Here is a 70,130-nt window from a genome sequence, read left to right as displayed (position 1 = left end):
AATCTGTTCTTATGCTAAAATTCTTCATTCCTCACAAGATCCTGTGATGGAAACCACATCTGCCAAAATGAGACATATTAAATTTGTCATATGGAACATTATTATTTGAACGTTTACTGGACATTGAAATAACTTGTTTTAAAAAGACCACAGAACAGTGGCTGAAAACATGGTTGCACAATTGCATTCTAAAAGATGGTGGCATGGCGAGACAATGGAAGTACTCCCGGTTTCAATTAGCCAGATGGGTTTTGTCAACAGTGATGATCAAAAGACATTGAGTGCCATTGAATGTGTAAGAGACAGCATTCCACCCCCCAACTGAGAGTGTCTGGTAAGCTGTGAAGAATTCACAAACCTCGCAGGTGAGGCTGTCTCAAGCAAAAAGCTAGTCACATGACTAACCTGCTGGCCAACCTGGAGTTAATTGAATTGTGCTCACAGACCGCTTTTGAGAAGAGATTGCAATTGAACCTCAAGAAGAGAGCACCTCTCTCTCTTTCTCTCTCACACACATAAAGTTCCGGGGACCCATGGACATAACTTAAGCCTCAAGACAGAAGACCAGGGAAATAAGTTTGAAAGTGTGTACTGGGCCCCAACGAGAACTGCAAGACTTAACTTCAATCAAAGACGCTACATCCAACTCAAAACCAGTAAGTGAATTTCCATCTACTAATTAAAACCTTCCCCCCTCTTTAATTCGTGCTCCTCCTCTGTCTCTATTTGCATGTGCGTTATTGCGTATGCATGCTAGCGTAGTCGCGTTGCGAATTCTTAGTAGTTTTAACTGAGTTAGAGTTTTATGGTTAATAAACCTACACCGTTCCTGTTTAAATCTGAGAAAACCTGTCTGGTTTATTTCTTTGCATTTACAATTAGAGAGCAGTGAGCAAGGACTCACTGAGGGGAAGCTAAAAACACGGTGTTTTAAAAGTTAAACCCTCTTACGGCCAAACCAGGAAAAGGCTGAGAGGGGAGCCCTAGACCCCTTCTTCACCTGGTCGTAACAAATTTGGGGGCTAGCGTCCTGGGATTGGACCCACAGACAAACAAGAAATTGGAAGTGGGAAATCAAATTGATCCCAATCAAAAAGAGAAAGGATTTCGATACAGGTTTTCTTGTGGTTGTATGTGCTAGAATACTAACATGTCCATGACTGAAGCCAGTAACTCCCCAAGCCAGGGTGAAGAAACTTGGGATAAGTTTAAAGCACTGTCTATGGAGGAGTTCAGAAATATGGATGAGCAGTGTGGGATCACTTTCCGTGCCAAGGCTAGGAAATCGGAACTCCTAAGTCTAGTGGCCAACCATTTTTCCATTGAATCTGAAGAATCAGAGACAGGGTTAGAAATAGACTCCGACAGGGTATTGCTAGCACAGATACAATTGGAGCAGAGGAAACTTGAATTAGAAGACAGAGAGAGAGAAAGACAGGAGAGAGGGAGAAAGAAAATTCCAGAAGGAACGGGAGGAAAGTGAGCTGAGGCGATTTGAGTTATCTAGGAGGCAACAGAGTAACCCCAGTGAAAGCATAAAAAATACAAATAGTGCGGGGCTGTGTATGGAATTTTAAAAATTTTCCCAATTGATTCCAAAATTCAATGAGGGAGATGTGGGATCATTTTTTGCACATTTGAGAAACTTGCAAAGCAGTGAAAATAACCGGCTGAGAGTTGGAGTCTTCTGTTGCAAAGTAAGCTAACAGGAAATGCCCATGAGGTTTATTCCCTGTTGCCAGCTGAGAGTTGACCAAATTATGAACTGACAAAAAATTATATCCTCGGGGCATATGAGCTAGTACTGGAAGTCTACCAGCAGAGGTTTTGAACCCTCAGGAAGCAAGCTAATCAAACTTACTTGGAGTTTGAGAGAAGTAAGCAACTGGCTTTTGACCAGTGGGCGAGGGTTCTTAAAGTGCAGTGCAGCTATGAAAACCTCAGAGAGATAATTTTGCTAGAGGAATCTAAAAACTCTCTCCTGCTCTTCATAAAGACTCATGTGGAGGAACAAAAAGTGCATAGAGCGAGGCAAGCCGCAGTTCTAGCTGATGAGTTTGCTTTAATATGTAAGTCGGTTCCCCAGGGGAAAACCTTTCCTAGTCACCCCCACAAATCCGAAAAGGACAGAGAATGGAGGTGATAGAAGCCCAGGCAGTCCTGAGAAAGAAAGGAAAGCTGGACACACAGGGGGCCCTCCTCCAGCCAAAAAGGATAGTGATGTAAGTAAGAGTGAGACCCAGAGACCTGTGTGCTTCTATTGTAATAAGACAGGACATCTAAGAGCTGACTGCTGGAAACTACGGGGAATTCCTGTAGGGTTAATCAGGGCACACCCACTCAGTGAAGGTAAAAGGACCCTGATGGAAAGCAGAGCTGAACAAGCTGTGGCTTTTACTGCAGTAGTAATAAGGCCCAGAAAACATACTGCTGTGGGTGCAGGAAAATTTAACAGGATTCCTGAAGGTTATCAGGATTTTGTGTCTGAAGGGAGAGGAACCCCATACCCCTCGAGTGAGGCAAGCAAGCCCATAGTACTCCTCAGGGACACAGGGGCCACCAGATCCCTTTTACTGGGAAAAGGTCTGACCTTTCCCCCAGAGAGTGCAGTAAATACCAGAATGGTGGTGAAGGGTATTGGAGGACAGTGTACGCCTGTACCTTTACACCGGGTGCACTTGGATTGTGACCTAGTTTCAGGACCGGTGACTTTAGGGATTGTCCCTAGTTTGCCTGTGGACGGGGTTGACCTGCTCCTATGTACTGATCTGGCGGGGATGAAGGTGGTAGCTTCCCCAGTAGTGAAAGAGAGACTGTAGGAGGTCAGAGAGACAGGGCAGGGTCAGGAGACAGTCCCTTGCAATTCCCCCGAATGTGTAGTGGATCAGGCCATGACCAAACCAGCTCCCCCAGAGGAGACTGAATAAGCACTGCAAGCAGACGACCATGAGGTCTGTCTGTCTGAGACTTTCTTTGGAAAGTTAGAGGACCCAGGGAATGAATTAAATGGATCTTCCCTAGCTGAGGCTCAGCGAGCTGACCCAGTATTATGAGAATTAGCACAGGCTGCCCAGACTGAAATTGAAGTAGAGGGAGTCCCTGATTGCTATTATTTAAAGAATGAGGTACTGATGAGGACATGGAGTTCTCCTCACTGACGTGAGAGCAAGGAGTGGACAGTGGTTCATCAGTTAGTGGTACTGCAGAGGTACCGGAGAGTAAAGACCTGCTCGGGTCTGCAATTGAAACCCGACCCGAGCCCGACAGAACCACATCCGACCTGAGCCCGACCCAGCCCGACCTGACCCGACCACCGGAATGAAGTTGATTATATTAAAGAGGTTGTGCTCTACCTTGGATGGAATCACTCACTGCAGACCAGTGCAGAGTCTGGATGCACATTTTCCTCCTTGACGTCCTGGCTGTTCAAATCTTGAAGCTTTTCCCTCCCTGAACAAAAGGCAGCGCTGTATCCGACCCGGCCTGACCCGAGCCCAAATGCCGGACCCGGAAGAGAGACCTGACCCAACCTGAACCCGACACATGTCGTCGGGTCTGGTTGGGTTCGGGTCGCCTGACCGAGAGAAATATTAAGAATGGCCCATGAGATTACAATGGCTGTACATGAAGGCATATGAAAAGCCAAAGCCCATATAAGACAGCAGTTTGACTGGCCAAAACTCCACAAAGATGTGGTGGAGTACTGTAGGAGTTGCCACATGTGCCAGGTTATGGGGAAACCCCAACCTACAGTGAAACCTGCACCCCCATGTCCGGTACCAGCGTTTGGAGGACTGTCCAGCAGAGGGCTGATGAATTGTAAGGGACCCCTGCCGAGAGCAAAAGGAGACAGACAGACATAGGTGTGGAAAAAAATTAGAGAGAGAAAAAAGGGACAAAGAGGACAAGTTGAAGGAGATCCGAGAGGATTCCCAAATGGAAACCCCTACTGTCCGGTCAACCAACCCCGAAATATTTGGAAAATTAGACCCCACATCCTCCTATGTAAATGCAGGCACCAGAAGCACCTCACCAGAGTTGCTAACAGCATTTACAGAAACCTGCAGGGATAAAGAAAGTCCTCAAAAAGGCAGAGAAACTGTGAGGGCGATGCCTCACCTAGTCGAAGTGCCGCAGGGGAGTGCTGTAGAATCTGGACAAATACCTCCAAACAGGAGTGTCCCAGAGGACAAAGGGAAGATTAGTGAAAAATCCACCCCCACAATCAGGAGAAAAGGGAACCAACCATCGCGTAAAGTGAAAAGCCCTTGCATGACTCATCAGAACACTGAAAGAGAGATCAGAGTGGATCCACCCACTGCCAACTCTCATGAGCAGAACTCCAAACCAGGGCTAATTAAATCTAACCCTCCCCTGTAGACCTCAAAAGGAACAAAGACACCCTAGACAGTCATGGAAATGTGCCAACTGCAAACCTCCCCAAAAATCATATATTTATTGGGATGGCCATTCCCAATGTATCGCAGGCTGATAGTGAAGAAAATTTAAACCTCTTGGGCAACACATAACTATCTCAGACCCATGAAGGGAAAAGGGGCATTTTGAAGCAGCACTGCTACAAAGGAAAGACATGCTGTAACAATTTTAAGATTTTTAAATGAATGCAAATGAATGAGAGGAATGCATGTGTGTTTTCATGTAATTTCTCTTCTTTCTATTTTGAGAATGAAATGCTCCCCTAATGTCCCATTTCATTCCTCTGGATGTGCAGGTATGACAGAAACCATCCCTACCTAAATGAGACATATTAATTTCGTCATATGGAACATTATTATTTGAACTTTTACTGGACATTGAAATAACTTGTTTTAAAAATACCACAGAACAGTGGCTGCAAACATGGCTGTACATTTGCTTTCTAAAGGACAGTGGCATGGAGCGACAATGAGAGTACTCCCGGATTCAATTAGCCAGATCGGTTTTGTCAATAGTGATGATCAAAAAACATGAGAATCATTGAATGTTTAAAAGACAGCATTCCAGCCCCCAACTGAGTGTCTGGTAAGCTGTGAGGAATCCACAAAAGTCGCAGATGAGGCTGTCTCAAGACTAGCATGACTAACCTGCTGGCCAACCTGCAGTTAACTGAATTGTGCTCACAGAACAGTTTTTGAGAGGAGACTGCAATTGAACTTCAAGAAGAGAGCACCTCTCTCTCTCTTTCTCTTTCACACAAAGTTCCAAGGACCCACTGAAGTAACTTAAGCCTCAAGTCAGAAGACCAGCGAAACAAGTTTGAAAGTGTGCACTGGGCCCCAATGAGAACTGCAAGACTTAACTTCAATCAAAGACTTTACATCCAACTCAAAACCAGTAACTGAATTTCTATCTACTACTTAAAACCTCCCCCCCACCACCCCTTTAATTTGTTCTCCTCCTCTGTCTCTATTTGCGTGTGTGTTTATCACATATGCATGCTAGCGTGGTTGTGTCACATATTCTTAGTAGTTTTAACTGAGTTAGAATTTTTAGGTAAATAAACTTAAACCTTTTCTGTTTAAATCTGAGAAAACCTGTCTGGTTAATTACTTTGCTTTTACAATTAGAGAGCAGTGAGGGAAAGCTAAAAACACAGTGTTTTCAAAGTTAAACCCTGTTACGGCCAGACCAGGAAGAGGCCGAGTGGGGAGCCCTAGACCCCGTCTTAACCTTACCTTAAATCTCCTCTGTACCCTCTCTAGTACGATCAGATTCTTCCTGTAGGGTTGTTGCAATCTGGTCCTGTTTTCCTCTCTTAATATTTTCCACATCACAGACTATTCCTATTTGAGAGCAGTCTGTTAACTTACTCACTAACTTGCTTCACTGTGGGGAAGAACTTCGATCTCCGTCCTGTGCCTCCCACTGAGCAACTGAGCAAGGTCATTAACGCAACAGGTCAGTATTCTGATATTTATGAAATAAACGCAGAGTCAAATCTGCATCTAACACTCTTGGATCATATACCACGATACAAGTTCCCCAGAAACCTGCACCACAATGAAGGAAACTGTCTCAAGACCCACATCCTCTGGCGAGTTACCTTCAAACTGAAGTGAGACCGAAAGGGTGAAGAGCATGGTTAGACTGAACAGGAACCTCAGTGACCATATATCTGCAATTGCCATGTTACTCTATGAACTTTAACAGAAAAAAAATCCCTCACAAACATCACTAAATTTGTTGCACCCCATATCAAGCATTAGATCAAGAAAATCATTGAGAATAAAGGGGTGTAGGTTACTTTGTTTCTTATTATGAGGAAAACAGAAACCCCACTTTGTACAAACATAAGGATAATTTTTCTTCTTGCCACTTTTTGGTCACACAACCTAGCTTTACAGTTAAGTATTTTTTTTTATTCATTCGTGGATGGAGGATCTAATGCAGGTGGGAAGTATACAGAAACCCTTAGGAGTATTGACAGGCAGAGAGATCTGGGCGTACAGGTCCACAGGTCACTGAAAGTGGCAACGCAGGTGGATAAGGTAGTCAAAAAGGCATACGGCATGCTTGCCTTCATCGGTCGGGGCATAGAGTATAAAAATTGGCAAGTCATGCTGCAGCTGTACAGAACTTTAGTTCGGCCACACTTAGAATATTGCGTGCAATTCTGGTCGCCACACTACCAGAAGGACGTGGAGGCTTTGGAGAGGGTACAGAAGAGGTTTACCAGGATGTTGCCTGGTCTGGAGGGCATTAGCTATGAGGAGAGGTTGGATAAACTCAGATTGTTTTCACTGGAACGACGGAGGTGGAGGGGTGACATGATAGAGGTTTACAAAGTTATGAGCGGCATGGACAAAGTGGATAGTCAGAAACTTTTTCCCAGGGTGGAAGAGTCAGTTACTAGGGGACATAAGTTTAAGGTGAGAGGGGCAAAGTTTAGAGGGGATGTGCGAGGCAAGTTTTTTTACACAGAGGGTGGTGAGTGCCTGGAACTTGCTGCCGGGGGAGGTGGTGGAAGCAGGTACGATAATGACGTTTAAGAGGCATCTTGACAAATACATGAATAGGATGGGAATAGAGGGATACGGTCCCCGGAAGTGCAGAAGGTTTTAGTTTAGGCAGGCATCAAGATCGGCGCAGGCTTGGAGGGTCGAACGGCCTGTTCCTGTGCTGTACTGTTCTTTGTTCTTTGATGTGGGCGTCGCTTGCTACGCCAGCATTTATTGCCTATCCTTAATTGCCCTTGAGAAAGTGGTGGTGAGCTGCCTTCTTGAACCGCTGCAGTCCACGTGGGGTAGGTATACCCACAGTGCTGTTAGGAAGGGAGTTCCAGGATTTTGACCCAGCGACAGTGAAGGAACAGCGATATAGTTCCAAGTCAGGATGGTGTGTGGCTTGGAGGGGAACTTGCAGGTGGCAGTGTTCCCATGCATTTTCTGCCCTTGTCCTTCTAGTTGGTAGAGGTCGTGGGTTAGGAAGGTGCTGTCTAAGGAGCTTTGGTGAGTTGCTGCAGTGCATCTTGTAGATGGTACACACTGTGTACACTGTGCGTCGGTGGTGGAGGGAATGAATGTTGAAGGTGGTGGATGGGGTACCAATCAAGCGGGCTGCTTTGTCCTGGATGGTGACAAGCTTCTTGAGTGTTGTTGGAGCTGCACCCATCCAGGCAAGTGGAGAGTATTCCACAACACTCCTGACTTGTGCCTTGGAGATAGTGGACAGGCTTTGGGGAGACAGGAGATGAGTTACTCGCTGTAGGATTCCTAGCCTCTGACCTGCTCTTGTAGCCACAGTACTTATATGGTTACTCCAGTTAAGTTTCTGGTCAATGGTAGCCCCTAGGATGTTGATAGTGGGGGATTCAGCGATGGTAATGCCATTGAATGACAAGGGGAGATTGTTAGATTCTCTCTTGTTGGAGATGGTCAACACCTTCCATCACTTTACTGATGATTGAGAGTAGGCTGATGGGGCGGTAATTGGCCGGGTTGGACTTGTCCTGCTTTTTGTGTACAGGACATACCTGGGCAATTTTCCACATTGCCGGGTAGATGCCTGTGTTGTAGCTGTACTGGAACAGCTTGGCTAAGAGTGTGGCAAGTTCTGGAGCACAGGTCTTCAGTACTATTGCTGGAATATAGTCACGGCCCATAGCCTTTGCAGTATCCAATGCCTTCAGTCGTTTCTTGATATCACACGGAGTGAATTGAATTGGCTGAAGTCTGGCATCTGTGATGCTGGGGACTTCAGGAGGGGGCCGAGATGGATCATCAACTCGGCACTTCTGGTTGAAGATTGTTGCAAATTCTTCAGCCTTATCTTTCGCACTGATGTGCTGGGCTCCCCCATCACTGAGGATGGGGATATTTGTGGAGCCACCTCCTCTAGTTAGTTGTTTAATTGTCCACCACCATTCACGGCTGGATGTGGCAGGACTGCAGAGCTTAGATCTGATCCGTTGGTTATGGGATCGCTTAGCTCTGTCTATCACATGCTGCTTACGCAGTTTGGCATGCAAGTAGTCCTCTGTTGTAGCTTCACCAGGTTGACACCTCATGTTGAGGTATGCCTGGTGCTGCTCCTGGGGAGTTTGTTAGATTCTCTCTTGTTGGAGATGGTCATTGCCTGGCACTTGTTTGGCATGAATGTTACTTGCCACTTATCAGCACAAGCAATCTTCATTGAACCAAGGTTGGTCTCCTGGCTTGATAGTAATGCTAGAGTGGGGGATATGCTGGGCCATGAGGTCACACAGATTGTGGTTGAGTACAATTCTACTGCTGCTGATAGCCCACAGCGCATCATGGATGCCCAGTTTTGCATTGTTAGATCTGTTTGAAATCTATCCCATTTAACACAGTGGTAGTGCTATACAACACAATGGACGGTATCCTCAATGTTAAGGCGGGACCTTGTCTCCACAAAGACTGCGCGGCGGTCACTCCTACCAATACTGTCATGGACAGATGCATCTGCGGCAAGCAGATTGGTGAGGATGAGGTCAAGCATGTTTTTCCCTCTTGGTTCCCTCACCACCTGCCGCAGACCCAGTCTAGCAGCTATGTCCTTTAGGACTCGGCCAGCTCGGTCTGTAGTGGTGCTACCAAGCCACTCGGTGATGGACATTGAAGTCCCCCACCAAGAGTACATTTTGTGCCCTCGCCACCCTCAGTGCTTCCTTCAAGGCGTGTTCAACACGAAGGAGTACTGACTCATCAGCTGAGGGAGGGCGGTAGGTGGTAATCAGTCGGAAGTGCCCATGTTTGACCTGATGCCATGAGACTTCATGAGGTTCGGAGTCGATGTTGAGGACTCCCAGGGCAACTCCCTCCCGACTGTATACCAATGTACCGCCACCTCAGCTCGGTCTGTCCTGCCGGTGGGACAGGACATACCCGGGGATAGTGATGGCAGCGTCTGGGACATTGTAAGGTATGATGCCGTGAGTATGACTATGTCAGGCTGTTGCTTGACTAGTCTGTGCGACAGCTTTCCCAACTTTGGCACAAGCCCCCAGATGTTAGTAAGGAGGACTTTGCAGGGTCAATAGGGCTGGGTTTGCCGTCGTCGTTTCCGGTGCCTAGGTCGATGCTGGGTGGTCCGTCCAGTTTCATTCCTTTTTCCTGACTTCGTAGCTGTTAAATACAACTGAGTGGCTTGCTAGGCCATTCCATGTAAGAGTCAACCACATTGCTGTGGGTCTGGAGTCACATGGCAGCAGATTTCCTTCCCTAAAAGACATTAGTGAACCAGATGGGTTTTTACAACAATCGACAATGGTTTCATGGCCATCATTAGACTAGGTTTTTAATTCCAGATTTTTTATTAATTGAATTTAAATTCCACCTTCTACTGTGGTGGAATTCGAACCATGTCCTGAGGGTAATACCCTGGGTCTCTGGTTTACTAGTCCAGTGACAATACCACTACGCCACCACCTCCCCAGTATCAGGCTAAAAGTCATATTTCACAACAGGGCATCAACTCGAAACATGTTACAATGAGAAACTGTTGAAGTGAGGAGCCTCAGAAGTAATGGACTTAATGAAGAGAAAGAATGTGAACAGAGATTAGTGGTAGGTTGAAGCAGTTATGCACAACATTGAAGTTGCCCGTTTATAAAATTGTTCACATTTACTCCCAGTCCCTATTCATTTCAGCAGCACACATACTAAAATTGGAATAATACAGAGAAGATTAACAGCTGAAAAACATTAATATTTCATTCTGAAATTAGCTACAACTGCTGGTTGCTCTTTCCAGGAAAAACTCCACATCAGTAAATAATATTAAAATATGTATTTGACCATCATAAATTCTAGTTGTCAGTGAAACAGGCAATCGGGATTGGAAGTCAGGAGGAGATGGCTCTCACAGCTCTCTGCTCAGTCAGTGTGTGCCATAAGCCATTTTCCAGCAGGCCTGAAGTGCTCTCAGGCAAAACATACTACAGCCTCATTTTAGCATTAAAGAAAGACTTGCATTTATGTAGCGCCTTTCACGACTGTAATGTGTTCTTTATGATGTCTGATGCAACATAAATGAAATGCGTAGAGTCCAGTTGGTTGAAGATCGCAAACAGATTTATTACAGCTAAACTATTATGTACATTACTAAAATATTTACAGAACCTTCATCTGGGTGTTACAGTTGCAGAGTGACTCGGGCTTGGAGTCACACGACTGCATCCTGGTACTTAGCTCATTAGCATACTAAGATCTTAAAGGGACATCACTCTTAAAGGCAATCATACAACAACGACCGTGGATGTCTCAAAGTACTTTACAGCCAATGAAGTACTTTTGAAGTGTGGTCACTGTTGCAGTGTAGGAAATGTGGCAGCCAATTTGCGCACAGCAAGCTCCCACAAACAATGTGATAATGACCAGATAATCTGTTTCTGTGATGATGATTGAGGGATAAATATTGGCCAGGACACCAGGGAGAACTTCCCTCCTCTCTTCAAAATAGTGCCATGGGATCTTTTACATCCACCTGAGCAAATAGATGGGGCCTCAGCTTAATGTCTCACCTGAAAAATGGCACCTTGCACATTGCAGCGCTCCCTCAGTACTGTATTAGAGTGTCAGTGTAGTTTTTTTGTGCTCAAGCCCTGGAGTGGGACTTGAACCTGGAAAACAAAACAACTCGCATATGTATGATTCCCTGATTTTCTAATAGGGAATGTGCTGTGTGCTCAGAAAACCCAACGCGTGGATCTGCGTCAGGGTGTTCTTGAAGAGGTCGAATCAGAGGTAAAATGTCTCTGAGTCATGTTGGTGCTGGATTCGTTTCCTGGTCATGCTGAATTGCCTGATCTCTGCTTGGCCAATGATACAGGCATTGCATTTAGTTCCTGATCATTATTATGGTGATCCCTGCTCAGAGTGCGTGCGTAGATGCTGGTTGAGATTAGGTTGTGACATCCTTCATAGCCTCACAACGAAGCAATAAAACAGGGCTCAATTTTATGAGCCCTCTGGCGTCAGGGGCCGTGGTGGGGGGGCCTAGAAAATTCCGCCACGACCCCCAACACCGTGAAGACCCCACTGCATTTTACCGGTGGCAGCGAGGCTTCGATGCCTAATAAAACTTATGCAAATACATTATAACTAACTTACCTGGCCCGGGCGGCCATCCCACACGGATATTCCAGCCGGTGGCTGGAAATCCCACGCCTTACGATCCTCATTTGGGGATTCAAGGTGAGACAATCGTGGGGAGAGGGAGGATTTTAATTTACAGGTCGGGTGGGGGAAACGGAGGAAACTTACTCCGTTGGCTGGGGGGATGGTGGGAAGAGGTTGAAGAGCTAGGTAACGAGGTTCGTTGTGGGGGTGGGGGGGTCGGGGGATGGGGGGAAGTTCAGGTTGGGAATTTAAGTTTATTTTGGATGGGATAGACCCAAAACCAAACATTGGTGGGGTGGGGGGGGGAGGGGCGGGGGTGGAGAGAGGAGATTCCAGCTTTTATTTAGTTTTTAATACTAAATTTAAAATGAATGTCCCTTTAAAATTTCAAATGTTACTGCAGGGCTTGAAGCCCTTTAAAAATGGTGCCGGTGTCTGCGCGGTGGTGCCGGATGCCGTTGCCGGGGACAGGGCAGCTGCCCCCTCTACGTCATCGATGCGGCTGTTTTGCCCCTCCATTTAAATGAGGCCCACGCAAAATATCGTGGGGGCTCAGCGACAGCCGCTGCACGCAGGCAGACCGCCGATTTCAAAGCATGCCACCATGACTTGCGGCATGCTAATAAAATTCAGCCCACAGACTCAGGTTAACTATAGACCCATGGGTAAAATGTTGGAATTGGTTACCAATAATAAACTTGAAGATTCTGTACACAATAATAACCTGGTAAACAACAGGCTCTGTGGATTTAGAAGGAGTGGATCCTGCCTGACCAACCTTCTTAACTTTTTTTGAGGAAGTGACAAGTCAAATAGATTGTGGAAATCCCTACTTAAAAACCTTGACTTCCAATGACATTTGATGAAGTTCCACACGAATAGCCATTAATTACACACAAGTTACATTTTTGGAAAAAGCTATGAAATTAGCTGAAGGGTAGAAGTACTGTTAAAGGAGTTATATCAGGATGGGGGAAAAGCACTGAGTGGGGAGCTTCAGGGATCAGTGCTGGGACCACTATTGTTTTAATTTACATAATGATTTGGATTACAAAACTCAATGTGTATTGTCCAAATTTGTGTGCAAATAAAGAATTGGAAGGGATTGCTGGGCTGAACCTGATGGTATGTAACATTAATAGCCTGGTCCTCCCACAGCTGTGTTTCAAACCTTCGATTTAGTCCGTCATGAAGACTTTCACTTTTGCAACACTGTCTGCCTCACTCAACAACGACTGCCGCTGAAAACCTAACCCACACCTTTATCAGCTCTCACTTTGATTAATGTTCTCTTGGCTGCCCTCCTAAATGCTCCCTTGCAATCGATTGCAACCCATCCAGAACTCAGCTGCTAACGCACACTCTGTACTTTGCTCCTCTCATCTTCAACACCTTGTGGCTCCCTGTCCCCCAGCATGTTGAATTTAAAGTGCTAGTTTTCACTTTTCAATTTCTCCGTAGCCTCACTCTTCTTTACCAATTCAATCCTCTATGTCCCAAGATGTACCTGTTGCTCTTCCAACTCTGCTCACCTGTCCATCCTGCTTCCTTTTGCTGCACTGCTGATGGCAATGCTGTAGTCATCATGCCGTGTGCCCTGCAATTCTCACCTTGAACCCCTCCAGCTTGCTACCCCATTCCCCTGCCTTCAAAGGCCTCCTCGAAACTTTTCTCTTTGACTGTGTTATCAGGCCTCCATAAAATACCCTGGAAGACTTTGTAACATGAAAGTTCCGACAGAAGTGCAATTATTACTGTGGGTAAACAACAGAACTCACTTTCTATGCTCACCTGTGAGCAGTTGCCATTATGAGGTAAGTAGAAGGTCCCCATACAGCACAGAACTTTAATCAGCATGACAGGAAGCACGACAGGTTGGAGAATGAAAGAAACATGGACCTCATATAGGAAAAAAATAGAATCCAATCATAAAAAAATATGGATGAAAAGATTTGAATCTTCAATAAGTGGTCAGCTGCAAGGAACCAGGATGTCGAGAGGTAGTCAAAACTGTTTGATCTTCAAGTGTATGCCTCATTCTACCTGCCTTAAAGTGATTAAAGTTTAGTTAAAAACATATAAAGAAAAGTTGGTTTCCAATTTTAAACCATCAATAATGTAAAACAAGATTATTTTACCCAGCTTTCTCCTTGGTGACCAGGTTACTAACCTATCTCTTCATTTGCCTCATTTTAATTTCATTATCTTTCTTATTTCTTTCAAAAAATACACTTTATTTCTAAAATTTGTAAAAGTACATTACATAACAATTCAAATTTGTCATTGCATAAAGTGCAGTACAGTTCAATTTCTATCAATACAGTACAGCACTCTGAGATGGCTCTTTGTACATGTTGTATTTACAATATACAGTTACATTTCATGTCAAACATTCGCTGGTCCATACAGCCCAAGGGGTTTTACATGGTTTCCACAGTGTACTATGGCAGTAGGGCCTTAGACTGTGGTGTTTCCCCATTGAGCCTTTGCAGCAGCTGCCCCAGGCCTTAGTGCATCCCTCAACACGTAGTCCTGAACCTTGGAATGTGCCAAGCAAGTTTCGGGCAGATCAAAGAGCATCTTTCACTGAGTTGATGGTTCTCCAGTAGCAGTTGACGTTTGTCTCGGTGTGCATCCCTGGGAACAGCCCATAGAGCACAGAGTCCTGCATTCACACTGAATAGTTACTCACAGAACATTCCTTTATAACACTGGGCTGTTCAATTGAAACGTCAGAGCTTATTAAGATGCTGCCCACGTTAAATATTCTTTATGTACAATTCATCTCGAATGTGGAATGCGGATAATTCATCACCTGAATTATGAAATACATGCTCAGTCAGCTAGGTGTGTAAGTCATTCTGCTAACTCGTATTATAGAGAGCTCACAGAAGCCCTTAATTATATTATTTAAATGTATGCATAAAACCAGCCTACAAAGTATAATAGCACATTAGGAACATCTGGCTGTGCCACTGTGGAATCACTATATTTTATTTTATTTTATTTCCAGTCCAAACTGTAGCTCCTCTTTATTGGTTTGTGAGGCAGTTCTTGCCTTAAAGGATTTTTTTGGCTGGGAAGATTCATTACATATGGCTGCCCTAAGGTGACTAGACAGGAAAACCAAAAGAAGTTTGGATGCTGAGATTATTAAGAGATTAGTTATACTTTTTCAAAAATTATATTTACTTTCCTTATTATTTGACCTGTATTGGTCACAATTAGTTATGCGTGAGTTATTTGTGGAGTACCTGACCACAGGACGTCCATCTAACAATGGTGAGCAAAGATGATGAGCAACTCATTTGAGAGTGGGATGATGTATTGCTTTCAAATTTATCATTGGTTCTCTAGCTTTGCATCTCCTCTCACACACCTCCGTCCTCCGACTCTGGTCTTTTGTGCCTTTCCTCCTTTTATGCCACCATTATCCTGCCCAACATTTATCCCTCAACCAACATCACTAGAACAGATTTATCTCATTGTCGTTTGTGCAAGCTTGCTGTGCGCACTTTGGCTTCTGTGTTTCCCCCACAATGCACTTCGAAAGTTATTCATTGGCTGTGAAGTGCTTTGAGATGCCCTGAGGTTTCGAAAGATGTTACACAAATTCAAATTCTTTCTTTCCATATGTGTACTTCTCTTAACATTGAGAAAGACCCACAGTATTTAAACACAGCTGTAAAGTGTAAAAGCAAAATACTGCAGATGCTGGAAATCTGAAATAAAAACAAGGAATGCTGGAAATGCTCAGCAGGCCCGGCAGCATCTGTGGAAAGGGAAGCAGAGTTAACGTTTCAGGTCCGTGACCTTTCATCAGAACTCATTACTACAACTTACTGTTTTCTGTCCATAAGCCAATTTTTTATCCAATTGGACCCTTCTATTCCATGAGCCTCAATTTTGTTAACCTGCCTTTTATGTGGTACCTTTTCAAATGTTTTCTTAAAATCCATACAAACAACATCCACTGCATTCCCTTCAACAACCTTCTCTATTACATCATCAAAAAATTCAATTCAATTAGTCAAACATGATCTGCCTTTTACAAATCCGTGCTGGTTCTCCTTAATTAACTCGAACCTCTCCAAGTGTCTGTTGATTTCTTCCCTAATTATTGTTTCTAAAACCTTACCCACCACTGATGTTAAACCAGCTGGCCTGTTGTTGCTAGGACTGTCTTTATACCCTTTCTTGAATAAGGGTATCACATTTGCCATTCTCCAATCCTCTGGCATCTCCCCCATATCCAGGGAAGATTGGAAGATTATGGCAAGCCCTTCCGCTATCTCCAACCCCACTTCCTTTAGCAACCTAGAATGCAAGCCATCCAGACCCGATGATTTATCTACCCTCAGCATAGCCAGCCTTTTCAGTACTTCCCACCCCCCCCTCTCAATTATTACCTTCTACCAGCTCCGCTTCTACCGATATTTTGCCAGATTCCACTCCCTTAGTGAACACTGATACAAAGTACTCATTAAGTATATTAGCCTTCCCCTGCACCTATAAGGATATATTACCCTCTTTGATCCTTATATGCCCCACTCCACCTCTTACTACCTGCTTGCTGTTTACATGCCGGTAGAAGATTTTTGGGTCCCCTTTTATGTTGACTGCCATTCTTTCTCATATTCTCTCTTTGCCAGTCTTCTTTTCCTCTTCACCTCCCCTCTCAACTTCTTGTATATGGCCTGGTTCTTGAAGAATTCACCAAACATGCATCATACACCCTTTTTTTGTTTCATCATAATCTCTATCTTCCTCGTCATCCAAGGAGCCCTGTTTTTGGTTCCCTTACCTTTTGCCCTTGGTGGAATGTTTCTAGCCTGTACCTGAAGCATCTCTTCCTTAAAGATAACCCATTGTTCCGATTCAGCTCTTCTTGTTCGTCTTTGGTTCCATTTTACCCTGGCTAGATCCTTTCTTATCTCATTGAAATTAAGATATTCTATCTTATTTTGTTCCTTGCTTTTCTGCATTACTAGTCTAAACCTTACGATACGATGATCACTCTTACCCAAGTGCCCCCTGCCAGACACTTGGTCCACTTGGCCCACCTCATTTCCCAGCACCAGATCCAGAAATGACCCTTTTCCAGTTGGGCTGAGAACATACTGATCAAGGAAGTTCTCCTGAACACATTTCAGAAATTCCTCCCCCTGCCTTACCCTTTACTCTAGAATTATCCCAATTAATATTTGGGTAATTAAAGTCATATAGTTCTTGCACATCTCTGTGATTTCCCTGCAGATTTGCTCCTCTATCTCTCTCTCTCACTATTTGGAGGCCTATAGAATACCTCAGTAGTGTGGTCATACACATTTAGCTTCTCAACTCTAACCAAATGGATTCTGTCCTTGCCCTCACAAGGACATCCTCTCATTACAACACTACAATGTCCTCCTTAATCAGTACTGCCACCCCACCTCCCTTTTTCCTTCTCTATCTTTTCTGAACACTTTATATCCTTGTATATTAGGCGCCCAGTCCTCGCCATTTTTAAGCCATGTTTCCATTATTGCCACTACATCATATTCCCATACTGTTATTTGTGCTTGTATCCCACCAACTTTATTCACTACGCTTTGTGCATTTACACACATGCATTGTAATCCTGTCTTTGCATTCCTTGTAGTCCTTCTCAGTCCACTCCCATCTAATATGGAACTACTCCCTTCTCTAGTACTGTCTAACACTCTCACATTGTGCACCTTATTCCTTATTTCTACTTCTATATGCTGGTGCCCATCCCTCTGTCAATTTAGTTTAAACCCTCCCCAAGACTAGACTGTATTACAGTGCATTCCTCTTAGCGCTAATTGCATCACTAATTTTCCAAAATCATTACACACTTATCCTGAGTATATTAATTCTAAAGCACGGATTCCCAACCTGCATCCCAAGAGAAACATCCTCGTCTCTTGACAATCCAGCCCTGAACCCTGTGCAACTCCGTACTACAAGTGTTTGCATTTCTTAGTGGGCCTAGAGGTTTGCTTCATTGATGTATGAATCTATTCACTAAGATTTATTGCGATCAGCAACTTTAAACACATGAAAATTAATGGGAATAGTAGTGTGACTTTAATGCCCAGGCTTCATTTAAATATTGCCAGCTGACTTCCCATGTGAAACTGTGGCAGAAGATTGTGTGGCTTGGAGGCCATCTGCTGACAAAAGGAAAGTAAGCATTGGGATTGGGTTCCAGGATGTCTCATGTTCAGGGAGATGGTGGGGATGGGGGGGGGGACACACTAGGGAAGGGAAGGCCTAAGTTTTCCTTTTGGAGCACTCCTACTCCTTCTAGTCCCACAAAGGAAAGGAAAAACACTTCTATTTTTCAGCCTCTTCTGCCCCAAGTTGGCCTGGTAGGAAAGCCACAACAGCTTCCCCACTCAGATCCAATAAAATTTCAGTCGGGTATCAATGACATCACCAGGACTCAACATGCGCATGTAAAGAAGGACCGCACCTTCTCTGGGCAGGTGCCATTGTTGCCTGCCATGGAGAGCAGGTTAAAATTCTGATGGCAGGATCCTGCCTACTTTTGGGTTGCGAACGAACTCCAGCATTTTAACTGCCTACCCACCAGTTTCCGCCAGGTGGGTAAGATCAAAATTGCCCTCTTGCTGTTCCTTGCCAGTCATACCTTTCTACAATATTTTTAACCTTCCTTCTATTCAAGATTGGCCTTATGCCTTTATATACAATTACATAGATTCTACAGCACTGGCCATTCATCCCAGCTGGTCTATGCTGGTTTTTATACTCCACAGAAGCCTCCTCCCACTCTAATTACCTCTTCCCACCCTCTCCCCCATCTTGCCTTCACATTCATGTATGCGTCAAGCAATGCTATCTGCTTCAATCAATTCATGTGGTAGCGAGTTCCACATTCTCACTACTTTTGGTGTGAAGAAATTCCTCCTAAATGTTTTCTTTGAATAACAGGAACTTTAATTTGTACAGCACCTTTTAATTTAAAAACGTTCCAAGACGGAAGTTGGAAATGGACTCTCAGCATTTAGATAATATGCTTCTTTTTCATTCGTCCTGCCAAAATGCACAATTTCACATTTTCCCACATTATACTCAATTTGCCAGATCTTTGTCCAATCACTTAACCTATCTAAATCCCTTTGTAGCCTCCTTATGTCCTCTTCACAACTTACTTTCCGACCTATCTTTGTGTCATCAGCAAATTTAGCAACCATACCTTCGGTCCCTTCATCCAAGTCATTTATATAAATTGTAAAAAGTTGAGGCTCCAGCACTGATCCTTGTGGCACACCACTCATTACATCTTGCCAACTAGAAAATAACCCATTTATGCCTACTCTGTTTCCTGTTAGCTAGCCAATCTTCTATCCATGCTAATATGTTACCCCCACAATATGAGCTTTTATTTTCTGCAATACTCTTTGATGTGGCACCTATCAAATGCCTTCTGGAAATCTAAGTACAGTACATCCACCAGTTCCCCTTTATCCACAGCACATGTTACTTCTTCAAAGAACTCCAATAAATTGGTTAGACATGATTTCCCTTTCACAAAACCATGTTGACTCTGCCTGATTACCTTGAATTTTTTAAGTACCCTGCTATAACATCTTTAATAACAGCTTCTAACATTTTCCCTATGACAGATATTAAGCTAACCAGCCTGTAGTTTCCTGCTTTCTGTCGCCCTCCTTTTTGAATAAAAGTGTTACATTCGCTATTTTCCAATCTAATGGAACCTTCTCCGAATCTAGGGAATTTTGGAAAATTAAAACCAACGTATCAACTAACTCACTAGCCACTTCTTTTAAGACCCTAGGATGAAGTCCTTCAGGACCCAGGGACTTGTCAGCCTGCAGCTCCAACAATTTGCTCAGTACCGCTTCCCTGGTGATTGTAATTTTCTTGAGTTTCCCCCTCCCTTCCATTTCTTGATTTACAGCTATTTCTGGAAAATGACTTGTCTCCTCTGTAGTGAAGACCAATGCAAAATACCTGTTCAATTCATCTGCCGTCTCCTTATTTTCCCTTATTAATTCCCCAGACTTACTTTCTATAGGAGCAACACTCACTTTGTTAACTCTTTTCTTGTAAAATATCTATAGAAACTCTTACTATATTTTTATATTTCTAGCTAGCTTTTGCTTGCACTCGAACTTTTCCCTCTTTGTTAATCTTTTAGTCATTCTTTGCTTTTTTTTATATTCTGTCCAAACTTCTGACCTGCCACTCATCTTTGTGCAATTATAGGCTTTTTCTTTAAGTTTGATACTATCATTAACTTTTTTAGTTAACCGCAGATGTTCAGTCCACCCCTTGGAATTTTTCTCTCTCATTGGAATGTATCTATTCTGTGTATTCTGAAATATCCCCTTAAATGTCTGCCACTGCATCTCTATCGACCTATCCATTAACCTGATTTGCCAGTTCATTTTAGCTAGCTCTGCCTTAATGCCCTCATAATTGCCCTTATTAAAGTTTAAAATACTATTCTTAGACCCACTCATCTCTCCCTCAAACTGAATGTAAAATTCAATCATATTATGATCGCTGCTGCCTAGGGCACCTTCACTGTGAGCTCATTAATTAATCCTATCTCGTTGCACGATACCAGATCTAGTATAACCTACTCTCTGGTTGGCTCCAGAATGTGCTGTTCTAAGAAACTATCCAGAAAACATTCTATGAACTCCTCATCTAGGCTACCTTTGCCCATCTGATTTCCAGTCTATATGTAGATTAAAATTCCCCATAATTATCGCTGTATCTTTCTAACAAGCTCCCATTATTTCTTCCTTTATACCCTGTCCTACTGTGTGGTTGGTGTTAGGGGACCTGTACACCACTCCCACAAGTGACTTCTTGCCTTTATCATTTCTCATCTCTACCCAAACCGCTTCTACATCCTGGTTTCCTGAACTTTGGTCATCCCTCTCTATCGTGCAAATACCATCATTAATTAACAGAGCCACCCCTCCACATTTTCCTAGCTTCCTGTCCTTCCTAAAGGTCATGTACCCTTCAATATTCAGGTCCCAATCAATGTCGTCCTGCAGCCATGTCTCTGTAATGGCTATCAGATCGTACTTATTTATTTCTATTTGTGCTATCAATTCATTTGTTTTGTTTTGAATGCTACATGCATTCAGATACAGAGCCTTTAGTTTTGTTCTTTTATTATTTTTGTAACCCCTAGCCTTATCTGCCGATTTACTCTTAGATTTGTACTCTCTGTCCCTTCCTGTCACAGTCTGTTTACCATTTCTCAAATTAATACCTTTCTCTCTTGACTTGTCTCTACTCTTTGATTTACCACATCTTCCCAAATTTGATCCCTTGTCCCTACTATTTAGTTTAAAACCCTCTCTACTCCCCTAGTTATGCAGCTCGCTAGAACACTGGTTCTAACATGGTTCAGGACTTAGTTACGCAACCTTGGTGTCATATTTGATAAACTCATTTCCTCATTAATAAAGCTGCACCAGGTTACCACTCTGAAATATATCAAGGAATATTTCACATTGCAAATATTTTTCAAAATTAAGTTCTAAAACGTTGGCCAATTTTGCTGGTTCATGACACATTTTACATTTGACAGTATGCAAATGAGCTTGAGCAGAAAATTGAGCAAAAAAATACACTTTGCAAAACTAGTGCTATTTGTGCCAAATTGTCAATTGGGCCCAAAGTGAAAACTCTTGGCCCAAATCTAAGCATTTCAACGATTTTAAAAGATCAAGGTCAACTATATTGACTGTAATCTTAAAAGTAAATCAAGTATAACAACTGATCACTTAACTGCTGTCAGTCAGACACCCCTCATTACATTGTTTTATGCTTTAGAATAGCCACTTATGGCTGCAGACATTTATGATGATGTGTCAGCCTCTCCCTTGTTGAGATACTGTAAATGAGGCACAATATGAAAAATCCAGTACCCCCATTATTACACAAGCATTCACACAAATATCCAGTAATTTTCAGACAAGACTCTTCATAGCACAAGATAAGAGGATTCATATAACTCCATAATTAATGAGGAAGTGCATTTAAGGAGTTTGGTTATAAGCAGGGATAGGCACCAACATGTTGCACCATGGACATTTGACAAAATTATTGACAGCCACAGACATGGGAGCAATTAATCTGTAAATAGAGTGTATAGCCAATCTAATGCCATCAAAATACAGTCTGATTTAAAACATATTTCTCCCTATTTAGTAAAATACTTGGTATTATTTTTGCTTGCACAAGTAGTCGATGTCTGTTTGCACACTGATATAGCGTTGCAGAAAATTCAGATAGATGTCCATCTGTCAAGAGTGATCTAGCACCGCAGCCTCACAGCTCCAGCGACCTGGGTTCAATTCTGGGTACTGCCTGTGTGGAGTTTGCAAGTTCTCCCTGTGTCTGCGTGAGTTTCCTCCGGGTGCTCCGGTTTCCTCCCACAAGCCAAAAGACTTGCAGGTTGTTAGGTAAATTGGCCATTATAAATTGCCCCTAGTGTAGGTAGGTGGTAGGGAAATATCGGGACAGGTGGGGATGTGGTAGGAATATGGGATTAGTGTAGGATTAGTATAAATGGGTGGTTGATGGTCAGCACAGACTCGGTGGGCTGAAGGGCCTGTTTCAGTGCTGTATCTCTAAACTCTCTGTATCCATCCCCCTTCAGCCCCAACCCCCCCCCCCCACCCCGTCCATCCCCCTCTCACCCTCTTCCACCCATGTCCATCCCCCTCTCCAACCCCCCCCCCCCCACCGCGTCCATCCCCTCTACCCCTGCTGCTCCCTGGGCCGTTGCTTGTTTAAAGGACTGCCTGGCTCTAAGCGTGCTCCCACTGCACTGCGCCTCTGGCTGTGTGCTGGCCCACTTCCTGCTCTACCCTCGGCCTCTCTCTCCTTCTCCCCCACAGCAGCCATTCCCACTCACTCCCTGAACAGCGCGAAAACAGCAGGGGCAGCCGATCCCAGCAGCCTGCGCCGTGAACTGCCAATCAGCGCTCAACCCGCCCAGGCAGTCCACTGTCAGCAACAGACACTAAACAATCAGAGACAGGCATCCACCATCCTTCAGACACAGCTCCTGGCTCCGCCTAAAGTACACTTTAATAGGAGTGCTGCCAATCAAAGCCGAGCCACGGGCAGCCTGCCGTCAATCAGAGGATTGGCTGGTTGGATAGAAACCATGGATCTCAAAATTTTTTACCACGGACATTGGTGCCCATGTAGACACATTGCCGACCCCTGGTTATAAGGCCAGGGAATTTGATCTTAAGACAAGTTCTAATTTAAAGGCTTTATCATAAACAGAAACTTATTTTAAAATGATGCATTTTAAATTGTACTGGATGGAAAATATTCTGGATGTGAGCTACAAGATTAGATTAGATTAGAGATACAGCACTGAAACAGGCCCTTCGGCCCACCGAGTCTGTGCCGAACATCAACCACCCATTTATACTAATCCTACACTAATCCCATATTCCTACCAAACATCCCCACCTGTCCCTATATTTTTCCTACCACCTACCTATACTTGTGACAATTTATAATGGCTAATTTACCTATCAACCTGCAAGTCTTTTGGCTTGTGGGAGAAAACCAGAGCACCCGGAGAAAACCCACGCAGACACAGGGAGAACTTGCAAACTCCACACAGGCAGTACCCGGAATCGAACCCGGGTCCCTGGAGCTGTGAGGCTGCAGTGCTAACCACTGCGCCACTGTGCCGCAGAATGCACTGTGCAGAATTAAATATTTAATCTGGAGCGTCCATGTGCTTTTTTAAAAATGTAAACTGCAAACATATCACTTCAGGTAATTTAAAAATCCATCCTATATCCCTGTGTTTGTATTTGTCATGTTTTTTCATATGATTATTTTTGTGCCTGGCCAGTAGTCTGCCAACATTATATGAGAAATTCTTTTCCAAAGGTCCCCCTGGGGAAGATTTTCAACTCTAGGCTACATTAATGTTAGGAAGCAGGACTGCGATTTGAAATAGCAAACTTTTGAAATAGCTAATGCTCATGAATTTCAAAGTTTGATTTATTGACTGGCATTTATTTATCTATATGCCATCCTTCAGCGACATAATTTGCAAGGAAAATCAGCTTTCACATGTATGCTCCAACATCCAACTCTACATTTTCTTCAGCAGGACCAAGTTGGACCAAGTCAGTTTCCTTTAACTCAACATTAGAAAAACTGAAACAAAAACAAGAAATGCTGGAATCACTCAGCAGGTCTGGCAGCATCTGTGGAAAGAGAAGCAGAGTTAACGTTTCGGGTCAGTGACCCTTCTTCGGAACTGACAAATATAAGAAAAGTCACAGATTATAAGCAAGTGAGGTGGGGGTGGGGCAAGAGATAACAAAGGAGAAGGTGTAGATTGGACCAGGCCACATAGCTGACCAAAAGGTCACGGAGCAAAGGCAAACAATATGTTAATGGTGTGTTGAAAGACAAAGCATTAGTACAGATTAGGTGTAAATACACTGAATATTGAACAGCAGCAAGTGCAAACCTGAAAAAAACAGTGGGTAAGCAAACTGAACAAACTAAGATGAAATGAAATAAATGCAAAAAAAGATTGTAAAAAATGTAAAAATGAATGTAGAAAAAAGGAAGAAAAAATAACTAAAAATGAAAGTAAAATGGGGGGGCTGTCATGCTCTGAAATTATTGAACTCAATGTTCAGTCCGGCAGGCTGTAGTGTGCCTAATCGGTAGAAAAACTGAAGCCATCTTTCCCCAGTTCCTACCAGTATATGTATACCAATAGCTGCAGCATCATAAACTCCCCAGCTGCCCAGTCAGGCTGAAGCAGGTAGCAGTCGCTGGGTCCAAATCCTGAAACTCCCTCCCTAACAGCACCATGATTATACCTACACCAAACAGACTGCAGTGATTCAAGAAGGTGGCTCACCACCACATACTCAATTCAGGATGGGCAAGAAATGCTGGCCTTGCCAGCGACACTCACGTCCCATCAACAAATAAAATAAACATGCAGCCTTATGACTCTGCTCAACCCAAACTGACCTTTCTTACCTCGCAGTCAGCCAGCCGCCAAAATGGCCATTTTTCACCTCCACTATATTGCCTGCTCTTGACCCTCTCCTTTTCTGTGCTGAAGAAATCTTAACTCATGGCTAAATCATCAAGTATTGATTTCTTGAACATACCCCTCACTAGTCTTCTCAACCTTCAATTAATCAAGAACTCTATGGCCCAGAGCCTTCTCACACAGCTTAACTAGCTCAATCCTTGTCCACTTCCTGACATAGAAACATAGAAATAGAAAAATAGGAGCAGGAGTAGGCCATCTGGCCCTTCGAGCCTGCACCGCCATTCAATACGATTATGGCTGATTATCCAAACTCAGTACCCTGTTCCCGCTTTCTCACGGTATCCCTTGACCCCTTTAGCCCTAAGAATTATCTAACTGTTTCTTGAATATATTTAATGATTTGGCCTCAACTGCTTTCTGTGGTAGAGAATTCCACAGGTTCACCACCTCCTGGGTGAAGAAATCCCTCCTCATCTCAGTCCTAAATGGCTTACCCCTTATCCTTGAACTGTGAGCCCTGGTCCTGGATTCCCCCACCATTGGGAACATCCTTCCTGCATCTAGTCTGTCCAGTCCTGTTAGAATTTTGTAGGTTTCTATGAGATCCCCTCTCATTCTTCTAAACTCTAGCGAATACAAGCCTAATCGACCCAATCTCTCTTCATACATTAGTCCTGCCATCCCAGGAATCAGTCTGGTGAACCTTCGCTGCACTCCCTCCATAGTAAGAACATCCTTCCTCAGATAAGGAGACCAAAACTACACACAATGCTCCAGATGTGGTCTCACCAAGGCCCTGTATGATTGCAGCAAGATATGCTTGCTCCTGTACTCGAATCCTCTGGCTATGAAGGCCAACATATCATTTGCATGGTGCACATTGTCAAATCTGACCACAGCCTCGCTCTACCTTATGAGTGATCCTATGTGGAACTATTCTTTTTCTCCTCTGTTTAAAACAGTTTCCATTAAGACTGAGAAAAGCTTTTATATTCTGTGTGCCAGCTGCACCTGTTTCCTAGGCAACAGGATAAGTCACATTCTGCAATTGTAATCAATCTGACTGTGTGTAAAAGACTGGCTGTAACAGGTTTGAACTGGATACGAGCAAATCATGCTGTACACTGAAGGAAGAAGCAGTCTATTTCTCAGCAGAGAAAATCTACATTGAGCTCAGACTGTGATTGCCGAAGGAGAAAAAACCCCTAGAAAGAACATTTTCATTGTTGGAGGTAGTAAATTCCATTTTACTTCAAACCTCTAAGAAGTCCGCTACAGAAGTGCCTCTCTCTATTGCCTACTTGTGTTTTCTGGAAATCTCAGTAAAGTTTTTAACCAAAAGACTGCTAATTTTAAAATCCAAGTAGACCTATTGCTGTGCTTCTCGTTGAAAGAACTGCGTGACACCTGCTGCAGCTGAAATACTTTGAATGTCTATCTATTGTAGATTGTTTCGTCAAATTCACCTGGAGACTGAATTGGCATCGGATTACTCTACTCTAGGACATCTCATCAAGCAGGAACGCAACCCACCAGGACTTACAACTCAGCTACTTACTTTATTCCCAAGAAACACCATTTTAAAAAATGGTCAACCATTATTTTTTTTGTGTGCGCGCGCGCATGGGTGGGGTTAGGATAAATAAGTTAAGGTCTTTAGACAAATTTATTTTAAGTGTTTAAATTTAATTTAATAGTTAATTTGTTGTCTAAAGATGCCTGGTTTGGTGTATTTTTGTTCTGGGGGTTAATAAAATGTTTAATTTGGCTCTTTTCCAGTTAGATGGGAAAACTTTAATAATATGCTATGACCTGTGGAGTATTGGGACAGAATTGACAGTGCATTGCTCCCACCTTGGTCATAACACTGTTTATTTCCTCACGCTTAATCTTCCAGTCTCCTGCTCATCCTCCCCACTTCATGAAGTCCTCTGAGATATTCGACCAACACTAAATGAATGAAAATTACTATCGTACAGTGGATTCAGCTTCTAAGGCAGTAACAAAAATGTAGGTTACGTCCCCTTTCAAACCCAAGGTAACCAACTCTAAGGACCACTGCAATAAGAAACAATCCAAGTAGCACATTGCAAAGCATATGGTGCATGTGTTGCCATGTCAACCAAGGGAAAAGGGAAAATCCCATAGTCTTTTTTTCTACCCAATTTAATCAATTCACATGCTCTCCCTGTACTGGGGAGTGTTGCAAACATGCCTCTCCAAGACTGCTGTCAATTCCTACTAGTCAGCAGTTATGCAGTTTGAATGAGACTTGGACATATTTGTCAAGAATATTGTTAACTCAAATCAAGGTTTAAAAATTGCAATCCACAACAGTGGACTGGAATATACTTCCTAAACCTCTCCACCCTTCTCTCTCTGCCTTCAAGATTCGCCTGGCCTAATCTCTCCTTATTTGGCTTAGTGTTAAATTCGGTTTCCATTAAGCGCCTTGGGTTGTTTTACTGACACTATATATAAATGCATTTGTTGATTCCTTGACTTTGAAGGCAACAGGTTCATGCTCTTGCTTGGAGAGGCTCTCCATCCCTTGATGATGATACAAAATGATACAAATAAGGTGGACTGGATTGAGTGGAAACAGATCAACAAAATGGACAACCTGGAAAGTTATTTTATGATGTAGGGAAGTCATATGGTTCTGTACAGGCCTCTTGGAGGTAGGCATCCATGTGGAGTGCAATCTATCTGTAGACATTAAAGCATGAACAAATTAAGTGGAAAACTGGAGGAAAATTAGTGTTATGCACCTAGTCCTTTATCTTTCAAGTTCAAATATCAGCTACTTGAACATGCAAATTTCTAGTAACAATAGTATATGTCAAAAATTACATTCTGATCAAGACTAAATTTGAGAGAGGAAACTGATCTGACGCAGATAAGGGATAGCAAGATAGCAGGGAAAACTTGCCACATCACTGCAGACTGTTCATGGTAAATGAAATGTAATTGGGCAGTAATCTTGAAAATCTTGGGCAGACAAGAGACTTCATGAAAGCAAAATCCAAACTGAAATGAACACAGGAAATCCATCATCACAGGTTCTGGATATATCAAGCAACAAAGCACAAATCAACAACGGCTGAACTGATCAGTTTTTATTCACAAATCTATATGCAAGTCTTTTACAAAGATTTCTTAAAATTTCAAGTGGGGTACCCGAACTGTTTATTGGCAAACAGGAGAGAAATGGGATTTATTGTAGGGTGATCCAACATGAAGCTTGCCTCTTTCTGTGCTGAAATGTCTACGATTCTATGAATTGACCTCACCACCCCTACCCATAACCAATATTCACTCATTATTGGGAGTCGCAACTTGGTGAAACAGAAATGTCATCTGTACAACTGTCGTCCTAACACCAACCAGCATCTTCAGGAAAAGCGTGGAGATGAGCAAAAATATTTTTCCATCTATAGGTAGCACCTCATTTTCAAAGCTAATTTGTACTTTTTTTTCCCTAGGTGCTTGAAATTTAAAGCATTTAAATGTTATACAATTTCAATATGTGTACATGAAAGCTAAAATTTAATACAGGCTTCAAACTATGATGCATCAATCCAGTCATACAATATGGAATCCATCAACTTCAAGAATATAAACCACATACTTTGTTATTTCCAAACACTTTTAATGATTACCTTTGATGGCTAAAGATAGACAAATTGTTCATCACAGTACAAAAAGGGTACAAAATGTTAAATTACAGGGCTTAAAAATTAAAGGTTTTCAAAAGGATACAAGGCCATTATAAACCTCTTTTATACTGTACATTTACATCATATTGTTTTAGAATCAGGGAGCAGTGAAGTCCTGCTACATAGATTATCAGGGATGAAACTAAAAAATAGTAATAGATACTACAACACTTACGAGTCAGCAGAATGGACAGGAAAAAAAAAACATTTCTGCCACTAAACTGCAAACACTACTCCTAAGCGAAGAACAAGTTCTGGAGTAAACATTGCTATAGTTGTTTGTGTTTGTGATTTCCTATTTTACGTACAATCTTTTCAGAGGGCTTTTATCGTTGCTCCATTTTAACTTTTGGTGGCTTAAGGAAACTCCTCTGTTTCTTTTCTTTCTTGCCTTTTTTATTGGCTTGGAAGTTTCTCCAGCTGTCAACACGACCATCTCTGCTTTCCTGTGGTAAATAAATGCAATAGTTAGCATGTAAAATACAAAATACACAGTATCAGCCTTTTTCAAATGTCACTCATTAATAAGTTAGCAAATTAACAATTTTTTCTTAAATCTATTAAAATTATTGCTTGCCTATGCAGAATTGTAGAAGTTACGATTCAGAACGGCCACAATGATAGTTGGTGACAGAGAAAATGACAAAAATTCACTGTTGCAGTTAGGATGGTGTGGCAGGGTCTGCACACTACATCCAAGCTATACCAATATCTGGCATTGAGAATACTAAGCAAAGACAAAATTATATCAGTGTTTTACTGCAAAAGAATACTGTCCACTTATTTCTGAGATCCTAGTTTGAATGCCGCTGTCAGCTTGCATTGGAAGCACCAATCTTGAAGGCCAATCTTACAGCAGCATCCTTCACTATCTGCAATCATTGTAGTTATAATGTCTCCAAAGCTCTGGTTTTACACTCTCTACTCGTAGAACACCTATCTTCAGTAACTTGAACTCAATATTAATCCCGCTGCCACAAAGAGTGACAGGGCGTCACTGTGTGACCCTAACCTGCCACACGTGCACCCACCGCCATTTTTACAGTAGCGGATATCAGGGTGAGAACCTCTCACCATACAGTGGTGGAACACTTAATTAACATATTTAAATTGTAGTCTCTCAGTGCAATTTGGAGCCCAATTTGAAGTTCACTGCTGCTGCACAAGTCTCCCAGGGGTCTGGAAACACATTGAAATGGAAACAGAAGCTGCCGGCTCAACAAGTGGCCATTTCAACACTCCTTGTAGGCAAGGAAGAACAGTAGCACTACAGCTGGCACCTCAAAGTAGTGCTTGGGTGTTTTTGATAATTCAAGTAAACTTCATATAAAAACTTCAAGCACCCACATCATGCTTTACAGAATTTCTGGTAATAATACCGCATAATTACTATTGCCCTGGTTGTCCAAATCTCTTTGTGCGACTAATCAAATAAAAACAGACGTGGAGACAAAGGAGGAGATATTCAGGGGGAGTGGGGAAAGGGTAATGACTAAAAGCTTGCTTAAAAATAGTTACTTTTAAGGAGAGAAGCAGAGGTGCTTAGGGAGGGAGTTTCAGATTATAGGGCCTATTTGGCTAAAGGCACAACTGCCAATGGCGGGCAGGGTGTAGGGAGTAGAGTTGGCAAGATGCCAGAGTCAGAGGAACACAAATTCGGGGTGGGGTGGATTGGGGGTTTCTTGGGATGGAAAATGTTAAATAGGGAGGGGTGAGGCCATGAAGGGATTTAAACACAAAGGTTGAAAAGTTTAAGCTTGAGGCATTGAAAGCCCAGAATCCATTGTAGGCCAGGAAGCACAGGGGTGATGGGCAAGTCAGACTCACTGCAGGATTGGATACAGGCAGCAGGATTCTCTATGAGCTGAAGTTAATGCAGGGTGGAGACTAGCCAGGACAGTATTGGAATTGTCAAGTCTGGAGGTGACAGGAATGGATGAGGCTTCAGCAAGTGATGCTACAGAAGTATAAGTTAGCATTCTGCGATGGCAGAGGATGTGGGGACGAAAGCTCAGCTTGGGGTCATATAGCACGCCGAGGATGCAAACAGTCTGGGGGAGTCTGGAGAAAGGGGGAGCTAAAATAGGTGACAATGGTACGATAACAATTATAACTTCCGTTTACAATGTTTGTAGCAAGGGCTAAAGATGATGGATTCAGTTTTCCCACTATTTAACTGGAGAAAATTACAGCTCATTCAGAACTGGATATTAGACAAGTAATCTGATAAAACAGAGGGGTCAGGAGAGGTGGATTTTGTCACCATACATGTGTAAGCCAATCCCATGTTTTTGCATGCTGTTGCCGAGCAGCAGCATACAGATGAGGAAGAGGAAGGAAGGATCCTTGTGGAATCCCAAGATAACAATGCAGGAGTGAAAAGAGACACCATTGCTGGAGAAGCTTTGGCTATGATGGATAGAAAAGAGTGGAACCAAGTGAGTATTCCTTTGTACTGTAAGCAGTGCAATAAAATTCATTTGTGTTAGGATCTAGACAGCACAGTTAGTCAGCCCATTGTGCTTTCACCTCTCGGACTTGGGTTTGACTCCAAATCAAAGTGATGGGATTAAAGTCTCCTTTCGCTGTCCACTGTATACATGGTCAGGAAAACCCTATATGCCAAATGGGAAATATTAATTTCATCAGTTGGAAACTTACATTAGACTTTTAATGGAAAAAACCCTACAGTAATTTTAAAAAAATAAATCAGCCAAGATGGCCACTGCCATTTACATCTGAAATACCAGGTGATTGAACCGCAGACAAAAAGTCTAACAAGCCCAGCCAGAACAATGCTTTGGTTAATTGAGATTAGCCAGATCACCCTCATTAGGGGGACATTCCAAACCATCTTGAGGCATTCATAAATGGAGAAGTCTCTCTAGGGGGTAAACACTGCCTAAGAGAAGTTTTGGATTTTAGACTTTGGATCTCATTTAAAAACAAAGGGGAGTGAGAGAACCGTGTGACCGTCTGTTCGTCTCTTAAGAAAATGGAAGTTTTGACACACAGACAAGCAGACAGGCAGTAACTGAGTGGACAGTAGCGGAGAAGACTGCTGCTCCCCTGTCTCTCTCTCTTCTCTCCCCCCAGGAAACATCAAGTTTGAAAACGGTCTGCGACTGGGGGATCGTCCAAGCCTACAAACCACTATAGCCAGAAAATAGGGGAAGAAAGCCTTCAAGCAACCCTGAGCAAAGCAAGCCGACCATAGTGCACTTTGACCAGCGAGGACTTCAAGAATACAGCTTCACCCAAAGACTACTGGATTTACAGATTGCATTTAAGTTCCACTTATTCTGGACTTCAACCACCAAATCCATTTTCCCTCCTGTAATCTACTTGTGTGCGCGATTCTCACGTGAATGTGTAGCATATTTTTAAATCGGGTTAGAGTGTTAAGTATAATAAACTTACCTCTTTCTTGTTTAAACTCGAGAAAACTTGCCCGATTGGTTCCTTCGCAATCACAGTAAAGGAAAACAGGAAAATACTCAGAGGTGGTAAGTACTGTTTAAAGGAATAAACCCTGTTGTAGTCAAATAAGAGGAAAGGGCAAGACGGGAGGCTGAGACCCCCTCCTCACCTGGCCGAACAGCATCCTATTTGAAATGTTTTCACAGTTTCAATCATCCAAAGGACATCCCAAAGTACAAACATTTCTAGAAAGTGTCACTGAACTGCAAATTTACTCAGAGGCTGCAAAGATGACTAGTGCAACACATGAACTATCTGCATTGATGCAGTAGGAAATGCTCTTCTGAAGAATCACAGCATATTTCTACAGCAGATAAGAGGGAGCTTGGTCTCGAACCAGGCTAGAACTGACTTTTATAACAAGGGGCATCTGGCAATCAAAACCAGTGGTACACAGGGCAAGTCTGGTGCTAGAAAGGCACCAAGAGGCATAGACTCACTTCCATTCCAATTAAAGCTCTTACACCTCAAGAGATTCCAAGCTGACCATTGCACAGGAGGGTCCATGTTACCAGTGCACTGGTACCAAGTGCTGCCTCGACAGATTGTTGGTGGTCCTCCCTCACCTTAGCTTTTTAAAAAAAATCATTTTTGGAAAGTGGGCATTGCTGGCTAGGCCAGCATTGATTGCCCATCCCTAATTGCCCTTGAGAAGGTGGTGGTGAGCTGTCGTCTTGAACCGCTGCAGTCCTTTGTGGTGTCGGTACACCCATAATACCGTTAGGAAGCGAGTTCCAGGATTTTGACCCAGTGACAGTGAAGGGACGACGATATAATTCCAAGTCAGGATGGTGTGTGGTTTGGAGGGGAACTTGCAGGTGGTGGGTGTTCCCATGCATCTGTTGCCCTTGTCCTTTTAGGTGGTAGAGGTCACGGGTTTGGAAGGTGCTGTCTAAGAAGTCTTGGTGCGTTGCATTCCATACTTCCATTCCTTTGTGCCATCTGGCTTAGTCAACAAGTAACCCCATCAACAAGCAAAGTACAATCTATGTATCGGCAAATACAGAGTAATCTGCAAGAAGCCATGCATACTTTTTTTTCTGTATTGCAGATTAATCTTCGAAAGCACATATGTACAACAATTCAATTTTATAGGTGCTGTAAAAAAATTCAGAGTTTTCAGGTCAGTGCAATTTCTGTTTTGCCTACTTTGCGTGCAACATACAACACAATACTTAAAAAAAAAGGGCAAGATTTTTCGCTGACTTGCACTTGCCAGAGATTCTCTATGGACTTTTGCATGGCAGGTTCCTGTCAACTATGCAAAAATGCTCTGCCTTCTACAAACCATCTGGGATGTGTGTGAACAGGATAAGCAATTGTGTATTTCCTTAACCAATTAGATTGAAGAGTCGTTAATAAGCAGTGCAGAATCTGAACTAGGAAGTCTAAGGTAGAATAGTGAATTCAATGTCAAATCAGGTACAGAAAATTGAATATTGAGAAAAGAAAGATGGGACCAAGCACAAGATAAGAGACAAAGAAAAGTATATTTTTAAAAATCACCAAAAGTAATTAAAAGCTGAAGGAATGAGACTCCATGCTTTTGAACGTTAATTTTCCATTCCAGAGAGGTTGTTTAGCAGTAATTAAGACATACCAGACGATTAAAAGGGTAGTTTAGTTTAAAGATACAGCACTGAAACAGGCCCTTCGGCCCACCGAGTCTGTGCCAACCATCAACCACCCATTTTATACTAATCCTACACTAATTCCACATTACTACCACATACCCACCTGTCTCTATATTTCCCTACCACCTACCTATACTAGAGGCAATTTATAAAGGCCAATTAACCTATCAACCAGCAAGTCTTTGGCATGTGGGAGGAAACCCACACAGACACAGGGAGAACTTGCAAACTCCACACAGGCAGTCCCCATAATTGAACCCGGCTCGCTGGAGCTGTGAGGCTGCGGTGCTAACCACTGCGCCGCCCTAGAACGGACAAGTACTAACATTTTGGTGAATTTAGTGCATATCTCTGAGGTCAGTACAGCAATCGCATGCCAATCAACATATTTGAATGGCGAATCAGGCAGCGAGATGCTGATTTTGGGAAGCTTTTGAAGGAGCACGGCACCTCCGACAGCAACTTCTGGATTTGCACGTTTAACTGCAGCATGTGCGGACGCCAGAGGTTGCTGTCCAATCTCCACATATCAGTGAGCGGCGTTAGCCTCACTGTTAATCCTACAGCAAAATCCGTCCCATAAAATATCTCTCTCTATTTGGGTTTGCTCAGCATATAACAATTGTCATTTTTTTAAAAAACTCGAGGAAATATTGCAGCGATTTGGAGCTTATATTCCATAATGCTTTTTAATTAGAATCCACTGTTCTTTGTAATGTAATTTCTACATAAAACAGATCATTTTTATGATCGTATCTCTTGAAACAATCAAATTGACTATTCTGCACCACTCACCAGACATCTCGATGTCAAGGTAATTAATAAAATAAGTTGGCTTTTCAGAAGGAAACACAATTTTCAATAAGACCACAGAACTACAACTACTACTCGTTACACAAGACGTCCAAAATATGACAAGCATTAGGAATTGGTAAATCAGAGTTCTACAAACCTCAAAATTTTTCTGCCACTCTTTATCACGTTTTGCTTTCTCTTCCTGCTCAATCTCCTCTTCTCTTTGCCGTTTCCTGCATTCAGAAGGATGTATAGCAATAAAAAATGTGTGCACAGATTGGCATCCAGCTTGAGATTTTTCCTAATATTTTTATGTGTTTGCCAGGCAGTGGGTATTTTCAAATCCCAGCAAATTAAGGTGCTTTCAAACTTGGACTGTTTCATAACAATAACCCTTGCATCTTGCCCTGGGACTGGGGAGCTGATCTCGTCTGGAGACCTGTAAAACGAGATCCCCCTTTACTAATCCATTACTAACTGCTGGTAAACAAACATGGGTGACAACAGTGCGAGACTTAGTTGTGACCTCTCACGCACCCCCACGTAGCAGCATGGTTTTAAAAAAAGTCTACCAATGCACAGTCATAGTTCACAAAGAGTGACATCCTGATCAGTGGACAAAACTCATGTAACCTCACCTCAGTATGAATCAGTGACTTCAGGAAATGAAGGGTGTGAATTTGAGAGGGTGGGGGGAAAGGCAGGAGAGAAAAAATTACAATAGGCAAGTGGCTTTGGAAAGGCTTTGCTTCCAATCCATGAAAATAAAGCTACAATGAAAGATTGAAAAGTTGAATTAATTTTTGTGCTAAATACATTTGAACGATGAAATATTTAGAGCAGCAAAGTGGAAATTTACAATTTGCATTTCTATAGCAGGAGTTTGCAAGTTCTCCCTGTGACCGCGTGGGTTTTCGCCGGGTGCTCCGGTTTCCTCCCACAGCCAAAGACTTGCAGGTGATAGGTAAATTGGCCATTATAAATTGCCCCTAGTGTAGGTAGGTGGTAGGGACTATGGGATTACTGTAGGGTTAGTATAAATGGGTGGTTGTTGGTCAGCAAAGACTCGGTGGGCCGAAGGGCTATTTCAGTGCTGTATCTCTAAATAAAATAAAATAAAACATCCCAAGTCACTTCAAAGGAGGGTTATTAAACAAAATTTGACACCGAGCCACATTAGAAGAAATGACCAAAAACTTGATCAAAGAGTAGGCTTTACAGAATACCACAAAAGGAGAAAGAGGGAAAGGCAGAGAATTTCTGAGCTTAGGGGCCCAGGCAGCTGAAGGCACGGCCAATGGTTGAGCAATAAAAATCGTAGATGAGCAAGAGGCCAGAATTGGAAAAGTGGAGCTGGAGGAGATGAGAGAGATCAGGAGGCGCGAGGCCATGGAGGGATTTCAAAAACAAGGATGAGGATTTTAAAATACAGGGGTTATCAGACTGGGAGCCAATATAGATCAGCGAGAACTTGGGTGATGAGTGAATGGGATTTAGTGCAAAGTTTTGAAATATCAGATAATTTAAATTAAATACCTTTGAATTAAGAGTAGACTATATATTTCACAGCTTCTTTTCCACATCAAAAATCTACTTTTCAGTTATAATGACCATTGTTGGGGGTGGAACAAAAGCAGAACGTTTAGGACAATAGGTTTTAAGATAATTCCATACCTCTCATGCATGTCCTTGGCTTCACGCTCCTTCCTTTTAATTTCTAGCTCAGCAAACAGCTTCATAGTTTGTTTGTGTACCAACTGCTTGAACTAGCAAGATTTAAAAAAAAAATTGATTGACATTCAAGACACTGACAATAGCTCAACCAGAGTACTGCACAATATATTTTACAATAATGACACAAATAGCAAGACCCTCCAACTGACTGGAGTTCCACAGTTGAGAATTCCACCTGCTTACAAAGAAGTTCAACTGGCCGGGGGGCGGGGGTGGAATCCAAAGTTGTGTATTCCTTTCAAAGATGCATCAAAATAGAGCTCAATCTTATAACAACAATATCTGAAAATGTAAACCTCCTGCAATCCCAGGGATTTCTTTACACAACACCGTTTTCAAATTAAGATCCTTTCTTATTATGGGAACCTTTAAAGGGAACCAGGGAAGGGTCCATGAGGCCATCAGAATTCTACTTGCCCCTCTTGGGACATCTACTTCCTCTGTATTTGTCTGACTTTCTAACATTATTTCTCTTGCCGAACACTAATTAATGTCTTCTGCAGTTGGCACTGTTTTTCAGATGTTAGAAGGAATAATATTTTCAGGGGCCTCAATGCTTATGCATAAAGGTTTGTAAGCCATCACTTCTGACAATTTTTATTCTCCTATTTGGAAGAAAGTTTGGAGCAGTGTTTCCAAATAATACTGCACAATCAATATAGTTTTCCTATTCTGCAACTACTATTTATAGTAATGTCTTGCGCTGGTACAGCCCAAAAAATATTAAAACACCCAGTTTACAAAGCATGGTGGGTGAAGATCTGCAGTAAAACGTCAGTTTGACTCAATTGGTTTCTTTTCCTATGTTAAAAAGCTGGGAGTTTGAGCCACTCGGTCAAAATTCCAGTGTAGTGCTAAGAGTGTGCTGCATCGTCAGAGGCGCTGTCTTTCAGAGAAGACACTAAAACAAAGACACTGTCCGCTCATTCCAGTGGTTCAGAAGGTAGTTTCAACTTGGTATTAGGCAGTATCATACCCTCAAGACAAAAATAAACCCGGGCTAAGTGACCATTTACCTCAATGTTGTTAGATGTTGTCACAACTCCTGCGCTATGTGGGAAATCAGGGACGCTTCCACTGTCCCAGACGACCACGTGTGCAGGAAGTGTATCCATCTGTAGCTACTGGCTACCCGTATTACGGAGCTGGAGCTGTGGGTAGATTCACTATGGAGCACCCGCGATGCTGAGATCATCGTGGATAGCACGTTTAGCACCACAGGCAAATCCAGCAAAGGCAGAAAGAGAATGGGTGACCACCAGATAGAGTAGAGGACGGCAGGTAGTGCAGGAGTCCCCTGTGGCCATCCCCCTCTCTAACAGATATACCACTTTGGATATTGTTGGGGGAGATGGCTCAGGGAAAAGCAGCAAGAGCCAAGTTCATGGCATCATGGTTGGCTCTGCAGCACAGGAGGGGAGGAAGAGGAGTGACAGGGCTTTAGTGATAGGGGATTCAACCATAAGGGAACAGACAGACGTTTCTGTGGTCGCAAGAGACTCCAGGATGGTATGTTGCCTCCCTGGTGCTAGGGTCAAGGATGTCGGAGTGACTGTAGGGTATTGAGGGGGGAGGGCAAGCAGCCAGCTGTCGTGGTACATATCAGTACCAAAGACATAGGTTAAAAAAAAAAAAAATGGATGAGGTCCTACAAGCTGAATATAGGGTTAGGACAAAAATTAAAAAGTAGGACCTCAAAGGTAGTAATCTCAGGATTACTACCAATGCCACGTGCTAGTGAGGGCAGAAATGGCAGGATATATCAGATGAATACATGGCTGAAGAAATGGTATAGGAGGGAGGGATTCAGATTCCTAAGACATTGGGACCAGTACAAGCTGAACGGGTTGCATCTGTGCAGGACCGGGACCAATTTCCTCGGGCGGGGGGGCGCAGTGTTTGCTAGTGCTGTTGGGGAAGGTTTAAACTAGAATGGCAGGGGAATGGGAATCTGAGCAGGGAAACAGAGGAGCGGGAAACAAGGATAGAAATGAAAGACAGAAAGGCAAGCAAAAGTGGAAAGCAGAGAAAACAAGTCAAGAAACAAATGGGGCCATAGGGCAAAATAAAGCTAAGATGAATAACAATGTTAAAAGTCTAAAGGCATTGTGGCTTAATGCGCGGAGCATTTGCAATAAGGTAGATGAATTAACAGCGCAAATAGATATAAACGGTTATGATATAGTAGCGATTACGGAGACATGGCTACAAGGTGACCAAGGATCGGAACTGAACATCCAAGGATATTCAATATTTCGGAAGGACAGGCAAAAAGGGAAAGGAGGAGGAGTAGTGTTGTTAATAAAGGAGGAAATTAATGCAATAGTGAGGAAGGATATTGGCTTGGAAAATCATGTGGAATCTGTATGGGTGAAGCTAAGAAACACCAAGGGGCAGAAAACATTGAAGAAGGGTTGTCTATAGGCCCCCAAACAGTAGGAGATGTAAGGGATCGCATTAAACAGGAAATTAGAGATGCATGCAATAAGGGTACAACTGTAATCATGGGTGACTTTAATCTACACAGATTGGTCAAACCAAATTAGCAATAATACTGTGTAAGACGAATTCCTGGAGTGCGTACGTGATGGTTTTTAGACCAATTCGTTGAGGAACCAACTAGACAACAGGCTATCTAGACTGGATATTGTGCAATGAAAAAGGATTAATTAACCATCTTGTTTTGCAGGCTCCCTTAGGGAGGAGCGACATAACATGATAGAATTCTTCATTAAGATGGAGTGTGAAATAGTTGAATCCGAAACTAGGGTCCTGAATCTAAATATAGGAAACTACGAAGGTATGAGGCACGAGTTGGCTATGGTAAATTGGGAAACTTTACTAAAAGGGTAGTTGGGGAATTTTACCAAAAGGGTAGACGGTGGATAGGCAATGGATAATATTTAAAGAACATGTGCCTGAATAACAATTATTCATTCTTGTCTGGCACAAAAATAAAATCGGAAAGGTGGCTCAACAATGGCTTACAAAAGAAATTAGGGATAGTATTAGATCCAAAGAGAAGGCATACAAAATTGCCAGAAAAAGCAGCAAGTCTGAGGATTGGGAGCAGTTTAGAATTCAGCAAAGGAGGACAAAGAGGTTGATTAAGTGGGGGGAAATAGAGTACAAGAATAAACCTTCAGGGAACATAAAAACTGACTGTAGAAGTGTCTATAAATATGTGAAGAGAAAATGATTAGTGAGGACAAATGTAGGTCCCTTACAGTCAAAAACGGGGGAAATTATAATGGGAAACAAAGAAATGGCAGAACAATTAAACACATTTTGGTTCTGTCTTCACAAAGGAGGACACAAGTAACCTCCCAGAAATGTTAGGGCGCCAAAGGTCTAAAGAGGGAGGAACTGAAGGAAATCAGTATTAGGAAAAGAAAAGTGCTAGGGAAATTAATGGGGTTAAAGGCGGACAAATCCCCAGGGCCTGATAATCTACATCCCAGAGTACTAAAGGAAGTGGCCCTGGAAATAGTGGATGCATTGGTGGTCATCTTCCAAAATTCTATAAGCTCTGGAGCAGTTCCTACAGATTGGAGGGTGACAAATGTAACCCCACTATTTAAAAAAGGAGGGAAGAGAAAAAACAGGGAACTACAGACCAGTTAGCCGTACATCAGTAGTGGGGAAAATACTAGAGTCCATCATAAAGGATGTGATAGCAGATCACTGAGAAAGCATAAATGGGATTGGACGAAGTTAGCATGGGTTTACGAAAGGGAAGTCACGCTTAACAAATCTACTGGAGTTTTTTTTTTTTTGAGGATGTAACTAGTACAATAGATAAGTTAGAACCAGCGGATATGGTATATTTGAATTTTCAGAAGGCTTTTGATATGGACCCACATAAGAGGCGAGTGTGCAAAATTAAAGCACATGGGATTGGGGGTAATATACAGACATGGATTGGGAATTGGTTGACCAACAGGAAACAGAGGTTAGAAATAAACGGCTCTTTTTACAGGTGGTAGGCAGTGACCAGTGGGGTACCACAGGGATCAGTGCTTGGGCCCCAGCTATTCACAATAGATATTAATGACTTGGGTGAGGGAACTAAATGCAACATTTCCAAGTTTGCAGACGACACAAAGCTGGGGGGGAATGTGAGCTGTGAGGAGGATGCAAAGAGGCTCCAATGTGATTTGGACAAGTCAGGTGAGTGGGCAAATGCATGGCAGATGCAGTATAACGTGGATAAATGTGAGATTATTCACTTTGGTTGTAAAAACAGAAAGGCAGATTATCTGAATGGTGACAGATTGGGAAAGGGGGAGGTGCAACGAGACCTGGGTGTCCTTGTACACCAGTCGCTGAAAGCAAGCATTCAGGTGCAGCAAGCAATTAGGAAGGCGAATGGTATGTTGGCTTTCATTGCGAGGATTTGAGTACAGGAGCAAGGATGTCTTACTGCAGTTATACAAGGCCTTGGTGAGACCACATCTGGAGTATTGCGTGCAGTTTTGGTCTCCTTATCTGAGGAAAGATGTTCTTGTCTTGGAGGGAATGCAAAGAAGATTTACTAGGCTGATCCCTGGGATGGCAGGATTGACGTATGAGGAGAGATTGGGTCAACTAGGCCTATATTTACTAGAGTTTAGAAGAATGAGAGGGGATCTCTTGGAAACCCATAAAATTCTAACAGGACATAACAGGCTAGATGCAGGGAGGACGTTCCCGATGGCTGGGAAGTCCAGAACCAGGAGTCACAGTCTCAGAATACGGGGTATGCCATTTAGAACCGAGATGAGGCGAAATTTCTTCACTCAGAGGGTGGTGAACCTGTGGAATTCTCTACCGCAGAAGGCAGTGGAGGCCAAGTCATTAAATATATTCAAGAAGGAGATGGATATATTTCTTAATGCCAAAGGGATCAAGGGATATCGGGTGAAAGCTGGAACAGGGTACTGAATTAGACAATAAGCATGATCTTTTTTGAATGGTGGAGCAGGCTCCAAGGGCCGAATTGCCTACTCCTGCTCCTATTTTCTATGTTTCTAACATAGTTGCTACAATTTCCTATATAACAGTGACTGTAAGTCAAAAGCAATTCAGCATTTGAACCACCTCAAGTTGGAGCAGCCAACACGAGGTCATGAGCAACTATTCCCAAAGCATAGCTCCTTCTCCCATATTCAAATTGTCAGGAGGGGCACCTCCCTTCCCATTTGCTGAATTACGTGAGCATAAGATAACGTTGATTGGGCTTGATTTATTCTACATGAATATTTTGAAATCTATTAAAACAAGAGTTTTTAAAATAGATATGCAACCAAGATATACAGATGTCACCATACAATGTTTGAAATTTAAATTTACTGAAGGATGTTATGGACTTTTTTTACAAACATGGTTTTTAAAAACTTGGGAGAGACCCCCCTCCCCTGAAAATATTAAAACAGTCCCGAGGAACCTCTGCAAGCACTAATTCTCAATGAAGACCCCAACCTCACCACCACTGTATTAACTTCCAATTATCTAAAATTATTGGGATACAAGGGAAATAACATGCAAGTAAATCAAGAGTACGGAATAACTGCATAGAATGCAGAATTCTCAGGGCACTGTATTCACAGCATATGTTTTACACATACGGATATCTCAGGACCTGTACATCCCAGTTTGGAAACTTTAGTCTTATAGATATGTAAAAGACACTCCAGGGTAGTTTTAAAGCTGTCCATTTTGTAAAGGGACGCGCCTGATTGAGGGAGGAAGGTGGTGGAAAAGCAGACTGGAAACCAGTTGGCACACACAGACACACAGAACACAAAACTCAGAATACTAATAGGGAAGAAGCACAATTGGGAAACAGAAGAAAGCCAGTAATGGCAAAATAATAATGCATTTCTTACTTATCCTTTATTTACATAATGGATGCCACTACACCATTTCATAAAAATAATCTCTTGCAGATAACTAAACTTGCAACATAAGCGTCTTATTTATGCTTTCTTTTTAAGCAAACATTCCTCGTTTTCACAAATCAATAGGTATAGTCACTGCCAGTGAATGCAGAGGCTGGGAATTCTGCGGCGAGTAACTCACCTCCTGACTCCCCAATGCCTGTCCACAAGGCACATGTCAGGAGTGTGATGGAACACTCTCCACTTGTCTGGAAGGGTGCAGCTCCAAGAAGAGAACTCAAGAAGCTCGACACCATCCAGGACAAAGCAGCCCGTTTGATTGGTACCACCATTCACCCCCTTCACCATTCACCCCCTTCACCACTGGCACACAATGGCAGCAGTGTGCATCATCCACAAGATGCACTGCAGCAACTCATCAATGCTCCTCCGACAACACCTTCCAAACCTGCGACCTCTACCACCTAGAAGGACAAGGGCAGCAAATGCATGGGACCACCACCACCTGCAAATTCCCCTCTAAGCCACACACCATCTTGATTTGGAACTATATCGCCATTCCTTCACTGTCGCTAAACTGTGGGTGTACCTACACCACAAGGACTGCAGCAGTTCAAGAAGGCAGCTCCCCACCTTCTCAAGGGCAATTAGGGATGGGCAATAAATGCCGGCCTAGCCAGCGACACCCACATCCCATGAACAAATTTTTAAAAAAGAGTTCACTGAAATCACATTTATTCTGAATGTGACTGAGCAGCTGGAAGCAAATTTGTGCACCTATAGTAGACGTACAGGTAGTGGGCAATATAAAAAGTATGTACAAATAATTTAAGACGACCCAAGGCAACATAATGAACAGCAACACTTGAGTTATCAGTTTGACCGTTCAGAAAAATCAAAGTCAAAGAAACCCATTGAATATATTCTTGTAAAGCACCAAAATAAAGTTTGGGAGTCAGCAACTATCTCCTGTCTCTCTTCAGAGTGATAAGTATTTGTAAATCCCTCAGTAACGCTTAAATTAAACTTACTGAGCTCTCACAGCTCCAAATAAAACATTTGGCAACACGTCACTGTCCTGATACAAATATTTGTCTAGCTGGTTTGATCATATTTATGAGCTGTAACACTACAATTAGGCCAGCATTACAAAAGATCTGCTAAAATTTAGAAAAATTCTTCATTTGAGTCTATTTGAGTACTTGATAATAAAGAAGCATCGAGTAGACTGAAAAAATGCTTTATGGGACATTACTGTGATTATTTACATAAATGATCAAGTGCTTGCAATCATCTTTATAAACAACAGTATATGTCCAATTGATTTCAGAATTTTGCTGGTACTTCCATTTCTGCCTGGTTCAATTGCAGTGCCTTTTCCACCAATGCAGGGACAGCATAGACAATATATAATTTCTCTTTGTTGTCACAGTGATCTATTTTAATTTATGAATGTGCAAATCACTTCTGGTTTGACAAAGTTATCAACCTGCAACATTATCTCAGTTTCTCTCTGCACAGATGCTGCTTGACCTGATGAGTATTTCCAGCATTTTCTGCTTTTATTGCAAATCACTTCTATTTGGTGACCATATTTATATTTAGACTGCTGTTGTGTGGGCCAATTTATTATGCATTCATTCCCATCCCCTCCCCCCTTTTATGGCTTTGCTGTTAAGAAGTTATGAAAAGACAACTTGGTTTTGAGACTTCGAGGAACAAAGTTGTCTTGTTCTGTCTATGCAAGATTTAGATCATTTTAATATTACAAGTTGCATTTATGTAGCACCTTTAATGTAGCGAAACAACACAAGGCACTTCACAAGAACATTATCAAAATTTCACACCGAACCAGGTAATGAGATATTAGGGCAGGATGAACAAAAGCTCAGTAAAGAGGTAAGTTTTAAGAAGCACCTTAAAAGGAGGAGAGTGGAAGTGGAGATAAAATTGAGGATGTACAAGAGGCCAGAATTGGAGAAGCAGATATCTTGGAGGGTTGTAGGGCTGGAGGAGGTAGGGGAGGTCCTAAATGAATACTTTGCTTCAGTATTCACGAGGTGAGAGGGACCTGGTCGTTTGTGAGGACAGCGTGGAACAGGCTGATATGCTCGAACAGGCTGAGGTTAAGAGGGAGGATGTGCTGGAAATTTTGAATGATGTGAGGACAGATAAGTCCCCGGGGCCAGACGGGATATACCCAAGGATATTACGGGAAGTGAGGGAAGAGATTGCTGCGCCTTTGGCGATGATCTTTGCATCCTCACTGTCCACTGGAGTAGTACCGGATGGTTGGAGGGTGGCAAATGTTGTTCCCTTGTTCAAGAAAAGGAATAGGGATAACCCTGGGAATTATAGACCAGTCAGTATTACGTCGGTAGCGGGCAAATTACTGGAGAGGATTCTGAGAGACAGGATTTATGATTATTTGGAAAAGCATGGTTTGATTAGAGACAGTCAGCATGGCTTTGTGAGGGGCAGGTCATGCCTCACAAGCCTTAATGAATTCTTTGAAGATGTGACAAAACACATTGATGAAGGAAGAGCAGTGGATGTGGTGTATATGGATTTTAGCAAGGCGTTTGATAAGGTTCCCCATGGTAGGCTCATTCAGAAAGTGAGGAGGCATGGGATACAGGGGAAGTTGGCTGTCTGGATACAAAATTGGCTGGCCCATAGAAGACAGAGGGTGGTAGTAGATGGAAAGTATTCAGCATGGAGCTTGGTGACCAGTGGTGTTCCGCAGGGATCTGTTCTGGGACCTGTGCTCTTTGTGATTTTTATAAATGACTTGGATGAGGAAGTGGAAGGCTGGGTTAGCAAGTTTGCTGATGACACGAAGGTTGCTGGAGTTGTGGATAGTGTGGAAGGCTGTTGTAGGTTGCAACGGAACATTGATAGGATGCAGAGCTGGGCTGAGAAGTGGCAGATGGAGTTCAAACTGGAAAAGTGTGAAGTGATTCATTTTGGAAGGTCGAATTTGAATGCTTAAAGGCTTAAAGACAGGATTCTTGGTAGTGTGGAGGAACAGAGGGATCTTGGGGTCCATGTCCATAGATTGCTCAAAGTTGCCACCCAAGTTGATAGGGTTGTTAAGAAGGCGTATGGTGTGTTGGCTTTCATTAACAGGGGGATTGAGTTTAAGAGCCGCGAGTTTATGCTGCAGCTCTGTAAGGCCCTGGTTCGACCACACTTGGAATATTGTGTTCAGTTCTGGTCGCCTCATTATAGGAAGCATGTGGAAGCTTTAGAGAGGGTGCAGAGGAGATTTACCAGGATGCTGCCTGGACTGGAGGGCATGTCTTACGAAGAAAGGTTGAGGGAGCTAGGGCTTTTCTCATTGGAGCGAAGAAGGATGAGAGGTGACTTGATAGAGGGGTACAAGATGATGAGAGGCATAGATAGAGTGGATAGTCAGAGACTTTTTCCCAGGGTGGAAAGGGCTATCACTGGGGGGCATAATTTTAAGGTGATTGGAGGAAGGTTTCGGGGAGATGTCAGAGGTAGGTTCTTTACACAGAGAGTGGTGGGTGCGTGGAATGCGCTGCCAGCGGTGGTAGTAGAAGCAGATACGTTAGGGACATTTAAGCGACTCTTGGATAGGTACATGGATGGTAGTAGAATGAAGGGTAGGTAGTTAGTTTGATCTTAGAGTAGGTTAAAGGTTCGGCACAACATCGTGGGCCGAATGGCCTGTACTGTGCTGTACTGTTCTATGTTCTATAGGGAAGGGGGCGAGGTCATGAAAGGATTTGAAAACAAGGATGAGAATTTTTAATTTAAAGCGTTGCTTGGCTGGGACCCACAGCTGGTGCAGGCTTTATGTGTATTTCTCAACTTATTTCAGTCTTGCATGCAATGGGAAGTGTGTGCAACAAACCGACTAAAAGCTTATCCCTGATTTGTAGAGCCCTCTCTTTCTTCAAAATTCTAGAGGTCATATCTTATTGCCACTGGAGAGATGGACTATCAGCAGCCATAAATGAGCAACTCCCTTGATCGCCTAATAAGTAAAGGCATCACTTTGGGTAACATCAAGGCCTGCAGACTAAAGCATTGTGGGCTTACTTTGGGGTTTATACTGATCACAGGCAGGTAGCAGCTGGGGTGCTGCAGCCGGTCTAATTTCCTAAGAAAGGATGGGAGAAATGAATCAGGACTCCTGCTCTTCAGCACCATCCAGTGGCTGAAAGGCAGTCAATATAGATGAGAGGAGGATTTGCCTCAGGTATGATAACCTCGGTCAACAATCCTTCTCTTACCACAGTAAAAAAAAATTAAAGCGAGAGGAAAAAACACAAGAAATTAGGGGGAGAAGATAAAAATGTTTTAAATATATATTGACAGGCAGCAACAAATGCAGTGCAAAATCAACTGCAGAAATCAAAAAGCACTGTCAAGTGTGAAAGAATGCGGAAACTATACATTTCACTGTGATTACCCACCACACTCCAACACTGCATAACTATCTCACAATCAACTACTTATTTACTGAAAGTTATGGCTTTACTATTTGGAAGTAGTAGACTGCTGAACTATAAAAAGATCTCATACAGATTAGTAACAACTTCTATCCAGTTTCAAATTGATATCTTTGATGGCAAACTGCATTAACCCACAGTATCACAGATTGCACATTAAACCACTTTCTACAGTACAGCTGGACTGTGTGGGGGGGGGAGGTTTTCCTGAAGTAAGGTTGATGGGAGGTCAACAAGTGCCCATTTTCTATATTTCTGGGTACTTGGTTCACTAACGACAGATGTTTGCAACTCTCACTTCTCCAATCAACCCTGCTGGAAAAAAACAGGGAACAAAAGAGAGCTGAACGTTTAAGGCAAAAAAAAGAACATTTTAAAGTGCTACTCCTGTCCCAAATACCTTTGAGCACACAGGCCAGCATGTTCCTCAGCAACATTAATGTCTTCACAGTTACTCCACCAATATCAGAATAAAACACATTTGTTTGTCAAAATGCTCACTTAACTGAGTGGAAGTTATTTCAAGAAACTTTACCCAAAAAATGTAACTAAACAAATGCTGACCAAATTCGATCCAAGCAGAGAGGAAGATGGCAACTTTCATATGCTCCTCTTGTTAAGTGCTCCAACATGACTAAATGCCATCAACACGATGATCGAATGCCATTCCAAAAGGCTGCATAATCGGAGCACCATGGTTATTGAAGATTACAGCAGGAAAGGAGTACAAATACTTGTTGTTTTACTTTGGAATCTATAACTCCAATTTATTACTTCTGCAACCTCGAGATTAGTATTTATACAGGACACCAAATTACTTAAAAGATACATCTACAGAATACAATGGATACATTACTTTGCCACAAGACTAATTTTCATAAGTTTTGTTGTGAGGAAGACAAAATTCAACAGATAACTGTCACATGAAAACAGAAAATAAACGCACAGCAAGCACCAAAACTAATTCAGTTGTTGAATTTTTGAGTGGGTGATTTACTGGTCTTTGTAAAGCTTGCCCTTCCATTTGTAAGCATGATCTGGAATACAGTAAAAACAGCAAGAAACTCTACCTATCCCGTCAGAGCCAATGCTAAATATTATTTTAGCATCCCATATTAATCGGGAAGTACAGATTCTAAGAGATTTGATTTTTCTAAAACATTCACGTAGAGTAAATCAGTAGAATACAAACAGTGTGCGATACACATTTTCCAAGTATCACAAGTTAAAATATATTCCCATATCCCACTGCCCATCACCAAAATATAGAAATAAATGTGCATAAGTCACAAAGTGGAAAAAGGCCATTCGACCCAAGTAGGCTGTGTCTGTGTTTATCCTCCATGCAAGCAAACATACTCTGTTCCTATACCCCTTCAACCCATTTTCCTTCATCCACCTGTACAATCTAATCTTGAATGTTGGCATAGTTTCCATCTCAACCACTAACCCTAGCAGTGAATTCACAGCCTCAACTTTCTGCGCAAGGTTTCTTTTGCTTTTGGTTCCAAATCTCTTACAACTTGTATCTCTGGCTCTTTGTTCTAGACCCCTCAAATGCAGAAAACAAACTGCTTTAATCTATCCTATACTATCCTTTCATAATTTCAAACACTTGTATCACAATACCCCATAATCTGCATTCTTTTGATGAAAAAGACCCATTTTTCAAGTATTTCGCAATCTGTATTTTGTCATACCAGTGAATCTGTATTGTACCTTTGCTAAAGCCTCAATATCCTTCTATCATGTGAGGCCCAATACTGCATAGTATTCTAACGGAGCTCTTATTTTACATAGGCTCATTATCTTTTGGTTTTAATATTCTGTACTTGTGATAAAATAGAATTCTATTTCCTTTTATGTTAAAAGATCAACCTGATGTCCTCCCTTCTTTCTTATACATCATCACGTTAAGGTAACTTTAAAAAAAAACAATTTCAATATACTGTTAAAAGAAGTTATTGCTGCTGCTTATGCTGACCTGAAGACAGATCAGCACATTCCTGAAAGAGGATAAAATGTGTATTATACAAAGACTTGCAGCACTCCAGCTACATTCGTAAACAGTCAATTAATACAACAGACACCCACGATTCCTCACACAATGGGTTCCTGATCTCTACTGGTTAGACTTTAAGTGCCTCTTGTTCACCCTGACCTGCTTTTGTGCATCCTCCAATGGCTGTTTAAGGCATTGCAAGTTGAGATTTTGCAACAGGTCACACCCATTTGCCTTTTTAGTAAATAGGAGAGCAATTTGTTTTTCTCTTTCTGAATTAAACTCCCTTAGTATTTTTTAAAATGAGCTTATATAAAACTAAAATAAAGCAAAATACTGCAGATACTGGAAATCTGAAAAAAAAACAAGAAATGTTGGAACCACTCAGCAGGTCTGGCAGCATCTGTGGAAAGAGAAGCAGATCCGAAGAAGGGTCACTGACCTGAAACGTTAACGCTGCTTCTCTTTCCACAGATGCTGCCAGACCCGCTGAGTGGTTCCAGCATTTCTTGTTGTTATTTTATATCAAACTATTTCTGTATGAAATGCTTGAACTTACTTTATACTGTTTTGAAATAAAGATGTGGAAAAGCTTTTCAAAATTTTATCCATGAGTCTCACGTTATATAATTTACAAAGTTTCATAACACGTTTCGGTGGAGTCATATTTCATGTAACATATTAAAGTTTCAAAATTCATTTCAGAAAAGAAAGCACTCAAAAAACAAACCATTTCAATAAAAATACATGCCTGGCCTTTTCACATATAGGAATACAGAAAGTAACTGCACAAAAATTTGGGCTACCATTAACTGTCTGCCTCGATGATAAATTGTTAGAAATAAATGCTTGCTACAGTGTGCTGCTCACTTTGGCTAGCTCTCAAGAAGCCCATTACAGTGCAGCTACTGCAATACGAGCTGCCAAGTGTTCAATCTTTTTTAGTGCCTAATTTTATTCTTTAAACACTACCAAGGTGTAAAGTTTTTTCCCCAGTTGAAATGCAACTCATCTCTGAATATGTTATCAGCCACCATAACTTATATCTTACGGTTTCAGGGTCATCTTCTTCCACAATACAAGGTTTTCCTTCCTTCTTTAATGCCTTTCTTTTTTCTTTCATCTAAAATAACAAAAAACACACATTTTGAAGGAGTCACTTCTAAAGAAAATACTTGTTTCAGAATACACTGCAGCTGACAGAAGCTTTGTCAATTATATATTTTACATTGAGTTCAGTGGTAAATGCATAGCACACACATGGTTTAACACTAAGCCAAAAGATCAGGAATGACTAAGCTTTAATACTTTGTCTGCAATAAATTAGCAGAACTGGCAGAAGGCGACAAAAGGGGTGCTACCAGTGACTTCAGTGTTGCCGGACTAGGTAGGAGGAAGGATTACAAAAAGGTAGCCAGGATTCATATTATCAATTACAACCCAGTGACATCTGCTGGAAAGCATCTATTGCAGACATTGCAAAACATATACAATGCTCATCCTGATTGAGCAGGCAGTTAATAAAGCCAAACTACCTGATTTTCAGCCAAACCTGCTAGAGGGAATCATGCAGGGAGACCAGACAAGTACAATATTAAGTTTGGTTGTGATGGTCTCCCAGATAAATAGCACACTGACAAATGGCCCAGGCTTAAGCACTTATATGGCACCTACAAAATAGCAAAATGTGGCCTGGTATTTCAGAAAAAGCAGGGGGGCTGTGGGGAGCAGAGAAGAGCAAATGGAATCAAGGAGGAAAGCTGATTGAAGGTCGACTTGAAAAAGTAGATTTTAATGTCTTTAGGAGATAGGAAAAGTGGTACCATGACAGAAGGGCTCAGAGTTAAAAGTGCGGGAGCAGTGCGACAGCTAAAGTAGCAGGCAGGGCCGGGAAGATAAGGGATGCATAAAAGGCCAGATAGAAGAGTAGAGGGAGTGGGTTGGAGGAGGTTGCAAAAACAGAGTGGGTGAGGACAAGAATCCTGAACTCACCACACTGGTCGATAGAAAAGCCAATTAAAAATAAAAATCAGTAGTAGGTGAGCAGACTAGTGTGAAGTAAGATGTAGGTAATTGAGTTGGAGTTCAAAGCATTAAAAATGTCCACCTAAACAAAGTACCAGGTGGTTGTTACCCAGCTTGCAGAACAGGACAAATGAATGGAGATAAGCAGAAGAGGGAAGAAATTACAAAATGTTTGCAGAAATATTTCAATCACTATTTCTGCCATTGCAATCACAGAATCCTGCAGAGAATTCTTTTCATCTAGGGTTAATAGTTATACAGGTACAGAAAAAAAAAACACAACACAGACCAGTGATATTTCAAAAGAAAAGTTACATGTTAAGAAGTTGTATAATTAGTGATATTTAGTAGGGTGGATAGGTAATCCACTGAAAGGAAGTGAAAAATGTGTACACATTTTTTGATAGAGGATTTATTTGAGGTACAGTGCATATATTTGCTCTAATGTCTTTATTTGATTGCTTTATAATGATTGTGAAACTGAGTCGTATGGCAAGAACACATCTGGTATGGGTCAAATGCAAAACTTAGATAAAGTTAGATAAAACATGAACATATTTTTGCAAGTTTTACTCTGAAGGGTAAATCAAATATTAAATTGATGAACAGTTGAAGCTACTGAGACTCAATGCACAATTTTGTCAGAATGAAATGCAAGAGTTTGCTGGTACTTAGACTACCAAACAGGAGGAAACTAGCTTCAAGTTCCAGCAGGGTCTGACATTTCAATGTGCCAAAAATGTGAGATATGAATTTCAGTTCCCAGTTGAGTCATTAGATGGGAGTATCTGTCACAGGGAGTAAAAATAGAACCCAATGTCCTGCTCTACACTACGAAGTACAATTTTCACCAGCTTAACCACAGAGCTGCACAAAAGACTCTGTCTTTGGAGCAGGGGTAGAAGCTGATTGGAGTAAACAAAAATTCCACAGTCCAACCAACTCCACTCGGCCTCCAAATTTGATTCTCAAAGTTTTAACAAATGTCTGTAAATTAACGAGTATAAAAAATTAAATTGAATTAGTTCAAGCTCAGTAATTCAGAAGCTATAAAATAGCCCTCTGATATTTCTGACAACCCCGAGAAAAGCAAGGCAACTGAAGTATCACCAGATAATGTTGTCTCTTGGTTTTGTGTCACAAGTTATGTACACAGTGCAACAGAGCTATCTAGGGGCAGAACAGAGAACTGCTGACCATAAATTCAAAAAGGAAAAAACCACAGAAAGATACAAACTATTTTCTCCTTTTCCTTCTCGTCTCTTGTAGGTGCTGATCCCTGCTGTGGACAGTTCCGTGTGCACCAGTTGCTCTCCATTAACTAGCTAAATAGTCAATTTTCACTGGGCAATCTGGACTGGCAGGCTTTTAACTGTGGCCGGGCCATCACACCCAAGCCCGATCCCATCCTCTCCTGATGTCCACATGTGGGCACTTACTACATATTTAACAAAAAAGGCGTTCCTCCTCTAAAAACTATACACTCCTTCTCTTGTATGTGTTATTTTAATCTCCTAGCACTTAGAAAATGGTGTGTGGCTTTAACACTTTACAGTTTTTAATAGGGATTAAGTCACAAAATCTAATAAAACGGAGACAGTGATAAATTATGTTTATGACAAAAACTATTGAGCCATTGTATCATAAAAGTCAGATCATAAATCTGACATTCAAATAACTTAAAGGAGGAATAAATTACATTTGTAGCAATGCTTTGGGTTGAAACTGCGCTATACGTTAATAGTAAATTAATGTATCATGGTGAATATTGAACAACCTTCTGATCCCTACAGTCAACTTTTAATTCTTTAATTCAAATTATGTTAACTTCAATTGAAAATGTGCAAAAAACCTCCTGTACTGCGCTAGTAAAATTGCTCAATTCTGAATGATGGATAATTTGAATTTTTCAAGCAAAATATGACTACAAATTAACAATTCAAGATTTTATTTGGACACTGGATCCCAGCATCACCGGCATTTTTGGTCACTGGAATTCTAGTCAAACTAGTTAAATATTGACCTGGCAAAGATGATAGGAACATACCGAATATAAATCGAAGAACAAGATATTACAATATTAAAATGGTATTGATTCACCTTTTAGAATTCACTATTTTGTGACAGATACATCAAAACAGTGCCCATTCTAAACTTATATATGCAGGAAGTTCTCTTATAAGTGGCTAGGGAGGATAGTCCATCCTAATATTGTCGCTAGGCTTAACGTATTGGTACATGAAAAAACTGCACTTCAGCCTACATGCTCTAATGTTGTAGAAGTGCTTCCCACGCAACAGTTTTAATTCATCACCTCAAAGTGTTCCCACCATTACGACTGAGATGTGTGACTACCAGCACTTTATTTAATGCTATACAACTAGATGTTTTTTGGAAGGATAAATTCCATTAACTACTGCTTGCCTTTACTTACAGTTCAGGTGGACACATAGATAATCCTGCACATAATGAATAACATCTTGTCAGACTAAACATGTTACACGTACGTGTTAAGTCAAATGCAGCATTGACAATAAACTTGGTTAAGTGAGAATACAAAGCTTAAGCAATATGCTATTCCATCTATTAGCAGACTATTAACAGAGTGGCAGCAGCTGTAGGGCAATATTTCTGTTATTTAAGAGATGGGATAAAAGATTTTTATATTCCCCTGGATGTGTCAACATGTAATCAAAATGTACACTGGCTTCACGCAATAAATGTGTGAACAGACACTTAAATGTACAACAATCTCATCAAAAATGTATTTAAAATGTGTGAAAGTAGAAAAAAAAGGAACATGATATAGATCAGAAACATATACGACTTTCCCCATTTGATTGGCTTGGTAAAGAGTATAAGAGTGAAACAAATTCATGATGTGCTTTGCCAAGAAACAGGTCATCCAGTGACATCAACATGAACTCCCACATTCTGAACAGAACATTCCGATTCGATAACACTTGTTCAAGGCAAAAATCAGATCAGTATGTGCCCTTGGTTCCAGAATAATTTTCTTGTTTAAGGTCTATTCTCAGGAAAAACATACCCCTGCTGAGGCGATCCGACCAGTAGAGATTCCCTTTGTGTATATTTATTTATTTTTTAACAACTATCCAATCCATCCATATTATGTTGGCATGGACTGTTTGGGCTGAATTGTCTGTTTTTATGCAATGTATTCTACGTAACACGAGTACTGAATGGTGCTACAGTTGAGCCTGAAAAGAACTGAATCACAAGTAGTAACATCTATATTTTTTCACTGGCACATGGGTTGAGGGTTTGTGTCCCACATTTCCACAATGAGTATTACCATCATAAAAGAGGAGTCAGGTTTCCATCAGAATTGCTACCATTATACCAGACCACCACTAATATGCAAGTTGTACTGAGCCAGCGTCCACACACCCTCCCACCTTGAGGAGTCACAACACAGATAATCCCTCTGCAACAGTGAAACACGTTGGTGTGGTGCAAGGACTTGAATTTTCTCCCCTTTCAGTCCAGCTTTCCACTCTGCATTAAAAATTCTCTTTTTCTGAATCTGCACCATCAAAAAATTCTCTCGCCCTCAAAGACAACTACCCCATTATTTGACTTTTTCTGGGGCACTTTTTGAAATGCATCACTTGTTGAGACTTATGTTGATAATACGGAAAATTAGCTGAATACCAATGCCAAACACTACTGCAGGGAATTGGAGGAGTTAGATTAGATACTATAACAATGAACTGTTGAAGTTTCTTCTGGCACCATCCAATGGCAAAAATAAATCAAACACCAAAGTACTAATTTTTACATCAGAATATGCTAAATGTGCGAGAAGGCACATACGTTTACACTCATTTATGACCAAGCTAATTGAAAAGTTTACAATGCCCTTTCATTAACAATTAACACGATAGACTTCATTACTAAAAAGACTGCAAGGCTATTGAAAATCTACTGAATACATAATGCATTGTAAATATTTGTTCATGTCAGCACCATAGTGTCATAGGAATAAAATGGGGGGGAAAAAAGGGGTTGGGGGGGGGGGGGGGGGGGGAGAAAATGAGGAGAAGGGAAGGGAAAGAGGATTACAGTTCAGAGATCCAATTCTTCTACCCTCAGACACACTTTCAAGCCCAGGAGTTGATAAGTATTGTTGCCAGAGAAATATATTAATCACGCACGCCATTCAGGTTTAAGCTCAAGTGATTAAAATTATTGCTTACATTGTGTTCTATTGTTTCCTTTGCTGCCTGTATCACATCGATAGCACGTTTCTTCTGTTCTGGCTCCAATAACATCTTGTGAGCTTTGTCAACAGCTATTGAGAAGGAAGAAAAAAGTTAGAATTTAATTTTGTCTGTAAGAACACAGGAATCATTTGCTAAACAAAAAGTACATTCTCAGCTCCAAGGATGGCCTATGGAGTAATAACAATGTCAATACAGTATGGAGCCATGCAGACAAGGTCCCAGATTCAATGCATAATCTGTGCCAAGTTATGTGATCTCAGTTGGAGAATGTTTGGGGCGCTTGGACGCTCCAGGATTCTCTCTCTTCAGATGTGCTGAGTAGATCTGAAAACACTCCTACGGGTAGCTATTGTTCATTTGCAAATCTATACGCGCACACACACACACACTTTCCAGCAAGAATCTGTGGATAGCAATCAGCAGGCACACTTCATTTTTCCTCCACCTCACTCACAGGCAAGGGGGGGGGCGGTGGCATAGTGGCAATGTCATTGGACGAGTAATCCAGCTGCCTAGGCTAAGGCTCTGGGGACATGAGTTTGAATCCCACCAAGGCAGATGGTGAAATGTGAATTCAATTAATAAATCTGGAATTTAAAAAAAAGCTAGTTGAATGGTGACCATGAACAAACCATTGTTGATTGTTGTAAAACCCATCTGGTTCACTAATGTCCTTTAGGGAAAGAAATCTGTTGTCCTTACCTGGTCTGGCCTACATGTGACTCCAGACCCACAGCAATATGGTTGACTCTTAACTGCCCTCTGAAGTGATCTAGCATGCCACGCGGTTGTCAAGGGCAATTAGGGATGGGCAACAAATGCTGGTCTTGCCAGCGATGTCCACATCCCATGAAAGAATTTTTTTAAATTACATTCAACTGTGTCCCCCAGATACTACTAAACAAAGAACAGTACAGCACAGGAAAAGGCCATTTGGCCCTCCAAGCCTGCGCCGATCTTGATGCCTGCCTAAACTAAAACCTTCTGCACTTCCGGGGACCGTATCCCTCTATTCCCATCCTATTCATGTATTTGTCAAGATGCCTCTTAAACGTCACTATCGTACCTGCTTCCACCACCTCCCCCGGCAGCAAGTTCCAGGCACTCACCACCCTCTAAACTTTGCCCCTCTCACCTTAAACCTATGTCCCCTAGTAACTGACTCTTCCACCCTGGCAAAAAGCTTCTGACTATCCACTCTGTCCATACCGCTCATAGCTTTGTAAACCTCTATCATGTCACCCCTCCACCTCCGTCTTTCCAGTGAAAACAATCCGAGTTTATCCAACGTCTCCTCATAGCTAATGCCCTCCAGACCAGGCAACATCCTGGTAAACCTCTTCTGTACCCTCTCCAAAGCCTCCACGTCCTTCTCGGAGTGTGGCGACCAGAATTGCACACAATATTCTAAGTGTGGCCTAACTAAAGTTCTGTACAGCTGCAGCATGACTTGCCAATTTTTTTACTCTATGCCCCGACCGATGAAGGCAAGCATGCCGTATGCCTTCTTGACTACCTTATCCACCTGAGTTGCCACTTTCAGTGACCTGTGGACCTGTACGCCCAGATCTCTCTGCCTGTCAATTCTCCTAAGGGTTCTGCCATTTACTGTATACTTCCCACCTGCATTAGACCTTCCAAAATGCATTACCTCACATTTGTCCGGATTAAACTCCATCTGCCATTTCTCCGCCCAAGTCTCCAACCGATCTATATACTGCTATATCCTCTGACAATCCTCATCACTAACCGCAACTCCACCAACCTTTGTGTCGTCCGCAAACTTACTAATCAGACCAGCTACATTTTCCTCCAAATCATTTATATACTTCTGGCCAAGTTCAGCAGAAATCAAATCTGGGACCTTCCTTGTCTGTGTAACTTACTCGTGTACTATAAATCCAATAGGGAATTCAGGAGAAACCTCGTTACCCCAAAGGGTGAAACTGGGGAATCTAGATAAACACGAGTAAGAAATTAATAGAAGTTTACACTGATGGGGTTAGGTGAAGAGTGGTGAGAGGCGGCTTAAGTGGAGCACACACACACCAGCATAGACCAGGTGGGTTGAGTGGCCTGTTTCTGTGCTATAGTTTCTACGTAGCTGGTGTTTTTATCCACTAGGCCGCCAGAGGTGGTTACTTTATTGCTTGCTCTTTCCATGTGAATTTTCTGCTTTCCCTACTTCTCCGCTGCTGAAGGCATTGATTCCTTGCTGGGGTACAGGTCATTAAATGATGGACATTTTTCAAATATCCATTATTTATGCATTAACACTGACAGTGTTGCAGGCTAGTGAAAACTGCAGAGCATCATATGCAAGTTCAATGCTGCCCTCACCTCAACACTGATGCACGCACATTTGCAGGAAGGGTTGCTAGACAGCCCATAAGAGTCAGAGTCGTACAGCATAGAAACAGGCCCTTCGGCCCACCGCGTCCATGCCGACCATAATGCCTATCTATACTAATCCCACCTGCCTGCATTAATTCCATATCCCTCTATGCCTTGCTCATTCAAGTACCTGTCCAGATGCCTCTTAAATGTTGCTACTGTTCCTGCCTCCACCACCTCCTTTGGCAGCTCATTCCAGATACCCACTGTTCTTTGAGAGACAAATCTACCCCTTTGAACCCCTCTCACCTTAAATCTATGCCCTCTAGTTTTAGTCACCCTTACCATGGGAAACAGACTCTGGCTATCTACCCTATTTATGCCTCCCATAATTTTATATACCTCTATCATGCCCCCTCAGCCTCCTTCGCACCAGGGAAAATAGACCCAGCCTAACCAATCTCTCTTTCTAACTCAAGCCCTCAAAACCAGGCAACATCCTTGTGAATCTTTTCTGCACCCTCTCTAGCTTAATCACATCTTTCCTGTAGTGCAGCGACCAGAACTGCACACAGTACTCCAAGTGCAGTCTAACCAATGTTATGTACAACTGTAGCATGATGTCCCAACTCTTGCACTCAATGTCTCGGCCGATGAAGGCAAACATGCCATACGCCTTCTTCACCACCCTGTCTACCTGTGTTGCCATTTCAGGGAACTATGTACTTGCACCCCAAGGCGTGTCTGCTCAACAACACTCCCCAGGGCCCTGCCATTCACTATATATGTCCTGCCCTGGTTTAACTTCCCAAAATGCATCACTTCACACTTGTCTGCGTTAAATTATATTTGCCAATCCCTTGCCCACTTTCCCAGTTAATCTATATCCTGTTGTAACCTTAGACAACCTTCTTCACTGTCCACTATACCAATTTTGGTGTCATCTGCAAACTTACTAATCATGTCCCCTACATTCACATCCAAGTCATTAATATATATGACAAACAACAGAGGGCCCAGCACCGATCCCTGCGGCACACCACTGGTCACCAGCCTCCAATCTGAAAAACAACCCTCCACTACCACCCTCTGCCTCCTATCACCAAGCCAATTTTATATCCAATTGGCTAGCGTACCCTGGATCCCATGTGTTCAACCCATGGACACTAAGCACAGTAGCCCTAACTGAGATCAACCAAATAAATGTTAGGATTCCATATAATTGAAAATTCAATTAGATGCTATTAGAAGACTCATTCTAATAATGAATTTGTCAGCTGAACTTTTGTCTAGTTTCCCAAACATACACTACCAAGATCCAGAAAAATCGTACCACTGCTGCAAGTCTTATTCCTATCAAGGCTGCATTTTCTTACCTTCAAAAGCCTTTTGTGCTCTTTCAGGATCATCTTGATTTTTGTCTGGATGGACCAAGATTGACAGCTAGAATTGTGAAGAAAAGTATTTATGATACATGCATAATTCAAGATTAGAACTTTTATACAAATCACTAGTGCAGCAATTTTCACAGAGGCACAGAATTCGCATTACAATGTATGAAAGACTTAAATCCTTCTTGATAATCTGGGTATTCTTAATCTTTTCCCTTTCTATTCTTCACCCTTTGCTTTCATTAAAGTCTGTTATTTTCCAATTCCTAATTTACTCTACATTTGCTCCACAGCTTTCAGTAACCTAATTTAAAATCTTTCCTGTTTGCTCCTTCTCCATCTGACCCAAGGAGAAAAACAAATCTATCCTTTTCCCTCCCTCATTTCAACCTCAAACTGAATAGATCCAAAAACTTCATGCAGATACTAAAACAATGCTAAAATAAACCTTGCCTCAGGTCTGCTAACAACACAGACTAAAATGGTAGTGTATTGAACCTTCTGCACAATAAAACTTGTGTTGATAGAGCATTAAGCATTGCATTTAAAAGCCAACCCATAGCAAGTATCAAATAGTGACATCACGTAAATGATTAATCCTACTACTGAACCTGATAGTTTATTTGCTGACTCTGTCTGTTCTGGTACTGAGCTATACAGACCAGGAAGGTCCCAAATCTGATGCCTGGTATGTGCCGAATTAGCTGGTCTGAGCTGGAATTGTAGTAGATCACTACAACAGGCCTCAAGCGTGCTCAGATTAGGAATGATGTTTTAAAAAAAAAAATCAGCCAGAGTTCTTGTTCCTGATCACTATCCAGTGACCACTGCCTGAAAGTACATACGTGTGGACGCTGGGTGAGGGTAGCCTGACGATACTCACTGTCTGGGCTCACTGCTGAAGAATGGCCACTTGGGCGAGGTACCGGAGGGCTGCTTGCACCCAGAGAACCATACCCCAACGTGAGTCAGCACCTTGAGGAGGGGAGAGAATTTGGAAAAAAAAAGTGTCGATTTTCATAGGCTAGTAAAGGATATGCTATGTCTAGTGCATGATATGGGCCCAGTGAATTAAAATAAAAAGCATTGCCAAATTTCTTTAACATAATTAAATTACTTTTAATTCAAAAATCATAGAAAACTTCAAGGTAGTAATGTTTCTTACAATGAAAAACAACAATCAGCATTAGTAATGTCAATTCCTGTTAAGTGAATAATTGTTTCCCCACAAAAATCTCCCTCTAGAGTACAGTGAAATGTTAGTAAGGATTATTTGTCACATAATTACTATACACTTCCTCCACTTCCTAAATTCTTCTACTAATTTTCTCCTGAAGGTGTTGACTCATCCTGGAATGTGATTCCACAGGCATTGGTTGCCTTTCAGTACCTCACCCATGGCTTGCCTTCATATGCAAGTCTAGATGTCAGCAAGCTATTCTACATGGGGGACATCACAGTCAAGCCCAATGTTGATCTCACCTGATGTTCCCACACATGCACAGATAGGACTGCTAAAGCTCTGAGAGTGGAACCTGGATTCTTCTGGTCCAAAAGGATCAGTTGCATTCTGTCTTTACCAAATGGCCCATCGGTACTGGGGGGAGGGGGGGGGAGAAAGAGGAGGCGCGCAGGTAGATCTTTAATTGTAATTTCTGTTAACTTGCTTTAATTCGGTATTGTATAATATTGAAACAACACATGTCATGCAACATATTGTACAAACGATAATTGTGCCTAATTTGGACTCTAACCAAGGCAAAATATGCATTTGAAAAAAGTATTCACTTAACAAGAATTTTCAACCAAAACAAGAGTTAACAAAAAATGATGGATACAGATAGAAATTGTTTTGGAATTTTCAATTTTTATTCACTCACTTAAATTGAATCGACTGTACCTAAGGTCTGTTGCTACCTTAGCCTGTAGCATGGCAAACAGAGATGTGTCTACCTGTCTGAACCTCTTTTTCAGCTCTTCATCTGTTGCTTCAGGGTCTACCTGCAATACCTGTGTAACAAAACATATGTTGGTAACCACCATCATGCATTAAACTTTTGTTTTTTTAAAGGCACCATTAGGAATTTGCTATATTAGAGCAAGTTGACTGAATGAGATAGTAGCTTTATAACAATGTAGTCCTAAAGTAAGCATGTTACAAAGACTTCATCATTAATATTTATACACAACTTACAGAATATTTCATTCATTGGAATCCAAAGTTGCTGAATGCGAAAACAAAGGCTATCAGTAGCTTATTTCTAAACACATCCAAAAAAATTTACATCAATGGGGAGTTTCTGCTGGGCCACGATTAGTCTAAAAATCAGCCAAACCAGCTCAAAAGATCAAGGAATTTTAAGTGTAAATTACATCAAGCACAAATCAAGATCCTGCAATCTTTGACGCTGATTTTAAAAAAAACATTCTTGGAGTCAGCCCTGCCCACAAACACGGACATGCCCCCAGACAGAATTATTGAGCATGGCGAGTTTCTGCCAATTATACCCGTTTGCAACCCTTCGACTGGATTCTTCAGATTTTAGTTCGCCTGGGGGTTTGTTTTGCCAAAGACGTTATAGGTATCTTAAATTCTAAATATTAAAAAATATTTAGTTTACTCAGAACTGACTAGTGTACACCAATGAAACTAGTCAATGGTTCTGCATAGTTCTATAAAGCCATTTTCAGTTATTTAAAATCAGATTACTTGCAGGTGTTGGACGAGACTCATAAAAAATGCTCATTTTTTGTGATACTCTCATTTTCAGGTGTATTAATAAAACAGCACCAGGTTACCATTCTTAAATGCAATGAATATCTTTTAATGCAAGGAAAATAAAGTAACAATTAAGTTCTAACATACTGCCCAACTGCAGTGGTTCATGGAAGATTTTAAGTTTATTACCTGCAAATTAATTTGAGCAGAAACTTGAAGCATTTCTATTTGGAAAACTGCTGCAATTTTGAGAAAAATTGTGCCCAGATTGCCAATTATGCCAAAAACGGAAACTACCACTTCATATAAACAACCTGTACTTACACAGCACTTTTAATGTAGCAAAATTCCCCAATTCACAGGCATGTAATCATACAAATAAATTGATGCTGAACTAAGGAGACATTAGAACAGATCAAAGAGGTAGATTTTAAAGGAGGAGAGCGCGGTGAAAAGATCTAGGTTGGTAATTCCAGAGCTTAATCCCTAGACAGTTGAAGGCATTGCCATCATAGAAAATAGGAGTAGGCCATTCAGCCCTTCGAACCTGCTCCAACATTCATTATGATCATGGCTGATCATCGAACTCAGTAACCTGTTCCCGCTTTCGCCCCATGCCCTTTGATCCCTTTAGACCGAAAAGCTATATCTAATTCCTTCTTGAAAACATGATGTTTTGGCCTCAACTGCTTTCTGTGGTAGCAAATTCCACAGGCTCACCACTCTCTGGGTGAAGAAATTTCTCATCTCAGTCCTGAAAGGTTTACCCCGTATCCTTAGACTGTGACCCCTGGTTCTGGACTCCCCCATCAGGAACATCCTTCCTGCATCTACCCTGTCAAGTCCTGTTAGAATTTTATAGGTTTCTATGAGATCCCCCCTCACTCTTCTGAACTCCAGTGAATATAATCCTAACCGACTCAATCTCCCCTCATACGTCAGTCCTGCCATCCCAGGAGTCAATCAACAATGAAGCGATGGAAATCGGGGATGAACAAAAGGCCAAAATTGGAGGAGTGCAGAGTTTTCAAAGGGTTGTAGGACTGAAAGCAGTTAGAGGTAGGGAGGGGTTAGGCCAAAGGATTTCATAACAGCAATAAGCATTTTAAGTTTGAGGCACTGCTGGACGGGAAGCCAACTTGAGTCAGCGAACACAGGGGCGATGGGTGAACTGGACTTGGCACATGTCAGGATACAGGCAGCAAAGCTTGGATTGAGCTGAAATTTAAGAATAGAAGATGGGAGGCCACCCAAGAGAGCACTGGTATAGTCAAGTCTGGAGGTAACAAAAGCATGGCTGAGGGTTTCAGCATTAGATGGCCTGAGGCAAGGACGGAAACAGGTGATATAATAGAGATGGAAGTGCAGTTTTAGTGACGGAGAGGGTATAGGATCAGAAGCTCAGCTCAGCATCAAATAGGATGCCAAGATCGCGGGTAATCTGGTTTAGCTTGGGATACACGCCAACAAGGGGGATGGCTAATGAAGGGAGTTTTTGACAGTGTCAAAGACAATGCCTTCAGTCTTCCCAAAGTTTAAATAGAGTGACTTTATGCTCATCCAGTATTGATGTTTGGAGAAGCAGCATAGTAAAGAGGCAGTGGGAGGATCAAGAGGGGAGGTGGTAGTGAGGTAGAGCTGGGTGTCGTTAGTGTACAGTGGAACCTGACGCTGCGTTTTCAGATTCTGTCACTGTGGGACAACACATCGATGGGAGAAATAGGTAGGGGCCAAGGAGCAGGGAAGAGAAGCCATTGCAGGAGACTCTCTGGTTACAATAGGATAGATAAGAATGGAACAACGGAGCAGAGGCGTTGGAGGAGAAAAGTGCTGATGTGGTCAATCATGTCAAAAGATACAGAAAAGTTGAGATGGATGAGGAAGAATACTGCACCACAGTCAGCAACATAGGATGTCAGGAATTCAGACATACTTCAACTGAAAAAAAACTACAAAAGTTGGAAATAGACTTACTTCAAATGGATTTAAATTGATGTAGGTGGATCCAGGTCTTGTCAATCTTTCAATTTGCTGTTTTGGGGTTAGAACAGAGTCCCTCTTTTCAATCTGCTTAACCTGCAAGAACATAAAGACCGCATTTACTAAATATGTTTTTCAAAATTAGTAATTTACAAATATCTCTTATGGATAGGACACAAAACAAATTGACGATTGAGAACACTAGTACTCACAGCCATCTTTGAAAATGTATGATGAACGCAAACAACTTGCGATTATATAGCGGCTTTAATGTAGTAAAACACGCCATGGCGCTTCACAGGATTGTTACTGAACAAAATTTGATACCAAGCAACATAAGCAGAAATTAGGAGAGATGACCAAAAGCTTGGCCAAAGAAGTAGGTTTTAAGCAGCATCTTAGGCTGTTTAGGGACTTGGCAGCTCAAAGCACAGCCATCAATGGTGGAATGATTAAAATCACAGAGGCACAAAAGGCCAGAAATGGAAGAGCATAGATATCTCAGAGGTTGTAAGGCTGAAGGAGATTAGAGAGATAGATAAGGACAAAGTCGAGAGGCATTTGAAAATAAGGATGAGAATTTTAAATTGAAGGCTGCTTAACTGGGAGCCAATGTAGGTCAGCGAGCACAGGGCAATGGCTGAAAGGGACTTGGTATGGGTGTAGGATATGGACAGCAGAGTGTTGGATGATCTCAAGTTTGTGGAGGGTATAATGTGAGAGGGCAGTCAGAGGTGCACTGAACAGTCAAGTCTAGAGGTAACAAAGGCATACATTCAAAATAGTTGCAGTGACATTAACAAGATACATAATCAGTTTGAAATACTGCAATGTTCTGTAGCAAGTAAAGGACTGCTACCTGACCCGAACCAGATGGGACCCAATCACGTGTCGGGTTCGGGTCACTCTTCTGAGTCTGGCTTTCGGTCTCGGGTCGAGCTGGGTCAGACACACGCAGCAAGAAGTGTTAAAAGTAAAAAACCTACCTGAGCTGGGAGTCCAGGACATCAACGAGGGAAACTCTGAGTCTGTGCAGTGAGCGGTGAGCGTCTCTATGACGTCATCATGCTCGTGCTGCAGTTTCTTGCAGATTGGGAATCGCAAGGTCGGTAAAGGGAACATTGCAGGTGGTTGGGTCGGGCTCAGGAAAAAAAACGGATGACTCGGATCGGGGGGGGCTCGGGTCAGGTTTTTGTTGTGACCTGAGCAGGCCTTTAGTAGCAAGGTATTATACTTACTGAACAAGGAAAATAAAAACAGATGGGCGAGAAGGGATAAAAGGCTCTTTGCATAAGAAATAGAAAATGAAGCGCAAATCAACAAGTGTAACTAGAGGCCTGCTACCCGACCCCGACGGGACCAGACGACATGTGTCGGGGTCGGGTCGATCTTCAGGGTACGACATTCAGGCTCGGGTCGGGTCAGGCCGAGTCCAAGTCGAGTCAGGTCGGGTCGGGCCGGAGACACACGATAAGTGCTTTGCCGGTAAGTATTGACATTTTTTTTTTTTTTTAAACTTACCTGAGCTGGGAGTCCGGGACAAAACTGAGTCTGCGCAGTGAGTGAGTGACGTCACGATGATGTCATCGCACATGCACTGCAGCTTCGTGGAGATTCCTAGTCCGAAGGTAAGTAAAGGTATGGTCGGGTCGGGCCAGGCTCAGGGCAAAATCAGAGGGGCTCGGGCCGGGTCTGGCTCAGGTCCACGGTGGTTCGGTCGGGTTCTTTTTTCCCGACCTGAGCAGGCCTCTAAGTGTAACATCCCAATACTGAAGCAACAACTCAACAATGGTAACAGACTGAGTGAGCCAAGAGCAAGTTTAAAATAGCAACATTATTACATTGCTGGACCAGTCTCAGGCGGTACTGAGAGCAAAGGCTAATAAAAGAAATAATGTCTCTTCCATCATCAATCAGGAAGCTTAATTGCTGTGCTGAGGTTTTTACTAATTTTATATTGTGTGTTTGGATACACACAAATTAAATACATTTTCCAAGTAAGTATCCAAACAGTAGGTTGCTGTATACCATACCTAGGGATTAAAATCAGGTTTACTGACATCTACCAAGAAATTCTTAAATTTACCTTGGATGGTGAATCAATACAAATCTTTTCTCTCCTAAATTTGATGGAAAACACCCTTGAAATTTCTCACTGTTTTAACAAAAATCAGGTTCAGAGATACACATGCGTAACATTCATGTATATTACATGCTGTGCAAGCCAAACGTAATTGCAATGTGCACCTACTCTAAACATCGGAACATAGAAATAGGAGTAGGCCATTCGGCCTGTCAAGCCTGCTCTGCCATTTAAACAGATCATGGATGATCATCTACCTCAATGCCATTTTCCCCACTATCCCCATATCCCTTGATGTCACTGGTATCCAGAAATCTATCCATTTTTGTCTTGAAACTCAATCCTTGAGTATGTTCCACAGCCCTCTGGGGTAGAGAATTCCAAAGATTCACCACCCTCTGAGTAAAGAAATTCCTCATCTCAGTCTTAAATGGCCTGCCGCTCATTCTGTGACTCAACCCAATGTTTGATAGGAAAGGAAACAAAAGCTGAACAATTTAGATTTTTATGGATCTGCTTTAGGTCTGACTGAGAACTATACACTATATAGTGCGAAGATCAGAAAAAAAGAGAACTTTAAAAAAAATTCTTTCATGGGATATGGTGTCACTGGCAAGACCAACATTTGCTGCCCATCCTTAATTGCCCTTGACAACTGAGTGGCTTGCTAGGCCATTTCAGAGGACAATTAAGGGACAGCCACCTTGAGAGTCTGGAGTCAATGAAGGCCAGACCAAGTGAGGGCGGCAGATTTCCTTCCCTAAAGGATAGTGAACTAGATGGATTTTTATGACAATCAATGATAGTTTCATGGCACCATTACTGTGACTAGCTTTCAATTCCAGATTAATTAATTGAATTTAAATTGCACCAGCTGCCATGGTGGGATTTGAACCAGTGTCCCCAGGACATTCAAATAAAAGCAAAATACTGTGAATGCTGGAAATCTGAAATAACAGAAAGTGCTAGAAATACACAGCAAATCTGGCAGCATCTGTGGAGAGAGAAACAGTTAACGTTTCAGGTTCTGATGAAAGGTCACAAACCTGAAACGTTAACTGTTACTCTCTCCACAGATGCTGCCAAACCTGTGTATTTGCAGCACTTTGTTTTTATCCCTCAGGCATTAGCCTGGGCCTCTGGATTACTAGTTCAGTGACATTACCACTACACCAATGTCTCCCATAAAATTGGAGACACAAAAATGGCATTAAGCAGTATCTGCATTTTAAAAAGTCAGCAATGAACTGGTCAGCATTGGGAAGGAGAAACAAAATACCTCAACTAACATGATTTTTTTTAAACTTCTAAAATATCAAGATCACTGGACTGATTCTCTACATCATGCACGTATTTCAGATTCTGATAGTGAACAGCTGCAGACAACGGCTAGTCAAAATCTAAACTTGAGTCAATAAAAAAAAGCACTACTACTTCTAAACAGTGGGAAGATACACCATCGGTGACATTTGCCAAGCCTCCCGAACATCCCAAAGCACTATTTATGACCAGCCCAACATTCCAACAGACACTAAACACCAAGGTGGTTGAAAACGGAGTAGGCGCAATTCTGTCAAAAGTTAGGTCATTGAACAGCCCTCTCATATTCAGAAAATACCACCTGGTTGCGTTGGGGGGAGGGGGGGGGGGGGGGGAAAAAAGAGGTGATTAACAAATTTAAGCTAAAAAATTCATAATGCCCGTTCCAATGTTCACAGTGAAACCCCATCCAACCAAATATCTTACAAATAAAACTCTAAATTAACTGGAAGACAGGTGTTTTGCCTTTCCTATAAATACAGGAATCTGTATTCCACTTACTAACCTGACTGACCTGAAAGTTGGTTTCTTTCAGTAGTCCTACGTAAACCTACAAAGAATCAATAAGCCCTCTGTTGGCACCAATCAGCACATAACAAGAGCTGCTCAATTTCACAGACATACAACTGAAATGCTGTTTTGAGATTTCAAGTGTCCTGATGTTATGAGAACAGATGCATATTGATCCAGCAACTGATCAGCCAGCTCTGCCACAAATCATTATGAATTCAAGAAAGTCGTAAAGCAACAATTTGATTTGGAGCCTTAATAGCTTGGCTCAAAATAGCACTCTCATCTTGGAGTCAGAAAGTTCCAGATTCAAGCCCAAATCCAGGAATTGAGCACATAATCTAGTGGATATTTTAGTTCAGTGTTGGAGCAGAGCATTGTCAGAAGGGCCATCCCTCAGATTAAACTTTAAACTTGAGCTCCGTCTACCTATCCTGGCAAGGGGAAGGTCCAGTGCACTATTCAAAGAGGAACAGAGAATGTTTTGCCACTGTCCAGGACACCATTCACACTTCAACTATTACCAAGAACAAAATAACTAGTTATTCATCTCATATATATAGTCCTTTTCACAACCAGACATCTCAAAGCACCGTACAGCCAACTGAAGTACTTTTGAAGTGTAACCACTGTTGTAATGCATGAAGTGCTGCAGCCAATTTGCACTGTTTGCAAACTGGCTGCTGTAATTGCCTTAAGAATGGCACCAGTTCAAAAGTAAGTCAGTGATTACAAAAGCTTAACAGCAAGATGAGAATGCAATAAAATGCAACATAAACGCAGTTTTTATTGTTGTAGATGGTGCACGGGGAGCCGCAAGACATTATATACTAATGGACCAGTCAATGCAACTACTATCAACTGCGCTGGTAGGAATCCTGCCTGAAGTCAGAGCTGCTATGTATAATGAAACAGAAAATTCTAGAAATACTCTGCTGGTCTAGCAGCATCTGTGGAGAGAAAAAGAGTCTACATTTTAGGTCATCCTGAAACATTAATTGTTTCTCCCTTCACAGATGCTGCCAGACCTGCTGTGAAGTTCCAGCATTTTCTGTTTTTATTTCAGATTTCCAGCATCTGTAGTATTTTGCTTCTGCGATTTATAAAATTGCCAAGAACTCTCAGATAACCTCTGGAAACTTCTACTTGTCAGATATTAAAGTGCTGTACTTGTCCTTTTTTTTGCAAAAAATTACTTTGCTACACTTAAAGTTACAAATCACAAGGTTGTGGATTCAAGTCCCATTCCAGGACTTAAGCACATCATCCAGAAACTACACAAACCCAACAGTGTGGAAAATCCACATTGTCAAACATCCCTTTCTAAATCACCCATTAATTCAATCCTAATCATTGCATACAAGTCCTTTTCACAACCAGACATCTAAAAGCACTGTACAGCCAACTGAAGTACTTTTGAAGTGTGTGTTGTAATGCATGAAATGCTGCAGCCAATTTGCACGCAAGATTCCACAAGCAACGCGATAATAATGTTTTTGTGATGTTGATTGAGGGATATTGACCAGTACAACAGGGTAACTCCCCTGCACTCCTTCGAAATAGTGCCATGGGATCTTTTATATCCACCTGAGAGCAGACAGGGCCTTGGATTAACACCTCATCCGAAATATGGCATCTCCAACAGTGCAGCTCTCCCTCAGTACTGGCACTGGGAGTGTCAGTCTTTATTGGCACTGAGGTCCTGGAGTGGGACTTCAACCCACAACCTTCTGACTCCAGAGTCGAATGTGCTACCTACATTACAACAGTAACTACACTTCAAAAATGCATTTCATTGTGTAAAGCGCTTTGAAACGTCCAGGGGTCGCGAAAGGCGCTATATAAATGCAAGTCTTTCTTTTACCCACTGAGCCACAGTTGACAGGTGCTGTATTGCTTGCGACATTAAAAACCACGTAAAATACTCAAGATTGCATCTAAAAGTAGGCCGGGTAAAATAAAGCAAAACAATCAGAGAGACGAACGAGGATTTCCATGCCTCTGCAAGGCCTAGGCCTCAGGCTGCAGCGGCCTTTCTCAGAGAAGGAGGAAACCACTCGGCGCGGCAAACATTCAGTCAGGCCCTTCCCTGCTCGTTTTCCGGCAAGCTGCCTTTACCTCGGTAAGAAACAGTTTAAAAGCTTCCTCTCCGCCGGAATCTACCCCGGGAGCCAGGCTTCCAGACGCCGCTCCGCTCTCAGCCGCCATTTTTCCCCACCCCCCTGAGAACCACGTGACCCGCGTCGCCGCCCCCGACCTCTAGGCGCCGCTAGTGGGCGGCGCAGCCCCGGTTGATTGACAGGAGCAGAGCACCAACCACAAAGCTGCCTTCCATCATTGCAAATCTTGAGTAGACATAAATCAGACCATTAAACACTGCACCCTTTAAGCTCAAAGATCTCCATGTCTAAGGAAGGAACAGGAGGCAGAACAGCGAAGGTTCACTTGGTTTCTGGGATGACAGGGTTGAATAAATTGAGCCTTTACCCTCTGGAGTTGAGAAGAATCAGAGGTGATCTCAGTGAAGCATATGATTCTCAAGGGGCTTGACAGGGTCAACACTGAGGGCAGAACTTTTGAACCCCGCCAAGGTCGGGAATAGAGGCGGACAGGGACCAAACATGCTGGTTTCCCGACCCCATTCCCACGCTGACCATTTTTGCCGAGGCAGGTTCGGAGCCGACAGGGCTACCCACCCCCATGAGGTGGGTAGTCAATAAGGTTCAGTAAGATTCTTGTTAAGGGCACTTTAATTTTAAATTTACCAACATGACAGTGGGGACAGTTTAACTGCCTGGAGGCAGGCACCCAGCAGCACACCGGGGTTGACCAACCCTCCAGGCAGGACTACAGGCCCTCCCAACCTGCCTGGGTGTGGATGCAGCCAAAGGTCACCCTGTAGATGGATATCCCTCTCCCCCACCCCACCACCGACAGTGGTAGCCTGGTTACTTTTCCTGTTTCTTAATTAAATTTTTTAAAACGCCGGTGAGAGTGTGTCTCCATGTCGAAGCACCCTCTCAGTTACTTACCCTTCATTGCAGCCTGCTGTTTGTTTTAAGCTGGAAGGCCTCTGATTGACCCTCCAGCTTCAAGGGCCCACCTGCCACCCTTAATTGGACAGGGAACTGTCTCCGTGC

At 42.2% G+C, this 70,130-nt stretch overlaps 1 protein-coding gene across 1 annotated transcript; it reads right to left on the bottom strand.

The window, feature by feature from the left end:
- Window positions 1-27,761: 27,761 nt before the first annotated feature.
- On the bottom strand, window positions 27,762-69,218 carry dnajc8 (DnaJ (Hsp40) homolog, subfamily C, member 8). The gene is made up of 9 exons (XM_068011676.1): window positions 69,109-69,218; window positions 63,072-63,173; window positions 60,332-60,388; window positions 58,364-58,430; window positions 54,627-54,721; window positions 49,433-49,504; window positions 35,960-36,051; window positions 34,443-34,518; window positions 27,762-28,822 (listed from the first exon to the last, which is right to left on the bottom strand). Exons 1-9 carry the CDS (start codon window positions 69,196-69,198, stop codon window positions 28,703-28,705), a joined length of 771 nt encoding a protein of 256 aa, XP_067867777.1. The 5' UTR covers window positions 69,199-69,218; the 3' UTR covers window positions 27,762-28,702.
- Window positions 69,219-70,130: the final 912 nt, after the last annotated feature.

Source organism: Heterodontus francisci, chromosome 31 (assembly GCF_036365525.1).
Source record: "Heterodontus francisci isolate sHetFra1 chromosome 31, sHetFra1.hap1, whole genome shotgun sequence".
NCBI lineage: Eukaryota > Metazoa > Chordata > Chondrichthyes > Heterodontiformes > Heterodontidae > Heterodontus > Heterodontus francisci.
Note: the sequence above shows the minus strand (reverse complement) of the source record. Positions and strands in the feature narration are given on the sequence as shown.

Excerpts from the sequence above, each read along its gene's own strand:
- dnajc8 (XM_068011676.1), bottom strand. The coding sequence starts at position 69,198 with ATGGCGGCTGAGAGCGGAGCGGCGTCTGGAAGCCTGGCTCCCGGGGTA. Across the intron at positions 58,431-60,331 it reads TGAAAAAGAGGTTCAGACAG|CTGTCAATCTTGGTCCATCC; the intron begins GTAGACACATCT and ends TCACAATTCTAG. Across the intron at positions 49,505-54,626 it reads AGGAAACAATAGAACACAAT|ATGAAAGAAAAAAGAAAGGC; the intron begins GTAAGCAATAAT and ends TTGTTATTTTAG.